Source organism: Cyclopterus lumpus, chromosome 3 (assembly GCF_009769545.1).
Source record: "Cyclopterus lumpus isolate fCycLum1 chromosome 3, fCycLum1.pri, whole genome shotgun sequence".
NCBI lineage: Eukaryota > Metazoa > Chordata > Actinopteri > Perciformes > Cyclopteridae > Cyclopterus > Cyclopterus lumpus.
The window spans coordinates 4,830,996-4,891,943 of record NC_046968.1 but is presented as its reverse complement, the minus strand read 5'-3'; the positions used below and the strand labels follow the sequence as shown (position 1 = coordinate 4,891,943).

General features: G+C 43.9%; 1 protein-coding gene across 2 annotated transcripts; it reads right to left on the bottom strand.

The window, feature by feature from the left end:
• Positions 1-1,028: 1,028 nt before the first annotated feature.
• On the bottom strand, positions 1,029-15,794 carry znf507 (zinc finger protein 507). 2 transcript variants are annotated; one of them, XM_034562401.1, is made up of 7 exons: positions 15,682-15,794; positions 11,542-13,824; positions 10,210-10,327; positions 9,949-10,057; positions 6,567-6,671; positions 5,076-5,210; positions 1,029-4,035 (listed from the first exon to the last, which is right to left on the bottom strand). In XM_034562401.1, exons 2-7 carry the CDS (start codon positions 13,819-13,821, stop codon positions 3,615-3,617), a joined length of 3,168 nt encoding a protein of 1,055 aa, XP_034418292.1. In that variant the 5' UTR covers positions 13,822-13,824; positions 15,682-15,794; the 3' UTR covers positions 1,029-3,614. The 2 variants fall into 2 exon arrangements, with proteins under 2 accessions (XP_034418292.1, XP_034418283.1); XM_034562392.1 differs by having other exon boundaries at positions 15,686-15,794.
• Between the last annotated feature and the right edge of the window lie 45,154 nt (positions 15,795-60,948).

Genomic DNA, 60,948 nt, shown 5'->3' with positions numbered 1-60,948 from the left:
ACAAACTAACAGTAGGAAAGTTTTAGCTCATTAAAAAGGTTAAAATAGCTAGCAATTAAAAATCCAAAAGCAGTTTTATTGTTGTTTCTGTGTCCCCAAAACTGAAATAACAAAAATGTGGATTCGCCTCTATGGAAAACAATATGTGACAATGCACACAATAAATCCCCATTCAAAACTATTTGCTGGCTGACTGTTCTGTGCCTAAATAAAATTAATATGTTGATCAATTGAATTAAATATGCAATGTTTATGTAGTTTTGGCAAAAAAAAAAGAAAATCCTAGTTTCAACACATACGATACCATCAACCAAAAGGCACAATAATGATTTGCCTACAAATAGACCAATATGGCACAAAGTTATAGTCGACGTCGTGAATTAAAACTGACTGAAATGTAACTGTGGCGAACGCTCTGCTCTGGAAGTGCTGACACACTTTTGCAATTTGTGACACCAAAAGGTGAACATTCAATCCAACACATTTCCACATTGTTTTTTTGTCTTCACTTGTTTCACCGACATTCAAACAAAGTATCTGATTAGCGTTTTACTTTAGATATTATCAAGAGCTATATTGTAATTACAACAACAGGCCGTCGGACACGACTACTGTTTAAACAGGTCTGGCTGACAATGCGGTGCTTGTTTTGCTAGCAAAGTTATTGTGTTATTTCCAATCAACACTTTTTTTGTAGCTTTGAACTTTGATAAAAGAGTCTGGTGATATTTTTCTAAAGACCATAAACCAACAAAGACTTGTATCCTACTAATGTGCAGTGGTTCTCGCATACTGGGACCGGAAAGACTCACTACAACACCAAACGTGCATTAATGCGCGGCTGGAAATAGTCCCCATCAAATACACTATCTATTCAATTCAGTTTATTTTGTACAGCCCAATATCACAAATTTGCCTCAGAGGGCTTTCAAATCTGTACACATACAACATCTACGGCTCATTTGAGTAACATTTGTCAAAAGAACCTACATTGCCAAACAATGACTAGAAATTTAGCTTTTTTTTTTAAAGAATTGAGGTATGAATGCATGTCAAAGTCATGTCTTCCGTTGCATTCAGTGGGATTGGGACCGCAGACCAGGTAGGGATGGACTAACCATTGGCACCATTGGTTTTGGGATTTGTTGACGATAACAAAAAATATATTGGAAGCCATTGATTAGCCAACCCAGCCCAAAGCACCGCAGGGCAAGACGATCGCTTCAGACAGATTCTCTAAACCACTTTATCTGTAACAAAAGTAGGCGCTGTATGAGGTTCTTATCCATGTCAGTCTACACTAGATGGGTTTTTGTAGAAACGGACATCAAAAGGAACAAAGCAACGGGACGGGGGAAGCAGCAAAACCTTATAAGACACCTCCAAAAGATCTGTTTAAGTGTACGCTACATTTAGAAATATTTCCACGCTGTCACACAGCCTTTTCTGACGTTATGCCACCAGACTCCTTGTATAAAAACAGACACGGCTACCTCGCAGAACATGAAGGTTGCTGATACACCGCCACCTCGATCGGTAAATGGTCTGTACTCGTAATGCCCTTCTCTAGTCTCCCGACAACTCAAAGCACTTTAACTCTACGTGTCATCATTCACACCCGTTCACACACTGATGGGAGGAGCTACCATGCAAGGTGCCACTTTACCTTCAGGACCATCCAACGTTCGTACTCATTCACACACCGCGCGGGAACCGCCTGTGGTGGCAAATTGGGGTTAAGTGTCTTGCCCATGGATACATTGACATGGACTAGCGGAGCCAGGGGATCAAACTGATCCTCTGATTGCAGGACGACCCTGTTCTTACCGCTGAGCGGTCAGTTTGTTTGCGCTATTGTGCGACTTCGGCGTTCCACAATGTAAAATGACTGCTCTTGTCAATGGAGTCTGGTGACTTTGAAGAGGGCATAGGTGGATGGAATTGGCTGTTGGACAGCAAGGTAAAGCAGTGACAATATTCTAAATGTATCTATTAAACTGATATTGATTGGTGGCCAACACTTTGAAAAGATATTTTTGTTGTTCCCAAAATGCATCTGGGCGACTAGATGGTTTCAGTTTGTGCCAGCGAATCCTTCAACAAAACAGGGGTTTTCTGCATCATTTGAGATATTATGGATACATTCTTGTCCTTCCAAGAAAAAGCCATTTGCTGCCACATATCTGTATGAGAAATACCCCTACGCCCCCTCGACAGTGAGACCATCCATCACAGTTAACACGAAGCCCCGCATTGATCGAACTGTCCGTTTCACCCCCATTACACTGTGCTGAGTTGAGCGTTTCCACGTGGACCCCATAAGAGTGCACGGTAGCACCGTGTGCCAATAAACCTCATAGAAACGGGTCGCTGTCCAAACTTTTATTTTTCACACACGCGCCTTCATATTCCGGGCATGTTTTTGTCTGCTGGGACAGCTGTTATTCCATGTTTGCGTTGGATTTCTTTTTTTAAAAACACAAACGATCATTATAAAACAAAAATAAAAGTATTATACACAGCATAAATTGCACGAGCTAAAAAGAACAGACTATACTCTTTAGTACCGACTCTTGAAGTGAGCCTAGCACCACCGTCACGAGTGGAAACGGGCGATTTGATACAACACATGTCGGATTTTTAAATATGGATGCACCGTTTATTTGAAATAAGCGCCCTCTGTACGCCGGCTTCCCTTTTGATCATTCCTTTTGTCAACATGCCCTAAAAGCCAACGAGTCTGCCGCCCTACAATCAATCAACTTTGCTCTGGTCAACTTCCAACCTTTGAGACTAGAACCGTCCCCCCGGCCTAAAGACGCTACATTTTTTGATCGGACAGGTAAAATTACACTCACTCATATGAGAGAAACACAAATAATAATTATAATAACAATTAATAACATTTGCCGCTTTAACTTGGCATTAACGGAAACATGCATAAAAAAATAAAATAAACTGATAAATATTAAAATCATATTCAGGCGATACATGCCCTTAGGCATCGGTGAGTTTGCACGTGTAACTCCTGAACTAGGCTACAGCCTCAGGCGTCGCGGTTAAATACATTAAACATTACAGTAGCAATAAAAGAGCTGCCTTATGGTCAAAATATGTGAATTTGATTTTTTGTTTCCATTTCTGGTGAGGGATTGTATGGTTTCTTTTTGTGAGGTATGAACTTGTTCCTGTGTGTTGGGAAACAAACTTGGGTTTGGGCCTGTCTCTTGAAATCAAAGTCACTTTCCTACGGACACATTGTGTGCGTCTCTTTAAATGGCAACGGATATGACGCAAACTGATTTTTTTGGATCCTTTCAAAAAGGATACAGAAGATAATTGAACTATTTCCCTCAACACCTGCTCAAGGTGCTTTGCGTTGGGACAGCAGCCTCGCACCATGAACACCGGCCGGACCAGAAGACATTCTGAAACTAGACTAAAGAACCGTAGATGTGAAATGTTTACGCCTCGACATCCATCGCAAACCATCTTGAGGTAAAACTAAAACAAAAAAAGATACACTTTAGTGAGCAGCAGCTCACTGTGAGATTGCAGTGTTGCCAGTGTTAATATAAAGAGGGCGGGGCATGGGATGGGGGGGGGGGCAGGTCTCACTCTGCTGTTTGTGCTTCTGCTTGTTGCTGCTGCTGCTGCTCCTTGTTGAGGATGATGCTGATTATGTCCCCCTCGTGCTCCTTCATGTGCTCCATCAGCCTCTCTTTGCTGGTGGACTCGAAGCCACAGATGCAACAGCAGAACAAGAGCACGCAGTATTCCATGCCGGGGCCCAGTGCGGCATGGCCGGTGCGCGACTGGCTCTGGGGCTGTGGGGGCTCCTTCCCCTGGGAGCTTGGGGACCCGCCGGGCCAGTGTGCGTGGTCCGTGAGCATGGCCGCCGAGCTGTCTGCCGCTATGCCGGGTGTCGTTGTCGCCAGTGGCTCCACTGAGGCCTGTGATTTGTCCTTTGAGGGCGGAGCCACAGCAGGGGGCTCTGCCACCGACTCCAGCACCGCTGACAACTTCTGAGGAGCTCTGAGGGAAAATAATGCCAACAAGAATACAGAGGGAGCTAGAGTCAAATGTCGGGGTAGTAGTGGCACACTGACCATGTCAAACTGCCTCAGCACTACTTGTTGTTGGACGTGCTCACTTGCCCCCTACCCGATGCAGAGTGTATTTGTGAGATAGCTGTGTCACGCTATATCCTTCTCTTAAACACAGACTAATGAGCACAGTTAGGAACAAACTCATGTTTACGTACAATCTTTGCAATTAGCTGAATGTCATATTTTCCTCAGAAAGCCATACACTGGAAAAAACAACTGCCAGCCAATGTTTAACGGTTTAGTATCAATTTGTATCAAAAAGACAGTTAAAAGAAGGAAAGACATATTTTCTTCATCTACTATAGCTTGCTATGCGGGGGAAAGTGGAGCTGATGGGGTGTAGGGGGGCCAGAGGGGTTGGTGCCTGGCTGCCAAGTTCATTAATGGAACTGCTTTGAGGGTTCTCTGTACAATTCACAGCATTAGTTCTGAGAATATAGTTCATATCCAAGCAATGTTGGTAGTCTAACAGAAGATTCCTCGAATCGATATCTAATTGGATTCAGGAAATCAATGTATTGTGTAAGGGTGCCAGTAATGGTGTTTGCATGTTTTAGCTACTTAAAGCTAAATGTCTGACTTTTTTTTTTTATCCTGCTAGTGCCGTTCCAACGAAATCCAACGATTTGCATTCATTAAAAAGGGCACACAAATGAAGTTATATTTAATGACCAGTACAACCGACATAACATACTGTATTTAAAGCTGCACTCGGGCAACTCTTAACACTGCAGGCTACAAATGGTGGCATTTACAGTTTGGGCTTTCACTTGAAGAAAAATCACAACATTTAAGAATACATATTGCAGCTTTAGCTGTAATCAAGCCTTAAAGCCCCTACGATATGAAAGTGCTCATTATAAGTGTTTTCCAGGACCCACAGTGTGCTGCTAGTGACTATACTGTGGGTATGGGCAAATACAGAAATGAGACCCGAAAGAACTGGACGTGGGTTCAGGCATTTACCGGCTGCTCTGGGAGATGGCCTCGTTAATGGCTTTGTTGACTTGCTCGTAGTTGTAATTCTGGTCTCCGGCGTGCTTCCACATGTGGGATTTGAGGGATGGGGGATGACTGCACACATAGCCACACAGAGAGCACCTAGGAGAAGAACAAAGGGGGAGAGTATGAGCACCAGAGTGAGTGGATTTAATATGTGTGCTGGCCTTCGCCGTGCCCGTCTCCTACTTCCTATCGAGTGGAATTGTCCTGACCCTGAACTCCGCAGGGTACACTGGGCTTGAGAGATGGGCACCAAGAGTGGAGCGAGGACAAAGGATTGAGAGTTTCAGAGACGGGGAGAAATAGTTTAGCTTAGCCTTCTGCTAACCTCCTCAGCTATCACAGCTGCTGCGTAGCGGGCTGAACTATTAAGAGGCTACGGGGCTAGCTTGCTAACTAGATAGAAAATTATCTGAAATGAGTTGCCAGTTGTCTGGCGTTAACAATGTGCTCTCCTACACTGTGACAACTGCGTGTGGGTGAAGCATTAAGTTATTAAACTTAACTCATTCAGCGACTGGCTAGTTAGCGAGCTACCTTGCTAATTCCACCATGCTTTCACACGACGGAAACTGAGCAGCAGCTTTGGGTCTACGATCCATCTGCTTCTGGAGGAGGGCAGACAGGAGCTCTGGAGTCAACAGAGCTAAATAGCCAGCTCTGGGAAATAGACAAGCTAGCTAGCTAACTAGCCGTCCATCCTCCCTGTGAAGTGGTCTGCCGGGCTCATACTGTACCGCTGGTTAGGTTTAACTAAAACCTGCAGTCCCTCCCATAGAAATGGGTGACTGTACATGTTGTGAGACACTAGTTCTACGTCAACTACAAAAGAAAACAAGCCAATGAAACTCGCTGGAAGCTTCAAAACCGTCAAGAGAAATATTTGGCTTCACCCACAAAAATACGTCATCACGTTTTTGAGAAAAAGGGGATCCAATCATTTACTCTGTCAAACCAGTGTCAATAGAGACTAGACATGAACAAAAAAAAGGTAACAACGCTTCACTGGTTCATTGCTTTCGACCAACTTGAACCAAGCTACAGGTGCAAAAGTGAGCTTCAATTTAGATCCTTTTTTTAAATGAGTCGCTCTGAAGTTCCCCTACTACATACTAGTGCAGTACTGAGTAGCTTAAGGGTGGTATGACCCGGAACGAGCATTCACTGAAGTGGAAATTAGCCGTCAGTGCCTTGTCCCAGGATGAGGACATTTAACATAATGAGAACAAAGTACTCAACCCCATTCACTTTCTCCAACCCTCCAATCACTAACTGTGCAATCAGAGGCCCATTTCTCAGCATTCCAGGTTGTTGGCACCAAGAGTGACACAAATGTGGCCCCACATCGGCTTCTTTTGGCCAGGCGCAGCTCTTCGTTCTCACCTTTGGAGGTCCAGCAGCCTCTCCGTATCATTTCTCTTTGGGAGGGATTCGCGTTTGATCATTCTTCCTCACCTGTACTGCTCCAGCAGCTGCACGGCCTGGTGCTCCTGCGGGTGCCGCCTCATGTGGCTCTTTAAACTGTTCATGTTGGTGGTGGCAAAATCACAGCTACAGCACCTGGCAAGAGGGAGAGAAATGGATTGGCGAGAGGTAACGGAAACGCGGAGGTAGAGCGTCTTTGTTTAACACACTGCCGCCTTCGGAGGTCATTGCTTTGCTTGTTTGCACTTGTAGCCTGGAGGGAGACGGGGGGATTTACAGCAAAATGGAGAGGAAATTGCCACTTTAGGAAAACAACAAAATCACCACATGTTCTACTTTGTTGCACTTTGGATGATGAAACCGACTTTTGTTAGCAGCTCGGAGGCAAATACTGTACGAGGACAGCAGACAACAGGCAACTCGCGGCCACTTGCCATGCGTTAAAATAAAGTCAGACAAAACAAAGTGTTGCCCTTGATCATGTGAGGTTTAATGGGTCCAGAAGATTAAAAAGATGGATTTGACCCACCAAGAAAACTTTGCAGTGCATTACTTCAATATTATAATTGGTAAGATCCATTTTGTTTCGACTAAAGTGCCAATTGCTTGGCCGGTATTGCTTCTTGCAGGGAAGTGACCCACATAGCCTTTATATCCACATTTCTAATGATTGTTTACAAATCTAAAATATGGTCTACTTATGGCAAATCATTATGTGAGGTATTGGGTCGAAAACATTGCGTACTTTCTTGATATCACCGTTTATCCCCTCGGTCTTTCACTCGGAAAAGCCTTTTCATCGAAGTAAGATGTTATATATGTTATTTTTGCAAAACACATGTGGCACAGAAAATCCAATATAGTATATTTCCATTTTTTTAAGATGACCTTTAGGAACTCTTAAATGAGTCAACCATGAATAACTCACTGGGGGTAAAAACATGAGGTCACACAGGCCAAACTCCCTTTTGTGACTCACCAACGAGAACTTGAGGTTGCTCAGCTGCACAAATCAAGGGGATAGAAAAAATCCAGCAGTTTGAAAAATCCACACTGTGAATTCTGGTGGTGGGTCTTTGATGTTGAGGCATTGGAGTTTTTCTTCCGTTGGTCCTACATTTTTTGGGTTGATGGACTCCATCAAATACAGGCCAATATTAAATGAAAACCTAACAGCCTCTGCCATGAAGCTCAAAAAGCGCTGTGGTTGGGCCTTGCAGCAAGACAACGATACGAAGCACACCTAAAAAGTCAATCATCTCAAAAATGGTTCATGGGCCGAAGAGCCATCACAGTCCTCCGACCTGACCCCCCCCCCCGTGGTAAGTCTGTGTGTTGAGCTGAAGACAGGAGTCCATAAGCACCGACCTCACAACCTGAAGAGCTGGTTTTAATAAAACGTTTGTCTCATGATCAGAATGTAATGATTCTTTCCATTGGGTTACTTCGAATAAAAAGTTAGGTCTTTGTAACATTACAAAGGAGAAAAATAACTGTCTAAATGCAATGTGCTGTCTGCAAACCGCCGACTATGGAGCGGCGAAGGTGCCGACTTCCAGCTCTAATATGAGGCCGTTTACACCCAGACTGGGTGGAGAACATCCGCCCCCTTCATTATCCGTCTGCAATGCAATTAAAGTCGGTAGTCAGAGCTTCGTTTTCAAACATATTGTGCCGAGCCCAAAAACCACAAAAACAGTCCGCTAACACCTCCGCACCGACAGATTTGACATTTCCGGTCAGATGTGAACGCAATCTTCTGCATAATGGTTTCAATAACAACTCCAAAGCTAAATTGTGGACACCACAGCAACGGCGCCTGCACAATTAACTAGGTATCAATGTCCTTCATCCGGGAGACTTTATTCAGCCATTTACTTCATCGCATAAGTTTAAACGTTCTCTTGTTTTCACCCACTTTATATCTGGATATTTCCAAACTCTTCTTTTAATACCACTGGCTTACAGGACGGATTACCCTTCTGGTTAGAAACAGCAATTAGACGCCACCTGACCTTATCAAAGCAGAGAGGAATCTTGTTGTGTGCGTGTAGTGCGTGTAGTGTTGGATGCACATTTGACATTAGAGCACAGGTGACACTGTTAAGGAAGCTGACGGATACACCAGTCTGTGTTCACACCTCAGGCAACTCCGTGTTAACACTAACAAAAGGTGTGTGTGTGTGTGTGTGTGTGTGTGTGTGTGTGGGGGGGGGGGGGGGGGGGGGGTTGTGGGGCTACACAGTGAACACACAACTACATAAAGCTCCTTGCTGGTCTGAACATCACCGGGCATGTACTGCCATCTAGTGGTCCTTTCTGACAGCTCAGGCCCCTTTATGTTTTAATGAAGCCAGCACATGAAAGGTGAGGCTCATTATCTGGCAACTACTCCTTGGTTGCCTCCCTCTGTATGAAAATGTTACCAGACATCTGAAAATGCAGCGTCCACCGACCATCAACAAGGAACAAGCACTCGAAAACATATCGTGTCAACATTTTTTTCCTCCCAAGTTTTGCTTCTAATATGTAGGAATAAAGGAGAGCAGATCTCTGGATCTGGCGTCCTTTTTAAGGCGACGCGCTGTGTGCAGGATAATTAAACACAAAAGTCTACAAAGTTTACATCCAATTTGCAACAGGGTGATACATATGCAATCAGTCTGCAAAAGATATGCAATCAGTCTCCAGATTGGGCTCTACTTCATTATAATGTCATTAAAGCTGAATGTCAGATGTAATTTTTGCAACTATCATTAACATATTTTATAACTATAACACAGTATGACTGAAATAACAAATTATGTTTTCTGTGGAAAACTAACAAAATCCCCAACTTTTAAAGTCGGTAAGTATGGTAGTAAAGTATTAAATCAACAGCACATGCAGCCCAACATTTATTATTAAAAAGATTAAAATGGGAATGAATGCTATTTGCAAAGTGTCATGTGTGACATTCAGGGTGACTTTTGTTAAAGCCATGTTTACTTTGATTATATTAAAAGACTAGCGCCAACAAGAGTTGGGTCAGAACTAGTTTGATTTTGTACAAACTGTCTGAAACCGCATTTGTCAACATGACACGTTCTGAAAAAAAAGAAGAAAAAAAGAAGCCGATATCAGCATTGATGGGAACGGATCTGTCACGACTAAAACGCCACGCCCACTTTGCTGCACGCCACGAGGGAGAAGAAACGCAAACGTAACTTCAAGATTTAGTTATCAAAACAAATATAAAATATCTACACGAGTAGCTCCTAGTTGCTGCAAGAAAACAAGTAGTAAGAAAAAATAGTAATATAATAAGGAAAAGTCAGTCCCCAGCATCTGTGGACCCGTCATTAGTTCATCAGTGAGTACTTGCATTTAGATGATAGTGGTGCACTTAAACATTTGTTTTTTTACAACTCACCGATAAGGCTTGTCGGAGTTATGAATCCGACGGTGGTTCCTCACCCCGACATACGTAGAGCTGGTGTAGTCGCACACGTCGCACTTGTACATCTTCTGCAAGCCACATTCTGTAACGGAGCACAAGCGACACTGACTACACTCCTCCTAAAAAACACTGGACACGAATCCCAGGGCGGCGGCACGGAGGGGAGAGATCCAACGAGCTAGCCGTCACCGCCCCATCGCAACACACAAGGAGATCACAAAAACACGCCCTCACCTTCGTCCGTCACCCGCTCCGCTTCCTCCACCATGGACGCGGTTTCAGTGACGGGCGTGAGGGCCACCGTGTCCCCGTTGAAGCTGTGCCGCTCCCTTTCATGACTTCTTAGCTGACTCTAAGTAAAGAGAAAACACACACACACACACACACACATACACTCTATCAGATCGCTACACAAAAGAAATGAAAGTACATGCAGCTAACATTCAAATTGGATTTCTTTTTTGCATTGATCTATAAAGCAACAAGCTAAATGCAGCCGTATGAGTCTGCTCTGTTTATACGAGGCAAACTAAACAAATTGAAACTGTGTTTGGGTAATGGTTCAGGACCTTTATTTAAAAAGGGGGGGGGGGGGGGTCACGTGTAGCCTTGGTGTAACAGAAACTCCATTTAAAAAGGCACAGTAGATGTGTGTTCTCATGAAAAGCATGGCACAGCGGAGAATAATCTTGAATTGCCTTCCTTCACTGACTTGAATCGTTACATTATTTTATTTGAAGTTCGGTCTCCTGATGGTGAACATGGAGTGAACCATCGTGAAGCAGAATTAGGCTGGAAGTAGCTGTCAGTATGTAAAAGCAGCCTTTTACCCCATGTCACAACTTTTGTACTTTCTCAGATGTTATCTTAATTATTGATTTATTGGCTACGTCACAGCCAGGTTTGTCAAGACATGAAACAATGATGGTTAATGTGTTGTTAGACTGGAAAAGTAACGAGAAAAACTATCGAACACCGTCCTAGGCAAATTCACAGGTTTGGGTTTTATAGTTGTAGACAACTGGGCCAGTTTTCTCTAGGTTTACAGCTTCAGGGGGACCGACCTACCGACAGACACAAACACTTAAAGGAAACATGGTGTTAATTTATTTTAATGACAACCACAAAGTGTGCACGTTTTGTCGCTGTAGTGTATTTTTCAGGGCTTTTGAAGGAACATTTCCAGAGCCTCTCGATATGGGAAGGCAGAAACATCTGGCCCATTTATTGAGATCCACAACAGGCTGCAAGATGGTCTCCTTGCAGCCTGTTGCGGATGTTTGTCTTGACCTGCAAATACATGAACTGTTAGGCTTTAAAGGCGATAGTTGATAGCTTAACATAGTGATAGCTTAAAGGAGCAAATCCCATTGTGAAAAGTATGTGTTACTCTGTTCATGGTGGAGAAGTTTACACTGCTGACCGGGACTGCTTGGAAACTGTTAAACGGTGGTACGAGTGAGCCCGACTGTCAGTGTTGCATTTACTGGGGAATAAATAAACAACGTCCCTCTGAAAAGCATTATAATATACAATTTAAAATGTTGAGTGTTGACGTGTCCTCACCTTGTAGTGGAAGGCGTTAGGGCACTGCTTGCACTGGTACATCCTGGTCTTACAGTGGTGGATCATGTGGGTCTCCAGGTCCTTGCTGTCCGAGGAGATGTGTTCGCAGATGGGACACTGGTACGGCTGCCTCTGCCTGTGCACCCGCAGGTGCTGTTTGATGTAGCCCTTGTTGCCGCTGCTGTAGCGGCACAGGCGACAGCGGTACGGACGCTCGATTCCGGGGATGTAGTCTATGAGGCCGCCGCCGCCATCTGCGTCGGACGCGACCAGCCCGTCCATTCCCGGGATGCCGCACATATAGCCCCCGGCGCCGTTCGCCGCAACCACAGCCCCGTTTTGGAACTGCGCATTGTCCTGAAGCTCTTTTAAGATGTCCTCATCTGAGGCGTTCTGGTCCGAGCGCTCTCGGAGCCTCTCGATGACGGTTAGCAGCGACAGGCTGATGCCGGCTTTGGTGGCGGGGCCCTCCTCGTCCCCCTCCCCCAGACACAGGGACCCCAAATCTTCCTCTCTGCCCTCGCCGTGGAGCTCCAGGTCCAGCAGAGCGGCTGTTGTCTCTGTGTCGGATACCCTCTGCCCAGCCTCTACGAGTCTCTGGCATGAGCTGGGGCTCTGTGCCTGGGCTGTGATGGTCTTCAGACTTACCTTGGTGCTGGAGGGGGGGAGCTCGGAGGTCCTCATGGGCATAGCGACCAGGACCTCGGCCGCCAGAGAGTGCAGGCGGAGGGACTCCGAATGTGTCCGTGTTCGACCGGCCGGGGGAATATTCTCATCCCGTGGAGAGCCGGTAACCACAGAGGGCTCAATGTCGACCGCCTCAGTCTCACCCTCTGCAGCTCTGGCGCGGGCCCGCTCTTCTACCTCTTCGGCACCCCCTAAGTTCTTGTCCCTGTCCACGTCCGGGCCGAGATGCATCGGGTTTGTCGCCATAACCGCATCCTCGGCTGAAGGGAGCCGCTCCACGATCACGTTGATGTGGCCGGCGCCGTTGGGGCCACTGTTGATGATCTTCTGAGCCGACGACAGTAAGCTGTCCGTTATCGATGTACCGTGATGGGGACTGTCGGTCTCCACCTCGGACTCTGCCTCCGTCGTCACCTGCACCTCTATCACGGGCTCCTCCGAGGTCAGGTCCTTGATGGGGTACTCCTCCTCCTCCATCTTTAGTCTTCCGCTGAGATCAGAAACCGGACGACTCGGCGCGTCGCGTTTGCTCTCGGCAGCCATCGGCACGCAGAGCTGGAGCTTGAAAGCGGTGGGCAACTTCTGTAGGCTTTTCTCTTGAAGGACCGGGGACAGAACGACTAGATCCTCCCGGGTCGTCGCCGGCGCATTGGCTGCGGTCGGTGCCTCTCTCCTCGCGGCGGACCCGTCCTCGTCCTCGAAGATGGGGTAGGAGCAGTCGACCAGGCCGGCGTGCTTCCAGGCGTGGGTCTTGAGCATCCGCTGCTGGCTGCACACGTAGCTGCAGATCAGGCAGCGGTACAAGCCATACTCCTCGTAGCTGTACCACTTCTTCTTCTGCGGCAGCTCCCTGGAACCGTCCAACGAGCTTCCGATCGCCTCGGTTGCCACGCTGCCTACGCTGCTCCAGTCGCCGTCCTGAGTTTCCAAAACCTCCTCCTTAACAGTGTCGATGTGCAGCCGGACGTGGGCCTCCAGCTGTCCCTGGTCCCTGGATGTGAAGCGGCACTCGGAGCACATGAGGATGAGGTCGCTGTGCTGCTCGTTGTGCTGCTTCAGGTGCTCTTTGAGCAGAGGCAGCGTTTGGGAGAGAAAGGGACACAGGCTGCACTGATAGCACGTTACTGTCCGCTTGTGGACGCCGCTGTCGGAGTCGCCAGCCACGGAGGCGAGGCTGTTGTTGTTGCCGTCACCAGGCACGGGCAGGGAAAGAGCCGCGCAGCCGCCGTCCAACTGCACCTCCTCCTCTGCGCTCGGCTGCCCCTTACAGCCCCTCTTCATTTTCCTAAAGGGGGAGCCACCTCTGCTCCCCCTCATCCCTTCCTCCTCAACTCCTCCCCCCGCAGAGGGGGCTCTCTTCTGTCCCGCCAAGGTACAGCGACGCTGGGGCCGCTTCTCCACGATTTTGCTGAGCTTCTCGATCACCTGGATGAGCGAGTCCGCGGCCTGCTTCTGCTGGAAACCCTGGGAGGTGCCGCCCTCGCCGTCTTGCCGGGTTCGGCTTTGAGAGAGGGATCCCAGCGCTGACGGAGTGGAGGAGGAGGGGGCGGGGGAGTGTGTGATGAGTACCGCTACATTGCTGACCTCCTCCATGACCTGGCAGACAGCAGGGAAGAAGGGGGAGAAACTGGTTGGTGCTATGTGGTACATCAGATATGAACAAGCGTGGTCCCTTACTATTACTTTATTTATATATATAAGATTTTTAAATACAATATCGAAATGTTCCTCCAACGTTATATCCATGTCAGGCGGACACTTAAACTCACACAAACAATATATTTGTTTCAATGTAGAATAACATATTGCTAATAATATATTATTGCCAACACAGATTATCCGTCGACAGTTTCTATAATTATTTTCTTTCCTGCACGTATTTATTCTGCTTTTGAAACACTAAAAAAGAAAAAGGGATAAACGAGGAGTGGACCGTGTGGCTGTTCGACAAATAATCTTATAATCAAAACTGTCAGTACTCTTTTGTCCACTTACAAATTAACTGAATAATCAAGTACAATGTATTTAGATAGTCAATATCACGCCTCTCTAGAAGCGTTAAAAAAGGTAGTTTGCTACTCAAAGGTCTGCGTTAACTTACTGTGTTGTACAATTAATAAATAAAAAAACATTAATAAACGTCAAAACGTTGCCATTTATGATTAATATTTAAAAAGATGCAGAGTAATGGTGGCTTTTGGAAAGACTTTCATGATATATATTGAATATTCTTTATCACTGTAAATATAAGTAAAGTGCCCTGCAGCCTGACTTAACATCGGGTTAGATAAGTCGAACATCACAATATTTTTGTATTTGTGCCTCGAAATTAATAGTGCAATAATACTGTAGGATTGCAGATTGGTGCTGTATGTAAACAGCTGATTTTTTTGGTACCATTACTCATCAGTAATGTGGTCATAACTTTTCTGTAATGCACCCTTTACAAGCAGAAGACAACACGAATGCCCTTTTCGGATATCCCTGTATCCTAAATCGAAGACTATATCGGGCCTCATATCGCAATATCGATGTCATATTGATCGATTGTTTGTTTGTCACTTCTGCACCACAGTATCTACTGAGGGGATCGATTGTTTGTGTACAAAGGAGAATCAAAGGGGGTGGAGCAGCCCCCCCCAAAAAAAGAAATCCCAATGCCAGGTGCGATAACTCAACTCATTCGAGATTAGCCCCGTCAAACTTCCCCACGTGCATCTGTTTACAAACGGAGCGAGAGGGAAACGCATATCCTGAAACTTTCCTCTTTCCGACCTCATATCGCCTCTCTTCCTCTTCTTTCCTCCTACTTCCGCTTATGTGCATGGCCACATCAAAGCAGCGGGACACACACATATGTACCCGCACGTACAAGAATGATGAGCTTGATTTCCGAGTTATGTGTGAGGGGGGGGCGATTGACACCGGACCCGAGAACAAACTGCCGTAATGGCCTTTCTTCCATCGGCGATGGAAAGCTGCCAAACGGGCCACTTCGCCAGCCAGCGGTGTAAAAAGCCCGACCCAGTGCTCAGCGGGGCCTCTTTACCCCCCACATGTGCTTCTAACCAGTATCAGGCGATGAGCACCTGTTATGTCGGGGTCTTAAAATATTTCATCCACTTTTTCTCCCCTGGAAGACGACACGTCAGACAGCCACCGGTGAGCCACGTTTACCAAAGCTACCGCTAACTTTAGTTGTCGTTAGCTGCGGCGGCTGCGACATTAAAAGAGACGTTCACTTGACGGGAAGAACCCCGGACTTTTGTAATATTAGAGGCAGCACTGTTAGCTTCACAGCCTGCTGCAGGCTATTAAATCACGAACAAACACACACGAGTCTGGCACAGCGCGAGCGGTTATCCTCACACGACTGTGCAAGGACGTTTTAATGGTCATGTCGGTTAATGTGTGACGGAGGAGCGCGTGGCTGCCATTTGAATGAAGACGTACTCACTGACACGGAAAAGCTCGACGCTCTTTGTCCTCAACACATAAAAACGGGTTTATTTTATTCGTTAACCATAAAAAAAAGTGGCCTCTCTCTCTCCCCCACATTGCAAAATGGCGAGGATGGAATATCAGTCACGTGACCTGGACTTTGGGTCAGGTGACCGAAGCGGACCGATGATTGACGGGTTTGCCCGATGCTGCCTTCAGGTGCTGCTCGTAATAAACGTTGTGTTTCGACCCGGCCACGTCGGCGCTTTGAGGGATTTGAATGACATTTTCTTAATACGTTGACCAATATCGCCATTCCAAACAAACATTATTATTAAAAATAATGTACAAAGTTGATGTTCTAAATTATTTACACAATTTCAAACATTCGGACAGCAGAAAAGGGTACAGTTTATATTTATTCTCAAAAGTAATGCAGCTTTTAATGGGAATCAGCCAAACTGACTCACATGAGGACAGTCTTAAGGGCAACCCCTTAAGCTAAATGTCTACGCTTTAGATACGTTTAATGATTCAAACAAGCTAGTAATAAAAAAAGGCTATAATGTATAAATATCTCTGACATGAAAAAAATATAAAGATCAAGTAAGGGAATAAAAATAGGAAAATACAAAGCTATGGTAAATGAAATTTCAAGGAAGGACATACATAAGTAACTATGCACACTTTTGTAGTGTTTACAACCTAATTTAAGGGCCAGAAAAAAAAAAAAACATGCAGAGGAGATCCTTTCAGTGACTCTAGAGCTGAATAACATCACTTTAGTTCACACACTTGAACTGAAACCGCCAACAATTATGATAGATAAGACTTCAATATATTAATATTAAGTACTAAAGTAATATTATATAAAATATGGCGATAAATTAAGCCAATTAAATGTGTCCATCATTCACACACACACACACACACACACACACACACACACACATATATATATATATATATATATATATATATATATATATATATATATATATATATATATATATATATATATGTGTGTGAATAGTTTGGCTTCGGAGGAATACTGACTGCTTCTCTAAAAGATTTGTTAGCTTAATCTATATTACATTTCCTCTACAACACTAAAATATGACACAGAAACTACAAATTAAGAAACTAAAGTTGTTACAACTCTCTGTCTTATCTTTTGTTCTCCTACAGTGAAGCATGAGTGAGAAGAACGTTGACATTTGGGAAGCAGAGCACTTTTTTTTGTCTCAAAATGAAAATAACATTATTGTAATTACACCTCATTATGTATTTCCCTGCGTGCAGATTACAGTAATACACAAGAAGGCAAAGAGGAAGCAGAGACATGTTTCTCATTTAACTAACGTATGATCATTAACCATGGTCTTGTACACATTAACCACCACAGGCTCAATGGTCAGGCCACGTATTTCCACCATATCCAGACTGGAACAATGAAGGAATTCAACAACATGTTAAAAAATCTCTGCTGGTGATATTTGTTGAAGACTGTGCACAGGTGTGTGATAAAGGAGGCATACAATTAATTATTCATATGAAAGAGATGCAATATTACAGCAATCATTTACCAGTGTAGTGCAGTAGTGAAGTTATTAATTTTAATCAATGTTACAGCTGATATAAAGAAGTGTTTTCATGCTCTGGTACATTTTTTCAATGTTTGGCTATTTCGCTTCCATGTATCCTTTCAGATAGTGGAGAGGAACACGTCCATAATGCAGATGGAAGGTATTTATTGTAATACTTTGTTTATTTGCATCTGTAGATTTTTCCTAATTTCAACAAAATGTGTCTTTAGATAATGCCTCATTTGCATATTAAACACAATATTTCAGAAAACTTTGATGTCAGTAACCAACTGCAGAAGTTTCATGGTGAAATGTGTTTTATTATTTTACCTTATTCACCTGCAGTGTCTTTACAATGTCATAATTTTAAAGGCCGTTTTCTATAAATGAGTTTTTTCTCAGACTCTGATCCATAATTGTGTGTGTGCTTGTGTGCATATGTGCGTGCGTGCATGTGGTGTGTTCGTTCAATGAGGTCCAAAGATTTCATATTCCACCCCACTTCTACATGACAATACAATACCAACCCTGTATGTATGAGGATATTTGGCATTGTGTCTCTTCTCTTGCTTATGGTCATTACCGTCTAACTCACTTCATATTCAGTTTGGCTTTCTTCTTTTTTTTTTTGGGAGGATGACTCTTATTCACCCTTTTCTGGTTTATAAGGTAAATCATTATCATCTAAATCCCGTCTAGCATAAAGGAGAAATAGCTAAAGGGCCTTAAAGGGCCAGTGTGCGTGATTTGGCGACATCTAGCGGCGAGGTAGTAGACTGCCGCCACCTGAAACTACTCCCGGGGTGCCGAAGCATATAAACGGCTCATTGTAATGTAAGATGTTCCGTTATTTTCAACCAATTATACAGTAAAGAAAACACATTAATATTATACTCAACGTCTGCCAACAGATCCTCCTAAGTCCTGCACAATGTTATTTTAGGAAGAGAAGGAAGAACATGAAAACTAATGCTTCTGTAAGGGGGAAATTGAAAAAGGCTCGAGCACAATCAATACGTCTATGCGGATGTTTCTGCATGTGTGGATTCCATAAATAAAATGTGAAAGGTGACTATCAAATGCTCCATGAGAGGCAGATCAGCTGGAGATAGAGTTCTCCTAACGGACGTTTTAGTTGTCCACTCGGGATGATGTCGTGGTTGTTCTGTCAAAGACGGGCCGGAGGATGATGTAAGCTGATATGTGTCGAAATCAAGCCAAGATCCAACATCTCTAAATTGCCCGACAGAGCTTTATGATTCATAGCTTGTTGTTTGTGAAAATTGTGAAATGTACAGAAAAAAAAACAATGCAGATGTTAGAGAGAGAGAGAGAGAGAAAGACTTTAAAGAACACAATCTCTGAATACCACACACACACACACACACACACACACACACACACACACACACACACACACACACACACACACACACACACACAATGTAGTTCAGGCCCAAAGGGAGGTAAAACAAGCCATTGCTGAACATGACATCTTTCACTGTCGCCTGTGTCCATTCATACGTGCTTCTCATGAACTGTAATCCCTTCCACCTTCTATTACCCGGCTGCCTCTCCGTCAAAGGCACAGCCAGGCTGCTCTCTAATCTGAAGTGACAGCACATATACTCTCACTCACACATTACAGCGTTGCCTCGGGCAACGGAGCCGGCTCCTTTTCAAAAATGTTGGAGCCAGGTTATTTCAATTGAAGTATTAAAGTAATACTTCAGTTTAAGCTATTATTTCAGGGTTTATTATTATTATTATTTTTTTCTCTAGGAGTAGGGATTGATTGAATGGGAATGAAGGAGAAAGTGAGAGAGAGTGAGTGAGGGGACCCCCCCCCCCACACACACGCACACACACACACACACACACACACACACACACACACACACACACACACACACAGAGATGTGGAGTAGCAGAGGGAGAAGCAAACGGGATTTCAACTGTATCTCACGGTCTTCTTCAGCTGACGTGAGTATTTGCCATGCTGAGGTCACATGACTGAACTCCATCCCCTGAAGAAGACCATGAAAAGCGGAGTAAAAGCTATGGACCTTGAGTTTGTTTCTCTTTTTTTTTAATTTACATTTTTTTTAACTTTTACTTGTTAATAATTCATTGAATTCCAATGGTTCTCCAGAGATGTGTGGACGTCCATAAAGTCGGAGGTATCCTGTAATAGTCCCTTGTGTGGATAAAGCACCCAAAAAAAAAATGTTTTTCCCATAATGCAACTCAATAATGTTTTCATTAGAACCCCCTTGACCCCGTCCCTCCCTCTGCATTCAAGCTCCATGCCTCCATTACTGTCGAGCCCTTCTGAGGTCATCCTGAACGACATCATCAGGGTTTCTTGACTTCACAAAGCTCGGGACACACACGTGTTTATTCTCAGCGAAGTATTATACTGTGAATGTGAAGACAAAAATGAAACGGATGAATCTCCTCAGTGGCTCCATACAGAACGTATAAAGGCCTCTCGTAAATACCATCGTGGATGCTGCCGACTGTTAGATCGATCTGCCATATCTCGAAGATTTCTCCACAGCGTTAAATGTTCACGACTAGATCAGCATCAGTCCAAGTTACACATGAAACACAGAAAAAACTCTATTGAAATGATCAGAAGTAGAAAATCTGTGTCCGCCGCGTATGACACCACGATGGACGGTAGGAAGCCGATTGAGAGACTGTGTCCCTGGGCCTTGTCCCAATTAAAATGGAAAGAAGACTTTTCCCTCAACTGTTGCCAACATTTGGGAGCTCAGACTTCCTCCTCTCCTCAGCTGCAGCAGTATTACAGCGTGGAGCTCCTTCGTGCCATTCCAAAGATCACCACAGGGTGGCAGTAGTGACCTTCTGGTCGGTGACAGAGGCCCAGACAGACACACACACACACACGCACACACACGCACACACACACGCACACACACACACACAGAGATAGAGAATTTGAACTGAACCAAATTGTTATTGAGGGTTTTTATATCAAAGCTGATAACACTAATATTAGTGTATATTTTTTGCCCCTTTATTAATATCAATCATCTGTTTGGAATATTAACCTTGAGCGATGGTGTCCTTTGTCAACATTACTTTCTTTCCTTAAAATACCGGGGAAACCTATTTGAGATGCATTTCGCTGAAGGAAATGGACAGTCATGAAATTTAGAGAAGAGAAAAATTAGATCAGTTATTAGATTTGATGGTCACGTACAATTGTTGTTGTGCAGAGATAAAGAAAAGGAGAAATTAAAAAATAAAGGAAAGAAGAAAAAGTAAATGTTACAAGAAAGGACGAGGAAAATGTGTTGAAAAAGGGGAGAAAGTGTGTGTGAAGAGAGAGGTCAGCCTGTGGATTTTGTTCTTCTCTTATATTATGTGATGATGGACTGAGGGCTCAGAGGAGGGAGAGAACGAGGGAGAGAGAAGGAGGAGTGTATGAAGAGAAAGAGAAAGAGTTGGGTATTATTTTTTTGGCAAATTGATGCGATCCATCTGAGCCATGTGACTCCTGCAGCACACTCCCCGAGTGACCAGCGTCATGCCACACCCAAGGGCAACTGGAATTGCATTGTGGCCCCCCCCACACACCCCCACACTTCTTTTCTTTTTTTTTCAGGCAATAAGAGACGATGTATGTCCTCCATTTTGCCATGAGAGTGAGCAAACAAAACGGCAGCCTGTAGTTATATGTATCGCAGTCCTTCTCCCCCCACCCCTCCTTTAATATAAATATATACAAATATATATATATATATATATATATATATATATATATATATATATATATATATATACATATATATATATATATTTAAATATATACATATATAAATATATATAGTTATATGTATCACAGTCCTTCTCCCCCCCACCCCTCCTTTAATATAAATATACATATATATATATATATATATATATACATACGTATACATATATAAATATATATATATATATGTATATATATGTATGTATATATATATATGTATATATATGTATGTATATATATGTATATATATATATACATATATATTCAGCTAACCCTCTGAGAGGCGGACCATGTGGCTGGCTTTCTTCTCCCCGGCCGTTTCCCTTTTGGAGTCGCTGCTTTATTCTGCTCGCTGATCCGATTCTCCTTCCTCTCCGGTGTGATTTCACTCCCCGGTGCACGGGCCAATCTCCCAGCCTCGGTTCGACCCGGAGAAAGAAAAATAGTGTGACCTCTGCACCAGAAGCACACCGGCACCAAGAGCAGCAGCAGCAACACGGCATAGTAACACTAGCACGTGAGGAGGGGGGGAATATTGCTTCTTGATGATCTATCTGGGGCACATCAAAAATATGAATCATGTTGTTAGGGAGGGACTGGTGGAGAGCGCTGGGTTTGCAAAAGTGTGTGTGTGTGTGTGTGTGTTGTTAACGGTGGTGCTCCCATTTTAATTGAGCGGTGTTCACTACTTTTATAGGTAATGTAGCAATAAACCAAATAAAATAAACATTAATTCAGGAACAATTAACTTTTTGTGTGTGTTTAACATCCTGATGTATCGCATTCGTCTCTGAGCCAAAGAGCTCCACGGGTGTCCAAAAACTATTAAAATCACATCACTGCTGCTGGAAATACTCACGTGAGTATGGAGCCAAATCCAGACCAATAGTTTTGATCATTTTTTTTCAAATGATCAAAACTGTTGTCCTGGATTTGGCTCCATAAGTGAGCACTAAACATGTGTTAATCCACTCATGAAAATAGTCCCCAAACAAACGCACGCACAAACGAACAAAACAAGTGTCCAGCTTTTTTTTGTGGAAATTACTGAGCCTTTAATAAAAAAATTAATAGATTTGTCTACACTTTTAAAGATTGATGTCTTGATGGGGAATCAAGGGTCCTGGGGCTGAGAGCCACAGGCAGGGGTTGGGGGAGTCAGGAAGAAGGCTATCAGTGTGTTTTTCACAATAAAAGAAGAATAACATCTTCGTTGTTCTTTAAATCAACCAGAGACTAAACAATACGTATACCTGACTATGATCAAATTACGTTTGTCAACATGGTTACCAGTATCAGACTTCTTGTCCCTCATTTAAAATCAGAAAATGACATAAAAAGCAAAATAACGCACGGAATGGGGAGAAAGTGTAACAATGGCATCAAAAGCTGAAGTTGGATTCCCAAAATAAAACAAAATCGTCATCTTTACTTCCCGTTTGAGGAGTTTGGTTGGCGGTAAGCCTGCGTGTCCATGAAAGAAAAGAGAGAAGAAGTTGAAAGTGAGTACAGGAAACAAAACAAAGACTCCACCTTTCAGAGTTACTTGACTAAACAGTAACTCGATCCAGAGTCCTCCGTCCCTGGCTCGCCTCCAGAACAAATGCAACATCACCCCGAGGTGCTGTCCGCTGTCGGCGAGGAGGAGCGGGGCCGAAAGACGCCCTCCTCCCGGGGAAATGGAGGCGAGGCACATCTATTTATCGTCTCCCCTCTCTGGCTTCGAAATTCAAATCTGACGTTTTTCAGACGAGAAGAGGAGAAAAAGAGTCAGAGGCTGGAGCGACGTTAGCAACATTACGGCGCCTGTTTTCCCTTCAGCGGGGGAAATTAATGACTTATTGATCAAGAGAGCGGGTGAATAAAATGAAGCGAATTAATAAATAAGTGAACAGGTAGCGGAGAGCGGGGCCATATGTGGGCTACTGGTTCACATTTGCAAACATCATGGTTGGCAGATTCCATTTGTTTTCCATTCCATTACGACCAAAACAGGGCCCTGTACGCACTCAAGAGTTCATTTGTTAAAATGGGATACTTTTAAAAGGAAATCTGATGACAGCTCTTATACAAAGCCCTCCATGCTTACATGTTCCCACACTTTTGAAATATCCTGCAGTACCGGTATTCAAATCCATGTTTAAAGGGGCAATTAAAAAAAACTTTTAACGATGGCTTGTTTTGAATTATACGAACAGTTAAATGGCAATAATTCCTTTTAATAAACGCTCCCGTCGCTGGAAAGTTACACGCCGATTGGAGCCTCCCCTTAAAACTTGCAAAGTACATATCATCAGGGCTTGGTCCGGGATGGTCCGGCTAATAAACAATTATTCATAACAAATTATTGCCTAATGTATCAAATTAACAACATGCGGCGTGTGAGATTTACGCGCCGCGCTCGCCGCATTTATTACACTTACTTAAAGTATTCAGGGCCACACATTTGGTGTTAAACACGTCTTTTTTCTTCTTCTTTGTGTGTGCGTGCGTGTGTTTTATTGACGGCGCTTTATAGCGGGATACGTGAGATTAACAGTGTGAAGTGTGTTTTTGTTTGCTTGATTTATGGACGCCGTAAAGTCATGTTTATTGGGCTGGCGCAAATAATTAAATGGTGGAGTTTTTTAAGTGCAATATTCACCTAATGTAAAAAAAAAAGGAACGGGAGGAAATATTACCTCGTAAAGTCGGAGTTATCTCGAAAGTCAAGGAGTCAAAATATTTACATCGATAAATCCGTCCTCAACACCTCGTAGCTAACGGGGGGGGGGGGGGGGGGGGGGGGGAAGGGGAGGGGTTGGCGACGGGCCGAGATGGATGTTGGCGGGAGAGACGCTGCGGTTGTTTTTCACCACTTCTAATTGTCTTTTTACCCTCCAGTATGTAGAGTTTAGGACAAAGAGGAGGAAAAAGTTACCAGACTGCACAAACACACACACACACACACACACACACACACACACACACAAAACCCTGATTCAATATGTTTCATTCAGCAGAGCAACACATAACCTCTAACGCACACACACACACACACACACACACACACACACACACACACACACGCACACACACACACAGACACACAGACACACACGCGTGCACAGAGGCACACAGTCAAAGACACATTTCAGCCATCTAGGTCAAAAGCAGCAAAGACTGAACCAGAGTCAGATTGATTCCTTAAGATATTCATAGTAATCTTAACATTCCTGCTTGTTGGGTAATAAGACACTTTATCATCACATGCGGTGACAAGGTGCATTAGTCTTGACCTGCCACAGGGGCGGAAAATAAGGAAGAAGAAGAAGAAGAAGAAGAAAAAAAAGACACAAAAACGGATGCAGTTTGATCCCCATAACAACCGGCTTATTGATTCTAACACGACGGGGGCCGATGCTGCTCCTGGAGCGAGGAAGGTGACGAGGAAGAAGAGGCAGAAGAGTCCCCAAAAGAAAAAAGGGGGGACAGCTCTGTTTGTATGTGTTTGCCTCTTGTTTGTCTTTGTTGTCCTCTCTCTCTCTCTCTCTCTCTCGTTCTCTCTCCCAGAGGAAGTTAAATGTCCGCTTTGCAGAAATCCAATAGACGTTCAGACGCACTCGGCAGCCGAACCAGAACTAACGTTTTATATTTTATTTTATTGTATCTTTAGAACTTAAATGAACACAGAGAAAGTGTTTAGGGGCCCGACTGACACCGAGATCGCCCCGGCGTCCCCCCAGGGGACTGACAGTTCATGACGGGTCTGGGCGGTCCTCCACAGTGAAGTGTGGAGAGAAAATGAAACTTTAACTCTTTTGGCTGAAGCAGATTGTTATCTTATGACACCATTTAAAAATATACTAATATACCAAAAATATTAACACGTCAGATGATGCAGACATCACACCGACATGACAATAGAACTGGGATCAGGGCTCCGGGTGGGGGCCAGACGAGATCGTGCAAATATTCTCATTTTCTATAATATCTGCATACGGCGACTTCCCCTTACAGAAAGATGGCGGTTAGGGTGGAACACCAGGTCCTCGATGGGACAAGCTGCGTCTCAGCATTCTTCCTTCCTGCATGGAGTCTGAGCCTCTGGACCCAACCCTTTGAGTTTGTCCTTCTGTTAACTTAATATGAATTAATACATTCTAAAAGAAAAAAAAACGTGTATGTGTTTATCTGTTTGTGTGACTTATTTTGTTCCTCTCAATGAGCTGTGGTTTTATTGACCACACGGTGTCGGTTGTTGGAAGTGTGATAGAACCTGGCAAAGATGGACCCTTCAGTCTCCCTTCTCTCACTGTAAAACAAACAATCACACGATCACATTTTACAACTTGACAAAATAGGGAGTAATAGCAGAGAATTACAGACTCGCAACATGAACACAAGTACAAATCACAGGATCATCATAACATCATCATATTTAAAGGATGACGTCGGAGAGAAAAAAACCCCCTCAAAATGGCAGCTGGAAAACAACAGGAGCAAATAAAACGGCTAGTGGCTCCGTGGATTGACAGAACGTGGACTCAATGGAAGCGCCAGATGTGATCGATATCATTTATAACATGTACTGCGTTAAAGCCAACCGACCCAACAATAGCAGGCTACTGGCAATATGAGCATTCCACACAAACACACACACACACACGTATGTGCATCTGTTTACACACACACACACACACACACACACATACACACACCCCTGCCGCAGTGCCTGAGCTATGGCCTAATAGGATAATGAATTCAGTGTGTAGAGGCGATGTGAGGACCTGTGGTGTGTGTTGGCGTGAGCGTGCAGGGGCAGCAGTGGGGGTTAATACAACATGATAAATATTTGATTTCTGCTGGGGCCGGTCCCCACCTACAGAATGGGAAATGGCTGTAATGCGATTCAGAACAGATTGTCCTCTGGGAGGGCCCTTTGTGTGTTTTGCTCGCTACGCGTGTGCGCGCCCGTGTGTGTGAGTGCGTGTCTGCGAGCATAAAGGCCCTGTGACTGCATGTAGTATGGCCAGGGGAAATAAAGGAACAAATCGGCTTACAAATCACCGCGGCACCGCGGCGAGCAATGGCCCCTGTCTGACTATCACCCACCAGCAATGACCCCGAACACAGCGATCAAGTTGATACGGGCTCTGACGGGACATTATGCGCGGGTTCAGGAGGAGGGAGCGCCGCGGCGCCGGCCGGGACGCACTAGTTGCACTAAATGATTTGTGTTTGTGTGAGGGGGAAGAGAGAGAGAGAGAGAGAGAGAGAGAGAGAGAGAGAGAAGCTCCCGCGACCGGAATGACGAGTTCGGGTCATAAAAGGCCTCGTGGAATACGCCGCGTGGGATCTGAATAATCAAACACTTTGAAATACGGCACATGGTTTAAAAACGGGACCATGTCAACGACAGATTTGATTCATTACTCCATTGGTTCATAAATACGGAGAGGATTTGGTTTATTTGTGTTAAACGATCAAGATCATTGTAAAGAATTTGTGTAATATGCGGTCATTTCTTTTTTCCTCGTTTAATTGTCTACCTGATGACACAACCTAACCTCTCCTCAAAAATATGCAAAAGCAAATGTGTTTTCAAAGAAACGCAGCGCCATTTGCTTTAGTTTATCGACACAATAATGAACTTTTTTTTTGCTGAATGCATCTGAAAAATCCTTAAAATATTCACGCAGAGCAAATCTGCGAAACATTCAATAACGTACGTGTTTTTCCGCTGTGTTTTGGAATCTCAAAGCAAAGCTCGTAGTCTTGGCTAGCTATTGAAAAAGTCCAGGATGGCAGGAAACCCACTGTAATGTCCAAACCTCGACTAAACCGTGATTAAAACCCTCACTTTGCACCTTTCAATAACAGTTTCTGGCCTCTAGGGGGCAGCACAACGGGCTGTACACACATCTCGATAGCTTTCACGTATCTGTGTGTCCTTCACACATCTCGAGAACCGTTCATCCGATCCACCTCACACTCGGTGGGGACCCAAGGAGTGAAGTCGGTGCAAGATGGACACGTCCAATATTAATACACCAATACACAAGCCGGGGTGGGGCTCCGGGGCTCCGCGGACTGAGTCAAGCGTGTTGTCTGCAGCGGGTTTTGCTGCTGGATGTTGGAACTAACGTCATAATTAAAATCTTCCATACTCCCCTGACCACTCAGTCCCCCTCGGCGTCTCCCATTGACGCACCACGCTTTCAACTAACTCTGATGTAAAGCCAGGCCGTCATTGTGACATGCTCATAACAACGAACCTTCACTTCTCTGGACTGCATGCTATCTGTTCAAGGAAAAAAACAATGAACATAATCCACAACCCTCCTACACGCAGGCAGAGTGGCTGCACTAAGTTTATTGCATTTCTTTTCATAGACACAAAAATGTTCAGATTGTATTTGCTGTGATTGGAGCTCGCGATCACATCGTTTTGACTCCTGATTGTAATTTTTTTTCATTTCCTGCATTTTAACCAGCACCATTATACTGCTGCAGCTCAAATGGGAGGGACATCACTTCTTCAGAAGTAGTCATGAAAACATTTTTTTATCATGTTTTCTCAATTTGTCAAAACAAATGAATATAGTGTGAAACAATGGAATGGAACTGGTGGGAAAGTAGCCCACTCTACCATTAATTACTCTTAATATTGACATCATCTTTTTTATATTTAACTCTGTATTCATTTAATCGTGTACTTCTGTGTACATACACCAGCTCCTGTTGCTGTTCCTCACGATTCTTCCCTGTTTTACCCTTTTTTTAATATTCCCACATGTATCCAAGAAAAGGTGAGATATTTTCTGATGTCATCACCCTCAAACACCAATAAAGCAATTAAGCACAATAAATTAATTAGTATTTTGGATTAAATACATTTTCTGTAATGAAGATAACTCGTCGGCAACTTGAATACTTCTCAACGCTCTGGAATTATTGGAAATAGCATAAAGTATAATACTAATGATATTAGAGTAGCCATCATTGTAAATGATTGTTCTTTATGACTCGCCTGGTTAAATAAATGTAGAATGCACTAATACTGGCTTTTGACAGAATGTGGCCTCCTAAGTATTCGACTATTTTTGAGTCTGGACAAAAACATTGAAAAGGTTTTATAATTATAATGGATTAAATTATCCAGTGTGTTCTTGGGATTTTGGTTATACATCTGCAAATCTTATTTTGATAACCTTAGAGCAGAAGAATCGTGGCGCACCGCCTATAATCATGTACCCACCCCCCCCCAAGGTTGAGAGCCACCGCTGTAGTGGTGCATCTTAATATTATCGATACATAACCAATAATGTGTTGAACAATGTCCAAATGCTCGCTGTCTTCAGATCACTGATCTGTCTCTCGCAAAAGACTGAAACAGATGTTTACTCCTTTGAAGAACCCTGGACACACACTGCAGACAAACACATTTACTCAGATGTGCCACCCCCCCCCAACACACAATCATGTTGTGATAAAGTAAAAAAGAAAAAGAAAAAAAGACCACAAACTCAATACTGAGGGGAGCGGCCGATGTGTGCGATATATTTATAGACAAGTGTGCCACACAATCAAGAAGCATTTTGTCCTCAAGTGGGGGGAAATATGGTTTTGGTGATATTGGTTGGCACGGGAGAGAGGGTAATGATTGATTATAGCCAGACAGAACTCTTGTTGCTAATTTAATCATCGCTGAAAAATGACAAGAGCAGTTCTGCAACAAACACACACACACACACACACACACACACACACACACACACACACACGGACGCACGCAAGCACACACTCCAGCCCGGACCCACTCCCACTCCCTTGTCTTTTCTTTTCCTGTTGTGCAATTGTCAGAGCAAATTAATGCAATTAACGTGGCCTTGGGCGGAAAGCTAGGGGTTTTGAGTTTGTCACGCTGCAATTCTGTTATCGAGAGATGAAAAAAGGAAAACACACACACCCACACACACACACACACAATCTTGTGTCTCCAGCTAGGACTATTTTTTTTCTTTCAAAGGAGCTATCCGTTTCCCGCGTGCGTGCGCCGCTGTCAGCGCGTCCTCTCTCATTTTGGATGAGACGGAGACGTCGGCGTCAGCCCCGATGAAATCACTGTTAATGTGTCCTAATGAGTCAGGCGCGCTGACGCACACGCCGGACACTTGGATTTCGTGTCTAGACGCACTGCGCTTGCTGGAGGAGAATGCACAAACACACACACACACACACACACACACACACACACACACACACACACACACACACACACACACACACACGTACACACACATGCGCGGTTGTAATTGCAACAAGCTCGATGAGAGGTGTGATAACTCGGTGAACTCCATCCCTCCAACACGCCTTGTGGATAATCCTTACGCACTTTTGGATAACTATTATAAAACCTTCAAAGTAAATATTACACACGTTTATTTATTATTTATTTGTATCTCCCTTTCTTCACAGCCCCACAGTCTGCGTATCCAATGGCAACCTGAACTTTGACCTTGAGCGTTATTGCGGTGCGACACTTGTAAGAAACGTCTGCGCCTCTATCCTCATAATTGTCCTTGTAAATGTCAATATTTGACATTTACCAGGTGCCATACAGTCAATATTTTCCACTTCACAGTTTTATGTAGCACGTGATATACAACATGCGCATAGCTTAAACTGAGGACGCTAAGTGCATGAGCTGTGAGGTGGTGGGGATTTTATCACGCCAAGGCGTGATTCTCCTTCCCGGCTCGCTCTCGCTGATGTTGGCACTGACCCTAGACATGCAGAGCTGACCCTATTAGCGTTGTTTATGACATGTTTAAGATTAGTAAACACGATAGCAAACACTCCATTACGCTTCAGAGAAGAAAAAAAGAGAGCTCATCACCTCTGCAGCCATTGGCTTTTTAACCAGAGCTCTCTCTCTCTCTCTCTCTCTCTCTCTCTCTGTGTGGGTGTGTGTGGCCTGTTTGTCGAGTATTCCTTCCAGCGCGTTCCTCTGCATCCTGCTCAGACCAATTTGTCCGGCCAGCCGTCTGTGATTTAGTAGCAGCAATAAGAGCTTCAGATGGAGTGCGTTGTGTTTTTTTTCTCTCCTTTAAACTGGTCATTGTGCAGAAACGTGAAATATGCATTTGATATTTCAAGATGCGGCAAAAGCAGGAGGATGGAGCCGCACAGGTAGGCAGGTCAGGGGCCCGGGCTTTTTATGTTGCATGCCGGATGACAATTCTTGAATAGATGGTCCAATAAGACGGTGTGATTATGTGTCGCGAGTTCAAATGCGCAGGAAATATGAGGCCCATATTCAGACCAGGTTGGGACTGTTAATCAGACCTCACCGGCCGTTTCCCAACGACTGTTTCCTCAGTCTTCTGAGCACAAAAATGAAAGAGAAAGATGTTCAACCGGATGGCTTTAAGGTCTGAAAAGGAATTGTGATTTTTGGGAAGAATAATGAGAAAAAGCGTCTGTGATGATCACAATACCATGACAACTATTGAATGGATTGCCATTACATTTGGTCCAGATATCCAAGGTGTCCAGTGGAGGAATCCTCACGACTTTGGTGATGGCCTGATTGTTCATCTAGAGCCTCAATAAGGTCAAAGTCTTTACTTCACCACTGAAACTTATTAATGCCGTAACACAACATAACATTTAGCTACATTGTGAGATCATTTTGTATTTGCTTTATGCCTTCATGCTTTTGCGCAAATCAAACACCTACAGTAGATGCAGCAGAGGAGCTAGCAGAATATCTCCCTGTCAGGCTGGATATGACCCCAACACCCTCCACCTATAAGATGGTGGGGCAGCCTGTAGGGAGGCAAAAACCAGGGCAAAAAAAGACAAATGACCTCAAATGTAATCAGCTTGGTAGACTTCCATAGTACTGGATGGTGAATGAAATAAGCTAAACCAAAAGCATTGATGGTAAAGGTTATGGTTTTGGCCTTGCCCTCCCATTTTCTTGCTGAACCAGCATTAGTTCAAAGAGTTATTTGAGAGGAAGGCTGAAAGAGAAATTCGATTAATGTATTTGACATAGTGCGCACAACAGGAACAGTTATATGACATTTGACACAACAGACATATGTGATATGTGATGATGTCATCCCTTTAAAGGGGTGGTGACGCCATGAGCTGCGGTGACCTCGTCTCACAGCAGTTTGTGAAAAATGAAATCCAATGATTCCTGGACGTGGGACACTTGTGTTTAATTTCTGCTTGTCGCTGAGCACAGATTTCACACAGACGTTAGGTGGAGGCAACAAAACCACTTAACTCAGTCGACACGTCACAACAACACGGTGGGACCGGAACACTGGTCTCCAAGTTGAATGTCCTGTTTTTGTTTGACCCATCCCCCTCAGCTCCAGCCGACCATAAGCAGCCTTTCTCACTGTTTAATGCGTTTATTTGGCGCGCCCAACGCGAAAACGGATCCCAATTGACTTTCATTGGCAACGTTTGCATGCCCACCGCCACGTAATGCGTTGATGTATTTGTGTGCGACCACGCTGGCTGTAGACGAACGTCCTCCCCAATAGTCTAGACACCGGTGGCGGTGGCTGAAGACCCGGATGCGACGTGGAGCAGGACTCCTGATGAGCTCGCTGGATGAACCCACCGGGAAGACCGGTCAACCAGAGGTCACTGGCAGCTGTCGGCAGCGGAGAGAGGAACCGTTTTGAGGGTTTGACAGCAACGAGATGATTGTCTCACGGAGCTCCTGGCAATATGGGATTGATTGAACTGAAAGAGTGAACACCTTCAGTCACATTTATCGGTCGGTATTAGCTTATCTTGCTGTTGCACATCTTCATCAGCTGTCACAGGTTCAGCTGGATGTCGTTATTCTTTTTTTGGGAGAATAAACCCAGCAAATAGTGTACGTAAAGGCAGCAGAGCTGAATGTCAGCCGGGTAATAATAAAGACAAATCCGTCTGAACCAAATCAGTCTTGGAGATTCAGCCCTGCTGCTAATTAGAGCCGGGGTTATTACCGACTGGAAGAACAGTCCTTTTAATTCAATCTTCAGCTTTAATAGTGATGTTTAACTTGTCATGAGGACGCTGATGTTTTATAAAGGACAGCCAGAGCTCGTTTAATTAGAGCAAACTCGGAAGTGAGAGGGGAACGGCAAACGGTGTGGCAAAATGCTCTTTTCTTATTTTTACAATGGAAAAGGAAGACGTGTGATCGACCTCGAGGATAATCACCGATACAAGCAGCAGAATAGATATACCGCTGGTTGGGTTTTTATTGATGAGTGTGGTCTTTGTGCACGCCACTCATTTTGAGCACTAAGAGAAGTGGTAAAACTGACTAAAATGATCCCCAAAATGTTCCCTCAAATTGTTATATGAATGATTTCCCGAATAGATATTGAAACCCAACAAAAAACGTGTCAAAGGTTGGAATACAGTCCTGGATGTTCTGAAATCAAAGTCAATTTCCCTGTTTTTCTCCGCTGATCTCTGGCATCACGAAGGAAGAGATGGAAAGTAATTTAATTTTTCTTAAAGAAATCTGTGCCTTTGCTTGAATCCAAGCCCGTGATTATCTGGTCATCAACTTCATTGCTTTGGTTCACCATTCTCATCTGCTTGGGTTTGAGCAGCAGCAGGTAGCTGTCGTCAGTGATAAAGCCACTTTGCTCTACCAGGCCTGCACCAACCAGCAGACAGCTGGTGAACACAGCGGAGCATTTAGCAGCTGTAGAGTACCATATCTTTTCCACGAGTTGGTGGAGACCTAATCAGAGCTAAAAGCTGCGTGAATGTCGGACCTGTATTCATCCGTTTTGCCAGTTACACATAAACTCTGTTTTTTACTGGACGTCTAAAATAGGCGCCCCTTTGCTAACTAGTAATGGACCTGGTAAATGGCCTGTACACAGCGCTTTTCTAGTCTTCCAACCACTCAAAGCGCTTTAACGCTACATGACATCATTCACCCATTCACACCCTGATGGGAGGAGCTAAGGTTCCACCTGCACATCAGCAGTAACTAACACTCACACACCGTAGGCACAGCTACGGCAGCAATTTTGGGGTGAAGGGTCTCGCCCACGCACACATCGACATGGGCTAGCGGAGTCGGGGATCGAACTGCCGATTCTCTGATTGAAGTACGACCCTGCTCACCACTGAGCCACAGTCGAACCATATCAACATAAATGGGGGAGAATACTGCATGTCAGTGGTGTTACAGCTCGCTTCAGCTGCTAATTCTCGTAGACTGTAGATGTTGTCACTGTGACATCACCCGTTGGATTGTGGACTTTGAGTACTTAGAGAGAGAGAGAGATAATCCTTTATTAGTCCCTCAGTGGGGAATTACAGCAGCATTGCTCACAGTAATAAGTAAAAAGTTGAGTTATTTTCTTTGTCCGTTGCCATATACTGTACATATATTTTTTGCAACCAGAAGAGGATGGAGCTAAGTTAAATTGAACGCTGAGTAAGACGTTTTTAGGCGACATAAAATGAACTAAAAAAAACGACGTGAAAGGGTTAATAACGTTATGAGACGAAAGAGTGACGACTCTGTGACAGCATTGTGGAAGAAATCTGTCTCACGAGGCATATCCGCCCTAAAGCATACCCTGCTTTATATATACCCTGCAGTAAATGAACATCATGCTGTATTGAAGAAGACTTGAAACTAGAGATTGAGACCATGAACTCATGTTTACAATGTTTACTGAGGGAATAAATCCAGAGAGAAGTAGAGTCATTTTCTCATAGACTTCTATACAATCTGACTTCTCTTTTCAAACTGAGGATGCGCCCCCTGATGGAAATGAACAAGAATGCAAGTTCACTCACTTCAGCATATTGGCTTCACTTTTGCGACCCAAAGGTTGCCGCTTGGTTTAAGGTGCCAGCTAAGTTATGTGCAGATAAATACACAGAGATAATACTGTTATCATAGCAGGATGCTTGCCTCTCCTTTGCAGGCCACCATTAAGGTGCCTTTGCAGAAGGCACTTAGGGGAACAGTTGTATGCCGAGTTATGTACTCAACTATTACTGTGAATGAGAATATTTCCCAAAATAATTTCTTTCTTCAGGAGGCTGCATCGAGGCATTTTTATTTATTTTTTTACATTAAATGATGATACATTCTTTTTATTGAATCATCACATGTCACCGTTTTTTATCCAAGATTTGCTAGAAAACAGCGTACAATGCAACTAAATTGAGGCGGATTCGTTTCACCACTGATCTGAATAACCATGTGGTTCAGGCAGCAAACAACAAACGTGCTCATCCATACTGGTTCATGTGTACCGTATATCCATACTGATGGAATCACAACCCATTTGTGTGATTCAGAGGAAACACGTTGGCCTATATTCCAAACAAACACACAAACATGTCCATACATGTCTGTGAGCTGCTCATTAAAGTGAGCATGTTAGTGGGATTAGGATCCTGTGTTTGTGCCCACAGAGCCTGTGTGTGTGTGTGTGTGTGTGTGTGTGTGTGTGTGTTTGGCTTGCTGGCTGCCGGAGGCATCAGCTCTAAAGTGTGTGAAATGACGAAGTAGCCAACGGTAGGCCTTTGGCTACGAAGCAGCATTGAGAAGTGTGTGTGTGTGTGTTTTTTATGGATGTGTGTGTGTGTCACATACATATCAGACATATGTCAAATTCACTGACACATCTGCTGATGGGAGTGACACTGAGCCTGGAGGCCCTCTCCATCCGTTCCTCCCCCCCCCCCCCCCCCCTCCTTGACGTGGAACAGTCCTCCATTTGGGCTGCTGGGTAATGAGGCAAAACGATGAGAAGGAGGGAGGCTACGAGGTTCAGTCAGGTGTCAAACTTATTGGAGGCTTAACTACAGCACACAAGGTGATAATACAACCAATACAGCGTGTGTTTGTTTTATACAAGCAGGGATTTTAAGTGATGTTAGAGGAAAGGCATTCTCTCTTTTTTTTATTATTAATTCCTTCGTCACTTGTTTCTTCATATGTTTTTTTACAATCATACACGTATAAAACAATTTAAAAAAGAAGTTCCCTCTGCCTCACCATTCTGCATGTGTCTAGTTTCTTCCTTCCTCATCGTCTCTCCTTCTCACTTCATTCTTTCCTTCCCCAGTCGTTGGGGTAACTTCATTATCCCACTCTGCCTCTATTCCTCGCTTCCCCCGCCGCACAATAAGATCTTTTTTTTTTTTTAAACATCAGGGAAGGAGTGATGGTAATTCATTTTTTTGTTGTTCTCTTTGTTGCTTTCTTTAACATCCTATAGATGGCGCTGTTGCCCACGGCAGGAAGGTCCTCATTGATGTTCACGGCCCTCTTTCTCCTTTGTCGAAAGGGAAAACCTCTCTTTTCTTTCCTTCTCTGGTTTTACTGTACCTTTGATTGCTGGATGTGCCTCAAACAACGATGAAACTAAATGATCCGATGCTGATGATGCTTCCTTCTCTCACCCACAAAACTATAACAAAATACAACTCTGTGTGTATCAAAAGGGTTTATTCAACACATTGCTTTGCATCTGCTCTATATGACCCACATGTGGACTGAAGATCCAAAAGTATCACGGGATTCTCTTTGTGGGAATCGAGGGGTTCAAGCTGAGCTTTTCCTTGAAATGTTGTGTTACTGTACAACATGCACTTTCATTACATTAAAAGAACAAAACAAAATAAAACACCCAAAAGGGAACGACGAATAAAAGGGAACAGATGGTGAATCCTGAAAAATAGTTTCTAAATCACCATCTGTCATCTGTCGTCATTTGGATGTACTTTGGTCTCAGAGGACGGGCACACTCTTTCAGGTTGTCCTTATTGTTGTAGCCGCATTCAAAAGAAAAGAATTAAAGTGGATCCTCACTTAGGTGAAGTTTGGTTATTATGGACCACAATAAGAGCTGCCATGTACGTGTATTATAAGTGTTTTTGTGTTCCTAAGCTACAGTAAATAAACGATTTATAACCCCACTAGTTCATTTGAACAATGAAGCCAAGCAAAGATGGAAATATTTTATTAGGAGGCTGCATGAAATGTTGACATGTGCATTTTTTTTCTCTAGACAGCAACGCACTTTTACTTTTACATCTGCACTGAGAAGAAGTGACAAGTGGTGCATTACCTGTAGTGACAAGTGTGACAATCAAACAAATCAAGACACTTAATCACAATTGATATTTTGGGTTGCAACTGTAACTCTGATAAATGTTCTAGAGACTCTAAACAAAAGGAAAGAAAACTGAGGAGCGGATTATTAAAAGATGCGGGCCACAATGGAAACACACTTTTACTGTACTAAGAATTATTGCAATCGAATGAGGGTATTTCCTTTCCAAACCGCGTCACCATCCGAACCCAGAGTCATTTCTATGCAGTGCGTGGAGCCGCGGCAACCGCTTCACCTGCCTGCCTTCGTGGACGGATAAGAGGCGCTTGCATATTCATAAGAGCAGATAAGAGCTACCGATGCAGCTCCCTTTAATTGAGAATGATGGAGAGGGACGGAGGGACGGAGGGACATCTGAGTGCAGGAGAGGAGGGTGGAGGAGGACGGGGAACGATAACCCGGCGCTTGCCTTGATGCATTAATTGAGGGTATTAGAGGGAGGGATGGATGGACTGGGAGGTGGTGGCGGTGGGCGGGTGGTGGCGGCATACCACGGAAATGCCAGCAGTGCCAATAAATCACTCCCGCCGGTGATTGACTCTGCAAATGTAGTCTGGAAAAGGCCGGGGAAGTTGGAGGGGAATCAATCAAGGCGCTCCCGAAACTTTTTCAACCCTCCCGGTTCTGCCGCATTCCGGCGGATAAAAGGTTATCATATCAACTGAGCGCCACGGGCCGCGACCTGGAGACACTTGGGCTTTTTGATGTAGCTTTTCAAGGACAATTTAAGCACTGGAGGGACCTGCTGGAGTCCGTTGGGTCCATCAGCAGTGAGGGAACGCGGTTATCACGAGGGCAAACATCTCAAATCTTCACAGTTTTGGTCATTATTCCTGTCGGTTAGGCTTCCTGTTTCATGACAGGGATAGAAGAAAATTAGAGCATGTTCCAGGAGCTTAAAGAGGCACTCTGGTAATCTTGCATTACGCTTCCTTAAAAGAGAGGGTCAGACAAGAATGGTCAAAATCGAAGCAGCAGAGATTGAGATATCCCAACTTTTAGTCTCAAGTAAGAGTTCAAGCCCACAAAACACTGGATCCTGCATTTCCCATAATGCACCCCTATAGCATCTGTCATTACAAACCCTGTGCTACAGCTCACATGTACACACACATATATCATATTACTGAGACATAGAAAGCATATCTGTAAAGAAGGAATTATGACTAGGCCATAATATTGCATAACATACTGTTAATAAAGAAAAATACAAACAATACAAATATATCTATGGATAATGATGTCATTTGCAGCATTTTGGGCAAGCATTTTTATCATGCATTTGGGTGTCAGGAGTGTCTACCAACCCACAAACTGAAATAAAATAACCCTTTTTAGATCAGAAAACACGTGATTCAACAAGCCAATCAGATGTGGCTCCACTTCCTATGTCACAAGCAGACTCAATAGAATACATCGCCCCAACAGAGTACCTCCACCCACGGATTGAGAACTACTGAGAACTACCCTTGCAAAGGTTGCGCCATATCTTTTTTGCAAGCCATTCAGAGCAAACAGGGCTTAAAGAGACAGGCGCTAAAAACAGAGGGTTCCAGGCGGATGGTGTGCAGGTACATTCAGACGGACAGCAGGAGAAAGGAAAACCCCAAATACAAGCAAGAACCTGAGAATGAGCATCACATGTCTCCTTTAAATTGGATGTTTTTCAGGTCGCAGACATACAGTAGGCTGTATCTCTCTGGCAGAAGGTCGGAGGGCAGCAGCCTTGATGCTATTATGGGATGTTGGGTTGTTAAGGGAACTCAGTCTCTTTGACCTGCTTTACCAGAGGTGGCCTCCGTGTCTCCAACTGAGCCTCGACCGCCATCACCACCGCTGCGCCGCCCCGGCTTCAACCACCAGGCCTTTTGTGTGTGTGTGTGTGTGTATGTGTGATTATGTTAACATGCCTGGCTGTATGCGTATTTGTGAGTTTTTTTGTGTTCACCCACCACGGTTCATATTTCCATAGTGTGTGTATGTTCATGAATGTAGTAAGTGTCCATCTCTAGTACTGTTTGTATACTAGTGTGCATGTGAGTACATACCTACATATCGTGTCTGCCTCCGGAAATGTGTGTGTGTGTGTGCGTGGTGTGTGTCAGAGATGCCATTGTTTGGCCTCTGGAGGTTTCATTAAGGCCCAGTGTCCAGAGGTAAAAAGTCATTCATCTCCCCTGTTTTGAAGAGGCAGCTCTGGGCTCCATCCCCCACCTCTTACTCCTCCTCCTCCCTCTTCTCTGGCCTCCCCATCTCTTTTTCCTCTTCCTCTCCTTTCATTTTTTCCTATATCCTCAGCCACTCTTTCTCTGCCTCTCTCTTTTCATCTCCTCCTTTTCCGTTTTTGTCCATCACGGTCTCAGAAAAAAGAAAAGGAAATCAAGTCTAATGCATCTAAAGAAAGGAAATAAAAGTGAAAAAAAAAATGAAAAAAGTATTGCAGAGGGAGCGAGACAAGCGTTTGATGTCTCTCAGACGGACCGGCCTGTCTAATGAATCCTTCACCAATCCGCTATGAGATCAGCTCGTCTCGTTTTTTTTTTTGTTGCTCATTTTTGCCTCCGTGCACATTAATTAGAGCTGTCAAAACTTAAGTCTCTCCCTCTTTCTCTCTCTTTCCCTTTTTATTTTGCTCCTTCAAGTGGCTGAATGGGATAGCGTTAATTAAAAAGATATCAGATCATAGAGGCCCCCTGAGCGCTAGGAAACCGTCTGGGCCCTCGCTTCCCCCGACAAGTCGAGACATCGCGCTTTTTTCATGTCCGTAACACTCCAAAGAAATCCTGGTCCCTTTTGTCCGCGAGTTAGAGCGACGGATTGAAGTTCACAGGGTGGGAGACGAGAGGGTGTGTATGTTCAAGTGTGCTCGCACGCATGTGTGTGTGTTGAAGTGCTGTGTTGATAAAAGCATCTTTCTTTTTGTGTTTAATTGTGTCTCAGCTTTATGAAAGCCTGGACTTCTCTTCTGATGAGGACTTCAGAAGGTTCACTGTTTTAAGGGGAATATCTTTACTGACAGAGCAAAGTGCTACATGAACCTTCTCTTATGTGTGCGTGTGTGTGTGTGTGTGTGTGTGTGTGTGTGTGTGTGCACATGGGTGGAAGAATACAAGTTTGTGTTAACGGGTGTGTATACATGCGGAGACATCGGTTTAACAACAAAGAGAAAAGTAGATCAGTGACTTCTCGAGTGTTACTTTTACTACAACCAGGAAGTGGCACGTTATTATGAATCCTGCTTCTTGGCAAGACCCGCCCCGAGCAGCATTCGAGCAATAGGATTGGCCGTACGTCCATGCTGATTTCCCCCTGACCAATGGGCTATCCTGGCCCTAACTACTCCGGCTGCTCTCATGATGATTTTGTTCGTTACTCACGCAATCAAAAACGAGGAAATTTACCGCAAAAAAGCACACACAAAAGGTCTGGACGGGAGGTCGCGGGAGGAATCGATGTTGATTTATCTGTCATGTAACCTTTTTGGGGGGTTATTTCAACCCAAACAACGGTCTTTTCCTAAACCTCACTCAGTATTTCAAACCCAACTGAATAGTTTCCTGTTAAGACAGAGGATCATTTTGAAAAGGCCGCATGCGTGTAACGAGCAGTAATTGACATGTGTTGCTGACTTGGCTGGAAAACGCACGGAAAATGGGTGGCGTAACTTAGCGCATGAAAACCGCTGTATCAGGATACATCAAACTACTTGAGGTCAATGCCGAGCCTCCAGCCAATTGCCTCAGTTCCTTATTGCGCTGAAGTGGCACGGTGAAATTAATGAATGCACTGGCAAGCTAGTAGCTAACTCCTTGGTAACATGCTAGCCCTAGCGGCCACGACGTCCTTTGAAGTTAGCAATATTAAATGTTAATCATGCCCATTCCAAAGAAATGAACTGATCTCAGTCATAAATGTGCTGTTCAACGAGCGTCTGGCATGCACGCGTGTTTGCAGCTGCCTGCCTCTGTGCACATGACTAATACACATCTGTTAGGAACGTGTCATTGGTTGCCACTGTTATTGATGTTGATGTATGGCTTTCATACATTCACTGACACACACAGAGAGTGCTGTTGTGTTGCGAGATCAGTAATTTGTAGTTAATCATTTGGGCTGAAGGGGGATGAGGATGGGTGAGAGAGAGAGAGAGAGAGGGGGGGGGGGCTTCTCAATGGCGGTGGAGAAGCGCAGAGACAAATGATGCACACATATACATACACACACACACACACACACACACCCTCCAGAAACCTAATTAATTTTGTGCAGTGTTTCAGAATTGATTGTGGTCATTCCTACTTGTAATTTTTCATCTGGTTTTCGAGGGCTTCCTTCTTTCTGTCATTCTCACCCGTCTGTATTCCTCTTTAGTGTGAGTGTTTCTCACCATATATATGAAAAACTTGCATTTATTACATAATGCACATTGAAGATGAAGATTACTGATTTTATTGAAGATGTTTTGTTTTTTTCATTCATCCTTGCATTCACTTTCTGCTGATCTGGGGGCCGAGTTGCGGGGGCAGCAGGCCAAGCAGGTTATTCTGGACGTTTCCTCTCCATAGCAACGGTTTCCAGGCGTTTCTCAGGTTTCTTTTTTTCCGCACATGAAATCAACTCGTCCTGTTAGATGTTTCAGTTCAAAAGTAATATTGTAATTTTAAGACATAAAAAGTAAAAATATGTCTTTAACTGCGTTAAAATGATCTTTTTCCACATCACAAGTTTGGTGTAACAAAGCTGAAAAATGTCTTCCATCACAAAGATTTTTAAGGATAAACACACGTCTGTACACAATGTTATTAATTACCAATGAAACCCTCTGAATACAGCATGTATTGGCCTTTATTTTCAGGACACGCATAGAAATATATATTTTTCACACGTTGAAGATGATATGTGCGTTTTTTCCACATGGGTGGGTTAAAAGCAATTGCAGCAATGCAACAAAATCTATTTTTCAAACAAATTCAAACAAAAATCGGATAATCATATAAAACATATTTTAAAAACCTCAAGAGAATAAGGTAATGAATACAGACAGTGAGAAGCACAACTACCATGTTGAGTCATCGGTATCGATAGAAATCACAGAATAAAAGCACACTTTTTCTGCATCTCTATTTTAAAGGCTGTGGCGCTTTAAGAAAACCCGTTAGCCCTCAGAAATGAAGGAAATTAATGAATCTGATTATGGCTTTGTCTAATAGTTTATGCATCACAATTTCCTGTTTTTAATCACTACAATATCAGTGTGCAGCCCAAGGGCACTGTTTTAATTCTTTTTGTGTTACCAGCAAAACCAAGGCGGGAAAAGAAAAAATTATAAGATTAATAATTGTTTTGCCAGGATCTAATAACAAGCAATAAAAACCAGCCAACCAGAATGCTGCCACCGTACCCAATCTGGGAGCTATTATCAGAAACTCTTCTTCTTCTTCTTCTCTCCAATTCTGATACATATTTTAATTTGCTCATGGCAAGGGAATAACGCTGTCACATGAACAAAGAATGATCTTCATGCCTCATTATGATTTACTCTGACCAATGACAGACAGACAGGCCGATGGAATATTTACAGCCTTCCGAGGAGACATTTAGTGGGAACACATCACAGCTGATGCGCACCTGCTATTTACAACTTCATGTGTGAGTGTGCCTGCAGGTGTGTGTGTGTGTGTGTGTGTGTGTGAATGTGTGAGTGTGAAGCTGCCTGTGAGTGTGTCTAAGTGTCTGCGTGCAACAGGAAGACGGAGTGACAAGAGTGGCTCGCTCACATGGCACCATATTGGAGCCGATGTTCCATCAGTAACACAGACATAAATGCTCTTTTCCTTTTAATTCCTCCTTTCCCTCGGCCCACTACATTCCCATCATCTCCCTCCCTCCCTCCCTCCTTTTGTCTGAGCCTTTCATTTAAAGTAGGACACCTACTGCACTGCTGTCTCCCGGCGATCTTCGCCACATCCGCTACGTCTTGTTAAAATGGAACGAAATAGGAACATTTAACATCATTGCAAAGGTTTTTCCACCTAACAACCCACCGCGGAGGTACAGGTTGTCAGGATGAGGGACGCGTGTTGGAGAAGGACCTTGTTTGCTTGAACGGAGGAGCACTACAGGGCCCAGCGTGCTTCAGGTATGCAGTTTCAGACGCAGTTAAGACAGTTAAGACAAGCACTTCATCTCAAGCAAATGGAGGTTTTACGACACATGTCTGCCCTTAAAAGAGAGATTGCATTCCCGCGGTTTGTGCAAGATTTATATTCGAGGAAAATGACATAAAACAACGGCAACAACTAAATAGGTATTTTTTATTCTGTTCCAAGATAGAGTACATGTTTATGTTGAAACAAGACCTTATGTCAAACCGTACTGGCATATTTTATCTTTTTACTTTGTCTACATACACTGCAGCTGCCGTTAAGAAGTACGTACTGTTGCATGAGGCATGAGGCATGCATTCAATCAAACACACTGCTTTGTCATTACATGGCACCTTGCACTCTGACCCTCTTGCTCATTCGTCTGCTTCGCAAGGGATTGTGGGTCAGAATAGCCAGAAAAACATCCTGGTTTGCGCACACAAATGGTGAGGAGAAGCAGCAGGACATCACAGTATTTTTTGGCGCACTGCTTTTGACATACTATGTATTAGGATAAAATATTGCTAACGTTTTTGTGGCATACTAAATAGTCTGGTAGTATGGGTATTGGAGGCTCGACGGGCATGGAAAAGTTCACACTTCACAAGAGTTCATAGTTCACAATTTCAAAGTTTAGAATCCCACAGTCACCACATGTATATTACTTTATCATTTTGCTTTTACTTGACTTTTTAAAAGCCAGCAAGTAATGCAAAAAAGCGATCCTGCGAGGGAGGGGCTGTAACGGTTCACCAAAGTCAGTAGGATTCATCCTCTGGGGACGGCGAATGTCTAGAAGGTCAATATAGTAGTAATAGATAGGTCTACTGACTTTGCAAAGCCCCCAGAGCTCTGCAGCTTGACATGACTGATGGAAGAGTTTTCTGATTTGTCACCTCTATGGTTAACATTTGGAAAATTCAGTCATATAGGGGCACTTTCACACGCGATACATAGTTTCCTTTTAGTTCTGGTCTGTTTCCTGTTCACACTGGATCAAACTTTCCCTTCAAATCCATTTCTACAGTTTCATGTTTTGGCCACAAAATGTTGCAGTGGCATTGGTACTCAATTTCAAGAACTCCCAACCAAACGTCCTCCAGAGGGCTTGAATACCTGAAAGGCCTCCTGTTCTCCTGCTTTCCAGTGTGGTGGGTGTTCCAGCGCGGCGGCGGTGAGGTCCATCTGGAAATGCTCAGAGAGTCCCGTCTCATAGCGGCTGCCGTCACCTCTCACAGTATTTCACTGTTTTATGGACACGACCGTCTCCGGAGCTCCCCGTCTCCCTTCGGAGCTTCTTTGGAAACATCAGCCGGCCTTTTATTTACAGCCTCTGAGCCCGGGCCTGCTCCCCACTGTGGGAGGTGTGTGCGTCGTGAGTACGATTCAGGAATATCAGCTGACAGATTTGAAGAGAGGTAGGAATGCACCGTGTGGCTGCTGTGTGAACGGATGTGTGCGCACAGCTTACTGGTGCCAGAGGGCCCACTGCAGGGGCCACAGTTGTCTGAAACTCTGCCTTTCACATCAGAGCTTTTTTCATGATCCAAACATTTGACCTCTACCAGGTTTGTTAATTTTGTCTTACATGTTGACATGGTAATATTATCCCATGCCGGTAATGAGGTTTCAATCTACAAGAAAGCAGTCTGCTGGTGTCATTTGTCTATTTCATTGTCTGAGCATGTTTTATATTGAAATGTATTCTTATGCTTGTGCTAATTACAATTATGTAACGTTTTTTTTCTGGCTTGATTTGTTTTTCACATTTCCACTTTTTAGCAGTTCCATTACAGCTCCTGCATTCATTAGTCCTGCATATTTTATGAATATAGGAACCAAATGTATTGAAACAAGCCCGGGCCTTAAAGCATGAGGCTACCTGGCTACCGAACAAGCTACCACTGACCTGACTGGTTCCCAATAAATGTAATTTGCTGCTGCCTTATGTGACACTTAAAAGCACCGAACCTGGCCTCGTAAAAAATATATGTTCTCATACTACAAAACTGAATTGGTCAATTATGTTTCGAGGGAAACATTTGCTCACGGATCCCCACAGATTTATTTGAAATACGTGTCTAATCATAGTCTGTTCATGTCCCATGTGAAACCAAAAGTCAACATAAACTCATTTAGATTTATGTCCGTAGTTGAAATAATGTAACAAACCACGATGTTTTTACCGAACCTCAACAAGAAGTCTTGTTGCCTAAACATAAGCAAGCAATTTTGTTTCTTTATTTTAATCCGTTACCGTGATGGTCTACAAGATGTTTCGAAAGGCTTTCGTACTGAGGTATTGTTCTGTTAGCCTGATGCAATATTTACTTTGGCTATGCATATTCAATTTATTTCATTTTCCTCATGTTGATGCACATCGTCTCTTTTCATAAGAATGACCTTTTAAGTTTTGATGCTTCTTTTTACTTATTAACATTGGATTAAATGAGATCATGGTACAATATATAGATTGAGTGCAGACCAACACTCCTGCTTTTTATTCATGCGTTTATTAAATGATTATATTCGTTGTATGTTTGGTATGTTTCTTAACCTGTGGTTTAAACTGTAGTGACTGTACTTTGACCAAAACGTTCTCACTCCCAACTCGACAAGAGTGGCCCTTGGCATCTGATACGGGGTCTTTATGAGATTTACTGAGTTTCCAACTAACTCTACTATAAACCCACGTTGACTTATATTACTATTCCATAATATGATCTACTCTTGTGCTCCCGTATAGAAGAACCAGCCTTTCAGAAAACAAAATCATTTTTAATGTGATAGCACAGCGGAAACATGTTTGAGAGAAAGCCGTACAGGACAACACCATCTAGTTAAACCTTCAACAAGTTATAGATTATTTATTAACGGTAAAATCACATAATAGTCCCTGAGAAAACACTGTTTTGAATACACCTGCAGAAGTTGGGTCACTGATGCTATGACAATGCGTGTGTGTGTGCGTGTATTAGTGTGTTAATATAGATGAAAATCTACCCGAGAGCGTACATCCATGTTCAGAATTTAGAATATAAAGTATGGAATGGCACGTTGTGTGTGTTTGTTTGCATGTTATACAGATGTGTGGTTATAAGAGTGCGTCTCTCAGTCGGCGACACTTCATTGTGTGTGTGTGTGTGTGTAACATGCTAGCAGCCCCACTTGGCCAGCTGACAGGCCGCTGTCTGATTATAAAGGCACTTTACTGGTATTAATATTAATGCCACTCCATTTTATTCAGGATGTCTGCCTGCCACTCCGATGAGACTGCACTTTACTGCTTTAAATGGTGTGTGTGTTTGACAGGAGGTGTGTGTTGGTGTGTGTATACATGCATACTGATTCATGTGTGTTCGCCTGTGGGTCTGCGGCACAAATGCAGTTGTCAGAAAGAAAGAAATCTTCTAGTCCATTAGCACCAGGGCAGTTTTAAAAACTTGACCCCCCTCTTATTTTTAAATAAAATTATTTTTATTTCTCCCGTGCATGTTTATTTTTTGGTTCTAAAACTGATTTTTGTGACAAAGGGGTTGCCCGCAATGCCAAGACATGCAAAGTGTGTTTATTTAAGTCGGATTGGAAGCAACGAGTGAGTCAAGGGTCAAGCTGGAGCGGCACTTGGGTCGCATCAGTGTGATACGTTTTTGAATTTGGCTGGCATAATGCATCATTTTTGTGCGATTTGTTCCCTGCTGTATATTTTTTGAACGGTGGTTTTCTATGAGTACTTTAAATCAGAAAGCAACAAAAAAAAAGCGACGTTTTTTCTTTCAGAAACCTTGACAAAGGCCAGCTCCACTTCCTTCGTTCTTACCTTCCACAATAAAAGCTCTAGAAAAATAGAGACAAGACAGATGAAAAAAAGATAATTGTCAAGACTTTATCATCACATAGCATCAGTTAATAATCAACAGTCTTTGGCGGTTGGAGTCTATAAAGAGATTTGTAATCGAGGGGTGTCTGCCCTGAGCGGCAGCAAGATTTTGAGAATAACGACCCCCGGAGCATGTGGAGAGGAATTAAAACCTTGACTGACTACAAGAGCAGCACCACACAGATCAGTCAGGACAGGGACCTCCCCGACACCCTGAACCGCTTCTTTGCCCGCTTTGATAGACAGCACAGCGGAGCAACAGCTGAGAAGAAGACCCAGCCTGAGGAGGAGGAGCAGACACTCTTCCTCCAGCACCACCTGCCTTAAAGCCACCACCATTTTCCCTGTCCCGAAAAAGTCTGCAGTCACCTGCCTCAACGACTACCGCCCAGTCGCCCTGACCCCAGTCATCACCAAGTGCTTCGAGAGGATGATCCTATCGCACATCAAGAACGTCCTCCCAGCAGATCTAGACAGCCACCAGTGTGCCTACCGAGCAAACAGGTCTACGCTGGACCAGGTCTCCATCACCCTTCATACAGCCCTGTCTCACCTGGAGCACCCTAACACATACGTCAGGATGCTCTTCATTGACTTCAGCTCTGCCTTCAATACCATCATCCCCCATAAACTGGTGCATAAACTCAAAAACCTTGGACTTTCTACATCACTCTGTTCATGGATTCTGGACTTTCTATCAAACAGACCACAGAATGTGAGGACCTGACATCGACAACCACCATCCTGAACACTGGTGCACCTCAGGGCTGTGTGCTCAGCCCAGCCCTCTTCACTCTCTTCACCCAGGACTGCTCGCCCATCTATTCCTCCAACAAAATGGGGGACTCATCTCAAACAACGATGAGACGCACTACAGACAGGAGGTCCAACATCTGGCTGAGTGGTGCTCGGACAACAACCTGAACTCCACCAAGACCAAGGAAGTCATAGTGGACTTCAGGAGATCCAGGAAGACCACACCCTCTCCACTCTACATACGTGGGGAGGAGGTGGAGAGGGTGGACAGCATCAAATTCCTGGGACTCCACATTACCATTACACATCACACCTGGTGAAGAAAGCCCAGCAGAGGCTCTTCTTCCTGAGGAAACTGAAACAAGCTGGCCTGCCCCCTACACTTCTGGTTAACTTTTACCGAAGTGTAATAGAAAGCATCATCTGCCAGTGCTTTACTGTGTGGTACTCCAGCTGCACAGCAGAGAACAGGAGGGACCTGGCCCGGGTGGTTAGAACCACACAGAGGATTGTGAGAGTTACCCTCCCTGACCTGGACACCGTGTATGCGGGCCGCCTCCAGAAGAAAGCCAGAAACATCTACACAGACATTACACACCCGGGGCTCTCTGTTTGATCCACTGCCATCAGGAAGAAGATTCAGGACTATTAAAACCCGGGCTAACAGGCTGAGGAACAGCTTTTTCCCCAGAGCGGTTTCCTCCATCACCCCCACCACCCCACCCAGCTCACACCGGACAGTGCTGCGGGGGGACACAAATAGACAATAACACAACACTTTTTCACTTTTAAGCCATTACTGCCTCTGTTTTATGTTTTTTTTTTTTTAATTTTAATGTTTTTTTTTTTTTTTGCCAACTTAATTTCGTTGTATGTTTTTTTTACAATGACAATAAACATCCTTACCTTATATATATTGTTTTACCATTAAGAAGAGAGATGGGAGAGTGATATACTGGAGAGGAAAGGGGAGAGAAAAGAGGGGGTGACGTTCAGCCAAGGACCCTAATTGGATTTGAACCAGGGCTGCTGAGGTGCATCTGGGCACCCCGGATTTTATCTTCTTTTATTTTGGTGATACTACTATACACCTAAAAAGACTATATATATATATATATATATATATATATATATATATATATATATATATATATATATATAATCTTATATATGAATATATATATATATATATATATATATAAATGTGTATGTATATACATATTTATATATTATATATATTCATATATAAGATCATATATATATATATATATATATTAAAAAAGCTTTGTAGATCTGAGAGATTGTTACCAGAAAGAGGTGAATGTAATGTCGAGATCAGCTATGCCCAGAAACAGATTTATGTAGAATCTGAGCAAGGCCCATTTACGGAGCGAGCACTTTCACTGCCACCTGAAAGGTTGCCATGACGACTTGAGTGGCAGCTGACTGTGTGATGCTATCGCATGAATCTCGATGGCTGACGAATGATTTAGACATGAGAGTGAGGCGTTTGTGTTTCCGTCGCTGGCCCCGGACATGAGAGCTTCCGCAGTCAGGTATCTCACACCATGCAGATTACATCTGGAGTAGAGGGAGACTAGAGGATGAGAACCACTGACCGTGATGTCCTTCGACTACCCATTAATGGACATGAGTCACAACTTCAGAGTCAAATGAAATACACCGGCTCACTATGGAAGAGAGTTGACGTTATGCCACCTGGGCATGCTCATTGTGGTTTGTGATGAGGTCGGCAATGACCGGGGCACTTTGCTTAAATGAGGCCAGGGTGATCCGGCCTACGGACTTCATGAGCTGCGCTGCTATGGGTAAATGGACCTGTTCTTGTACAGCGCTTTTCCAGTCGGATCATTTAAATAAATGAAATACTTCATCATTCAGCCATTCACACACTGATAGCAGGGGCTACCATGCAAGGTGCCACCTACCCACCAGGACTAATTAACCATTCACAACTAAGTAAATGGAGTATCTAACATTCACACACAGTAGTCACAGCTACGGGAGCCATTCGGGGTTGGACGTGGACTAGCGGAGCCAGGGATCGAACCACCGATCCTCTGATTGAAGGAAGAACCTGCTCTACCACTGAACCACAGCCCTTCCCTTTGTTTCATTGAAAACTAAACCATAAAACATAATAAAACCTCACAGTGTAACACCTGTACTTGTAGGAGGGAGACGACTACATTAAGTTACGGGATGAGAACCTTGCAAGTCGTTCCTTTTTATCATGACAATTTCTTCACGTTTCTGCTAAGTGAGCCCGTAGAGGGCGTTAATGGAAACAGGACGTGTGAACATGAGGGCGAGAAGTTTTAGTCACAAGGCAAACGCTGGATACTCCGATCGCTTTAGGAAACAGAATGGTTAAACACGTCCTGGCTGCATGTGTCTCAAACGACGATGTATATACCCTGGTAGTATAGGTAGGTTAATTAAGAATTACAGAATTTACATCTGACATTCAATATATCAGGCAGAGACACACTCGTTTTGCCAATGTTAGCTATTTAATGATGTTCTCTTTTTTTAATGCAGCTTCACTGAGAGAAACACACAACGGGTTTGTGATTCTATTTTCCCATTTGCAATTGTTAGCTAGCTGACGTTCCTTCGGATGCAGTGACACCAAAGCGTGTGGCAATGATTAATGATGGCAGGCAATGATGATGAGAGGATGCAGAATATGTATTTTTGGTAATTCCGGCTGACAGTTGTATAACACATATGTTTACAAAGCCCCCCGAGGCAAATTTTTAATTTGTAATTCTGGGCTAAATAAAGTGAATTGAATAAAATTACAACCTTTTTCTTTGTCTTTTTAAAAAAATTTTTTTTTGGGAAGGTGGTCTTTGAAAGTTAAGGCCTTAAGTTAAAAAAGTTGAGAACCTCTCTCATAGCAACAATGTACCACACACAGACTCTGGGTCAGTAGGATCCTAATAGTTGGTCTTCTGCCTGCGTTGTTGCATATTTGCATCACTGTCGATATGAATAGTTTGCATTCACCCGGTGTGTTAAACGGCCTTTAGTTTGGACATGCGTCTGTATTTGAGGCTGTAGATTTTTTTAATGTAGAAACACTTTCACTGTTTTGCCCTTTTGTTTGAGGATGGATAAAGAGTTGATCTATCAGACAAAGATTTGCTAGTGGCTTCTTAAGCTGGTAGCCCCCGACCGCACAGACACGGCCACAGACACACACTCCCCTGTGTGCGTCTATCTTGTTTTTCTCTTGTTGTTGGTTGCGGTGTAGGTCGTCTCCTCCTCTGTCTGCCATCTGGGAAGTCTCTCTCTCCATCCATTACGGCCGTCCTGGGACGGAAACCCTTCAACACCAGCGTGCCCCGCAATCCCCACACGCATGAACATGTAGCGTGCGCACACACACACACACACACACACACAGACATAGACACACACACACAGACACAGACACAGACACACACACACACATGCACTTAAATCCAAGCAAACACAAACTAATGGCAGCACACTCAAACGTGCACACGGACCTGTATGTAATGCACACAAAGAAAATGCAGCAACACATATAAACACACGTGTGTGCATCCTTTGCATTTCCTGCTTATGGTAGGCAGATAATTCACAAGCAAACAAACAAACAAACAAAACTGAAAAAACACGTTTGTTGCCAATAGATCTTACAGTACTCTGGTGTGGTGAAGCGTCTTCAACGGGGGGAAGAGTGATGGAGAGAGGAGCAAGTGTCACGTTTTATAAACGACGCAAAAAAACGCAAACAAAAATCAACACTTTGTGGCGAATTCACAAAAGGATTGCGCATTTTTTTGCGGCTGCTAAACTGCATAAACAAGGCAAAAAGAAGAGAAAGAGAAACTCATTTCCTCCTAACTGTGTGGCCAACAGTTTCTCGGGGCTCCCAGTGCTATCTACACGTATTAAATTTGATTTGTATTTGGAGCACAATTGGCCCCTCGCTATACAAATGAGCCTCGCTGCAACAACAGTCAAATTTTCTCTCTGAAGTTGTTCTGCCCACTGGATTCTTGGCGCATACTTTGCCACGTGGATAATTGCAATCAGCTGCAAAGCTTTATGGGTTTGTTTGACACTTTTATCGAGACATAAAAACATGGATGACTAGCAACTTCCTGATGTTAAACTCACTAAATGCGGGACTACTTGTGGTTCCTAGAGTCCTAAAAAGTAGGATGGGAGCCAGAGCCTTCAGTTATCAAGCTCCTCTTTTATGGAACCAGCTTCCACTTTCAGTCCGGGAGGCAGACACAGTCACCTCATTTAAGAATAGACTTAGTAGTGCTTATAGTTAGGGCTGAATCAGGTTTGCCCTGGTTCAGCCCCTAAATATGCTGCTATAGGCTTATAGGCTGCTGGGGGACGTTTTAGGATACACTTTACATCTCTTCATTGCACATTACTAACTCTACTTCTTCCCCGCAGTCTTTGTGCCTTCTCGCCTCATAGGGTCCATTGGACCTCGCTGTGTCTGAAGCTGGTCCTGGGTCTTGACCCCGTGCTTCCTGCATCCGGCCCCTGGCCTCCTTCACAATGGCCCTGGCCCCTGCCTTGGCCTTGCTGATGCCCTTCCTCTCTTCCTCCTTCTGTTTCATGGATTGTGGAAATATGGATCGTGGTCCATGCCTACTACTAATTATTCATACATTTCTGTCATATTCATTGAATGTGTTGTAACTCTAACGCTGTTCATCTGTACACATGACATCTATTGCTTCTGTCCATCTGGGGAGAGGGATCCTCCTCTGTTCTTTTTTTAATTTTTTTGGGAGTATTTCCTGATCCGATGTGAGGTCCTGTTACAGGGATGTCGTATGTGTACAGAATGTAAAGCCCTCTGAGTGGAGTTTGTAATTTGTGATTTTGGGCTCTACAAAATAAACTGAATTGAATTGAAAAATGTGCCCCGACTAATGTGCAACTCACAGAAGTCATTATAGCGCAGAGTGACGCGCAATACACAGCAATATCAGCTGTATTATAAGGTGCACCAGTGTTCAGGATGGTGGTTGTTGATGTCAGGTTCCCTATCCTCACATTCTGTGGTCTGTTTGATAGAAAGTCCAGAATCCATGAACAGAGTGATGTAGAAAGTCCAAGGTTTTTGAGTTTATGCACCAGTTTATGGGGGATGATGGTATTGAAGGCCGAGCTGAAGTCAATGAAGAGCATCCTGACGTATGTGTTAGGGTGCTCCAGGTGAGACAGGGCTGTATGAAGGGTGATGGAGACCTGGTCCAGCGTAGACCTGTTTGCTCGGTAGGCACACTGGTGGCTGTCTAGATCTGCTGGGAGGACGTTCTTGATGTGCGATAGGATCATCCTCTCGAAGCACTTGTTGATGACTGGGGTCAGGGCGACTGGGCGGAAGTCGTTGAGGCAGGTGACTGCAGACTTTTTCGGGACAGGGAAAATGGTGGTGGCTTTAAGGCAGGTGGTGCTGGAGGAAGAGTGTCTGCTCCTCCTCCTCAGGCTGGGTCTTCTTCTCAGCTGTTGCTCCGCTGTGCTGTCTATCAAAGCGGGCAAAGAAGCGGTTCAGGGTGTCGGGGAGGTCCCTGTCCTGACTGATCTGTGTGGTGCTGCTCTTGTAGTCAGTCAAGGTTTTAATTCCTCTCCACATGCTCCGGGGGTCGTTATTCTCAAAATGTCTCTCAATGCGTCCTCCCTGATGCCCGTCTGACACAATTAATACAACTAGATTTGTTTTTGACATTATTTATAGTATATTTTTATCAAGTTATAACATGCCATCTGAATCATAAAATATATATATATATAACATTTTAAAACTAATTTGCTTGTATCTTACATTGATAAAATAACCACTTGCAGCACCTTGCAGCACTTACAGTACATATGAGTGTAACAGCGACAAGCCTAAATACAACAGTGACAAAAGAAACATTCTGGCTCCACGGTGGGACCACGAGGTCCCACACATCGAGACTCTTTAAACAACACGAAACATGTATCTTCCTGTCATACCGAACAACAATACCACTGGGACAACTATCGATAACACGTGTCCGGGTCCTCAGTGCCTCACGGCGGGAGAGCCACGAAGAGAGCAGCACACGGCTCTCTCCTGTATCGAGTGAGGAGGAGCTGGAGCCCCGAGGCATTACAGACTGACTCCACAATTAACCCACGCGGAAATCGATCTCCATCACCTGTTCGTGCTCCTCTTTTTGCATCACTGCAAAGTGTTAACACTGACCGCTACTAACGCACATCTGCATGCTGAAAATGAAATGACACATTCTGACATTAGACTATACTGTCATGAGACAAGACCGAAAATGAATTATTCTCATCCGTCAACTGTTACGGCCTACTTTGGGGCGGTACGCATCACGTTGCTCTCTCAGGACTTTTTGTCTACTTTGCACTCTTGTGAATCACAAGTTACCTGTTGACTTGGGTCCCATACACTGGCCATCCACCAGCGTGGACCTCGGGAGTCCCTTCGGCCAGAGAAAAGGGAAATCGAAACCCTTGCCTCCATGAATTACCGCGGGGCACGCAAGGTCACCTGGGGAGACGTGGCTGAACTGGAACGTACCGGACAGCGTGCGCGTTATGCCTTTGTGCTGCTGCAACACCTGCATTTTCTCTCAGTGCATGAATAAAGTGTTTTCATATATTGTAGGGATGCACCAGTCCAGTCTGCTGGATCACTATCGGACCAATATAGACCTTCACTCATATGCAGATGTGACCAATCCCCATGAGATACAGTTTCTATGTCGGTGTCATTATGAAAGTGTTTATGTCAGTTATTCATTGAGTTGTGGTAAACTGCCACTTCAGTTTTGAGTGCCGTAGCCTATTTTATTCTTTAGTTCTGTGCAGTGTGGTATACAGCTTTTAACTTCAGGAATAAAGAGAGCACTGGTTTCAGATCAGTTGTCAGCGTCGGTCGGTGTTCTAAATTGAGCCAAAAAGCACATGCGTAGGGAGAGAAAACAGCTGGTAGAACATCTCTAATCTCACAGTGCTGAGCTGCTATATAGGCTGACTGGGTCTTGTCTGAACAAGTAGCTCAGGCTGTTGTACCACGTTCATAGATATCCCACTAAATCTAGCTATTTTAACCCAAACCATGTATTTGTGTTGTCTAACACTGTTGTTTCCTGTGAAGGCAGAAGTTTATTTTGAAGGGACTGTCTGCATGTAACGAGCTGAAATTGACAAATTGCGCTTTGAATAATGAAGAGTAACTCGTTCGTAAGATATCATACAAACCGTTGTTTGAGGATATGTTGAGTAACTTATGGGAAGCTAATGTTAGCAATATTTCTGTGTGTCGGACAATGTTTTTTAGCTTGTACTATTATGTCCCAGTGACCACTGATCAGCAACATGTACATTACATTGCTCTAAGTTGCAACCCCTTTGCAATAATCCACCACTCTCTTGTCTCAGAAATCTATATTTCACACTTCTGATGCACCTGATTTTTAGGAGAAAAAAACAATTTCATTTGTGGCTTTACAGTGGTTGATACAAATAATTAAAAAAAGAATGATCGCAACAGAAGAAAAGGAACATAATCCCCACAGCTCAAGGTATATTGAGTACCAGAACGGTAGTTAATCAAACTTGATCGTGAAATAACGTTTGTAAAGCTCAGAACAGAGCAGATGGATGGGACGTGTCAACGTAATAATAACTGAAGAGCTAACCCTGAACATTACAAACCTGTGGCACAATGAGGAGCAACCACACGTCCTGTGTTTGAAGGACCGCCCCCATCCTTTTCATCTGTGTGTCCTCATGAAAACCTCCACCCGCTGACCACCACCTCTCCATTCTGTTCCCTCCCCTTCAGCAGCAAGTGAGCTGGTGACGGGGGGAGAAGGGGAAAGCGAGGCGGGGATGATGACGGCGGCAGGCTGGAGCTCAGTGCAAAGCTCCGGGTTATCAAACTCATTAATCTACATGCCATAGTCACCGGATGAATAATTGTGCGTTGGATTTATCTGCCAGTGTGATAGCTACAGCTCGGCTCTCGCCGCGCCATAAACGACACCGCATTGTGTCTCGGCCTTGTAATTATTACACGCTTTGTCTTTGCTCAGGGTGGAAGCGGGTTGGAGGTGGAAAACAAAAACACAGTTCCACCTCTTCTTTTACAGCTTTTCTTAAGGAATCATCTCACCACCCCTCCCTTTGATGCTTAATATCCCCCCTCCCTCCTCCTCCTTCCTGCCCTCAACCATTCTGTCGCATAGAAGAAACAAGGCAGGCAAGAAAAGGGGCCCAACACAAAGCTCGACAAAACAGGCATTTTATAATGTTTACGTGCACGTGTAAAGAAATGTAACATCCCGAGGAGGCTTTTGCAATTCCACATAAAATATACGTGATGGATTTTAAAAAAAAACACTCCTTTCATAGCGAGTTTGTGATCCCATTTGTGATACAAATATTTATTATGTCACCAAATTGAGTGACAATTTCTGTACATTTTATCTTCCCAACATGATGGTCTCTAAATGATCTTTCACACAGCCAGGAATTTAAAAGTAATAAATCCCTTTATTTGGCCGATGACTTTTGACCCCTTCAAAGTTAGCGATTAGCTGAGTTGAACATAGTGGAGAATTTTGCAGCAAAAGCGACAGATATTGTACGGAGGAGTAGGTGGAGACCAAAAACAGAGCTACAGGGAGAGGCTTAAAAGCGTCAGGTGGCCACGGACAAGAACTCTACTGGACGTGTCAATCGGCAACTCTTCATCATATCAACTTAAAGCTGTGCTCGGCCACCGGGGACAAATCAGCAAGAATGAGCTATGTTTTGAAAGTATCCAACCAATGATAGCAGCTAGCAGCACTGGCTACAAAAGTCGCTCGATCTCCCACCCTTTCTAAAACTTTAATACATTACATCTAATACACATTTCCGCCGTTAAGCTTTAAAAGGTAGCCGTGTGTTCACAGCTCGTTTGCGCTGCCCCTAGTGGTTACAAGTGAGTTATTGCCAGACGCACGGTTCGTCTGCACGTTCATGCTATGATTTATCACAGCTTCACACTTTCACCACAGATACACACATGCCGCCGCATACAGCAACATGTGTAAACATCTCAAGGCTGCTTGTTGGTTCTTTTGTCTTTTTGATCTGAGGTGTAGTTCTCCCGATGAAATAAGAGCACAGAACATGAAAGAACAAACAACAAGCGTGTTGGCAACGACGGGTGAACACGGCAAACAGGTAAACAGGCTGTGTGTATTTCCAGCTCTTAATGCTCTTTATCTTCAAACAACCCTTTGTCACCCGCTCTGAGCGTGTGTGTGTGTGTGTGTGTGTGTGTGTGTGAACAATCCAGCGTCACACAGAAGACTTTGGGAATGATTGTGTGTAATCCAAAGCATGATCAGCATTGTGATAACTTGTTTTCTTTCCAAGACAACAGAGGTACAAACCCCTCATTCTCATGACATTTGAAAAAAATACCATTGGCCAAATTTGTACCCACAATGCAGCGGTAAATGTCCCTTAGCCTGCTGAATTAACTAGGGACACGAGCTGCATCTACATCCGTCTGTCAATCTGTTTACGATGTGTCACACAACATTGGGTTTGGGGTTAATGTTGGACATGTTTCGCGAAGATCAAAACAAATAAATGCATTTATGCTCTTTCAAAGAGTCAAATGTGCCGTCTAATGGCATTGTAGCTGTAATAGTTTGGAATGAAATAATATGCACAGTGATTTCCTCAGGAAACTGTTGTAAAGCTAACTTTATTCTTTGACATCCATTTTGCATCAGTCCAAAAATGACCCAATTTTTATGTTTTCTCAACAATGTGACCCCTTGTTCTCCCTCAGAAGCAATGGCAGAAATGTGATGGAGGAGACTGTGGGTCAGTGGTTAGCAGGTCCTTCTTTCAATCAGAGGATCAGCGGTTCAATCCCCGCTCACGGCCTGTCCTGGTCAATGTGTCTTTGACCAAGACACCCGAATTGCTCCCCGTAGCTGTGTCATGCTTTGGATAAAAGCTAAATAAAAATGTTATCAAAATGTGATGTTGTTATAGCACCGGAAAGAACCTGTAAGCATGTTGTTCCCTGTGCAAACCAAAAGTCAAAACATAATTTCCTCTCAGTTATCCATCCATCAATTCTCTCATCCTTTTCAGGGTCGCCGAGGTCAGGATCTGATCCCAGCTAACAGTGGGCAAAGGCAGGGTACACCCTGGCCAGGTTGCCAGGGCTCTCACACAACGGACCAGTTAGGGTGATCAATTACCTTCAGCTGCGAACGTAACAAATACATCAACATTTAGTTATTTGTTCACGTTGGGAAATGAACACTGGTCTTCTGAGTTTTTTTTCCACCCATCAACCATTAATCCACCACTTCCTGTCTGGATTTTTGCGCTCTTTCTACTTCCTCGTTCTTGATTATGTGGAGATCGGCGCATTATTTTTAGTAGGTATGGAGAAGAATGCTAGAATACAAGTTACCCACTGCCAACAGTCAACATTGGCTTGACTAACTATCACCAAGGAGATCTAATTGGCTAAAGGTAACCCTGGAAATGCTCATGTGTGTTTCTTGTGATGGCAAATAATATCTTATTCTATAATTTAGGTCCGGAAGCTTGTTCATTTCCACTGCAGTTTTTTACTAGATTTCATCATAATTGACAACAGTTGTTAATTTATTCAGTTACTTGATTTTCTTTCTTAATTATTCATATTCATTATTACAATTTGGATCAAAATCTCCTTTTCTAGTCAGCTGTTAAATTGACAGAACAAAGTGAATGGACACCCAACTGTGTGTGTGTGTGTGTGTGTGTGTGGAGGTGGGGGCATACAATTGTGTGGTTTGGAGGCTCTATCAGAGTGCATGTGTGTGCGTGTGACATTGTGTGTGCGTGTGTGTGTGTACAGCAGCTTGTCCTTGAGACAACCTCAGATGGCAGATCTGACTCAAAGACAGCGTTGTGTTTAATTTGTTTTTTACCTACTGGAGGTCATCAAGCCCGGAACAAGTTCGGTGGGAGGTTTGGCTGGGTGGGGGCTGGAGGGGTGACCATTCCCTCTGATTATAAGAGCCTAAACAGACTCTCAGCCCAATGTCGCATTTATCATTTTCAAACAGTTAATATCTTCGGACGAAACGGTAAAGGATGGTGACCCTAACCCGCTCTTGCAGCGGTGGACAGAGGGGAGGTAGGGGGGAGACAGGGAAGACACGGGTCAACCTTCAGATGCCCCAGACATTGTCCAGAGAGAGAGAGGGAGAGGGGGGAGAGAGGGGAGAGAGGGAGAGGTGATGTATTTTAAAAAGCTCTCCTGACCTGGAGGCACCCAGTCCAATGTTTGCTTAAATGGACAAGCCAGAGTTTTAGAATGTGCTTTGTGTAGCAGATTTTGAAATGTGCTATTACATTTCAAAGGACACACATGTTTATCGCACACACACACACACATTGTCACCCTCTCTCACACACACACACACAGACACGTAGGTCCACACAAACACACAATTATTGAAGCTGCATAGGGCATCGGTGTCAGCCTGAAGGTTTCTGGCAAGGTCCTCTGGGTAATACCCATTCACCTTGTCCGGGGTCTGTATGAACAGAGAAGTGTTTGTATTATGTGTGTGTGTGTGTGTGTGTGTGTTTGGACACTTCTTTTGTTGTATATGCGTGCGATCTGACTCATTTTTATGAGACAGAAGTTCGGGAAACAAAAAGGAAGTTTTGGAGGTTACAAACAAATTGCAGCCTCTACCTTGTGCTGTGTGTGTGTGTGTGTGTGTGACTGCATCTGTGTTTGTTTGCACCTGTGTGTGTGTGCGTGCGCCAATATAGTAGCAAATTGAGGAGAGCGTGCTGTTGTGACTACAGGTATTTGTGGACACTGTCTATATGCAAATGATAAAATGATGTGAGCATAATGACCCGGCATTGAGAAAGGCTCTTTGGCTGTTTAGAATGAGGTGGGGGCAATAAGAAAAACCTCACGCGGATGCAGTGGGGAATGCTGGGATGGGAGTATCTGGCAAGTCCAAATGTCCATTTTGTGGTTGTTTATGTGTGGACACACACAGTATGCGAGGGCTAGACAAAATAAGAGAAACACTCGATAATATATAAAAAACAAAAACCGTATGGCTTTAAAACCGATTTAACCCCCCTGGGCAGATATTAGTTGTCTTGACGCCTTCAATGATCCGCCTACTGACAATTAGTGTAATGCACAATATTGTTGGGAAGTCAAACCCAGAGGAATTTGGTATTTTCTCACATTAAAACATAAGTGTTCATGATGGCACCAAACAAAAAAGAAACAATCTCTTCTTGTACGTTTCGATCAGGAGAGACGAATTGAAAGAGCGGCACTTTTTTAATGGTGGTTGTCACCAAATGAGTGTGTCTTCTTTTCTGTGATGTTTGCTTGATTGAGTGTTCTGAGTCATAGAACTCTGTCTCAAACTTGTCATAAATTGCTTTTTTTCATCTCAGTCTAGTGTTCGCTTGCCCGAGCTTTCCAGTCTGGGTTTTGCCTGACTGACCCACAGATTGATTATTGTCTGAGAAATGTGAAATATACCAGTTCTGCATTCCTAGTTTAACATGAACTTTCCTCTTAATCTGACTGCCTCTGTGTTGTGTTTTTGGGGTGTTTGACATGAATTTAGATGCAAAACATTGTCTCTCTAAACCAAAGTGGTCTGTGACTTAAGCTTGATGCGTCCGTGAGGGATTGCAAATATCCGCAAAGCCCAAGTGACATCACACCGTCGGACACAGCCCTTTTGGTGGGGTCCCGAGTTATTGCCTGGCCGCGGACAGACATTTTCTAGAACTATGCAGACGTGTTTGGCCATAAATCATGACAAAACCCCGCTATCGACCTGAGTTTTTGATACACTATCCCCTACAGTTTGGTAGAATAATGGTTTGCCGAGAGGAGTAACCCACCTTGGAGTATAAAAGATGCAAACGTGTCCTCGTCACAATTCCCCGTCAGCTCATGTCTGTGCATAAAGTATAACTGGGGATTTAGATGGTAGATGGAGATTGACAGAAGAATAGTATACAGCCGGGGATTAACAATGTTTAGGGCAACAGAGTAACCTCTGGACAGGGATTTGCATGAAGTCAGTTGTGTGAGGGAGAAAACCTTTTTGAAAACTCCAAACATAAAGTTTCTAAAGTACGACAATAAAGTGTCCAGGCCCCGTCAACATGAGCTGTGGAGAAGCAAACTATCTGTACATGACTCATACAACAGGGCTGGGAATTTTGTTCTACAGTGGTAATTGCAGCAAGTTCCCTTAAATCATGGTGACTTGCCCACTAAGAATAAATCTGTTCATACAAGTGGTTCCACTGATCCGTCGGCTGTAAAGATCTAGATGGATGTGACCTGCAGCAGGACTCTGTATGAGCTCATTGTTATCGGAATGAGTAGGGAAGTGTGTGTGTGGGGGGGTCTCCCACTGTATTTTGCGAGACTGTGACGGGTTAGCCGGGCAAGGACCAGCCTTGGAGCTCCCAGTAGCTGATTCTCCCACACTGATGGGCCGAGTTGAATCCCTCAGACCAACTGTGTAGACCCCATCCATGCGGAAGTGTAGACATATACTTTTGCTTCATAATGAAGTTGTTGCGGGCAGGTTTAATCACTTATTTGAATCAGGCTACACAATGGTTGATTAGGATTGGATAAAAAGGTCCAACATGTTGGACTCCATAGATGTAACCACTTTATTACGTATCACTTGAAAGTGGGGGGACAAAAAGTCTTGTTGTCCCCTTTATTCTGGTACCAATGAATACAGCATTGACAAAAAATGACGTAAATATTACAATAAAAGATCATCTTTTCATGCAAGTCCCTTAGGGAATCCTGATCATCTGGATCAGTTCAAAGAGCCGGCAATGC

Excerpts from the sequence above, each read along its gene's own strand:
- znf507 (XM_034562401.1), bottom strand. The coding sequence starts at position 13,821 with ATGGAGGAGGTCAGCAATGTAGCGGTACTCATCACACACTCCCCCGCC. Across the intron at positions 10,328-11,541 it reads CTAACGCCTTCCACTACAAG|AGTCAGCTAAGAAGTCATGA; the intron begins GTGAGGACACGT and ends CTCTTTACTTAG. Across the intron at positions 10,058-10,209 it reads GGAGCGGGTGACGGACGAAG|AATGTGGCTTGCAGAAGATG; the intron begins GTGAGGGCGTGT and ends GCTCCGTTACAG.